This window comes from Schistocerca cancellata, chromosome 5, assembly GCF_023864275.1.
Source record: "Schistocerca cancellata isolate TAMUIC-IGC-003103 chromosome 5, iqSchCanc2.1, whole genome shotgun sequence".
NCBI lineage: Eukaryota > Metazoa > Arthropoda > Insecta > Orthoptera > Acrididae > Schistocerca > Schistocerca cancellata.
In genome coordinates this window covers 651,003,627-651,075,715 of record NC_064630.1, presented here as the reverse complement: position 1 = coordinate 651,075,715, position 72,089 = coordinate 651,003,627, and the positions used below count along the sequence as shown (strand labels likewise).

The window sequence follows — 72,089 nt, the reverse complement described above, 5'->3', positions numbered from 1 at the left end:
GTGGCCAGGGCCTCCCGCTAGGTAGAGCGGTCGCCTGGTGCGAGTCATTTCGGCGACTTGCGTGTCGATGTGGATGATATGATGACGAAGACAACATAACACCTTGAAGTTATTAGCTCTGACTCGATTGTTCGTTCGTTCATGAGCATTAAAATGTTTGCCTGCTTTTTACTCGAAACTGAATGTACTGCCCTCTATTATAAAAAGGTTGAACTGCATCTGCTATTGCGAACAGTTTGTCTTATTGCACATATTCACATAAAGACAAAACTAACTGGCGTTCACTGTGTAGGAAATTAATTCAAAACTGTTACTCAAAAACCACTACCAAAATTAAACTAGGCATTGCCCAAAAAGAAATGAAACACCGAAATTACGTAGCAACACTGTGAAACACACACACTTAACTGGACCATCTGAATTATGAAGAAAATAATTAGAATTTGCGCAATGGAAACGTGAGATGAGAAATGCAAGAATCAACAAAATATGAAAAAAATGCCACATGAAAAATTGCAGCATGACCAGTAGCAACGGCACAGGGTGAAGAAATCGCGCCAGCTAAAACACACTGAAGTAGAACTAAACTACTGGATGAAAGATTGGGATGATTTTCTGATACTAAAAATACTTCTTACTTGAAATGAAAACACTAACCCGTTCATTATAATGACAATGCTGTATTTTAAACTCTTATTTCACAAGAACATAAAACTCACAAAAAACCATAAACTTTACTTTCTTTACAAATATCTTACAAGGCAATGCTTTTACGATTATGAAAAATGAAATGAATTAAAGTGAAATTACGTATACTGAGCTGCGGAGGTGGACTGATCCGTTGCAAGAATCGCTAACACTATCTGTATGCGCCAGCAAAACTTATTACCTTAAAAACATATCCATAATGCAAATCCATTCTCTCTGTTCCATAAATGCTGCGTCTGTAAGTCCTTCCATTAGATTAATAATTCCTGACAAACTTCTTCAGCAAAATCGTCTTTCAATATGCACTACGCAAAAAGTTCTGCCAGCTTACTCCATGTCCTACACTCGACTACTCTCTGCTCTACAACTGAGCCAAAGATACACAAGTCCAGAGATACTACTGTCACTGGTGTAAGTCGACTATTCCACAGATGTCACACGGCAGTGCTTCGCTCTCGTAACATGAAATTTGCACTTATTCTGAAGCAATGTGCAAATAAATGTCCAGTCCATCTATATATAGCCACCTTTCACGCCCAGTAACCGTGTGTAGGAAATCTCCGACCCGAGAATCGAAACCGTGCCCCTCACACGGCACTCTGCTGAGCTGACCACTCAGCTAAGGAGACGGACGACTCCTGATGAATGACGTCACATTGTGCTCAGCAATGAATCGTGATTTTGCACTTTTCCGAATGACTATTGTCAGTGAGTATGGTGGCGACCTGGATCCCATTCTTCCAATGTTTTGGAGAGGCACAACGGTGTTACTCCTGGCGTCATTGTGTGGGAAGCCGTCGGGAATGACTTCAGCTCATGGCTGGTAGTGACTGAGGGAATTGTGACGACCCAGCGGTACGTCACGGATATCCTGATTGCTCATGTGTTACCTCTGATGCAACAGCATTGTTGTGTCATTTTTCAAAAGAACAAGGCTGATTCACACATGGCACGTGTCTCTATGAATAGTCTGCACGTTGCCGAAGCACTTCTGTGGCCAGCAAGATCCCCATATCAGTCATGTGTGGGACCAGTTCAGACTTCATCCCTGTACCATCATGCAGGATACCTAGTACTAGTTATAACAGATGTGTGCAAGCTTACCTCAGAAAAGAATGCAAGGGATTTAAGGCACTCTTTCCAATGGAATCAGTGCATGCATTCTGTCCAAAGGTGATACAACATCAAACTGATGAGTGGGCTCATGCTGCAAGTACTTTGCAATTCCGAGTAACTTTTGTAATCACTGAAATAATATCTCCTACCCACTCAATCGTTGAAGTTTCATTTCATTTCTTCGTCCTCTTTTGGGAGCTTCATTTTTCTTTGTAAGGAAGCGTAACAACGGTTTCACTATTTATTGTATGAGGCACCCACCCCTCCTAAATCGGCGTCTGACGGCTTAAAGATAATTGACAGTTTGTACGGTTCTAAATTTTTCAGATATTCGGTAGAAAAGGCCTGGAAGCGCACTTCTTCAAATTTTTGTACGCTAATGACAAGACTTTAGTTCAGGAGACAAACCTGAAATTCAAGAATTGGGGTCAGTAAAGAAAGCACTACTTATAAAATGATAGTTGGCGTATTGGTAGGACTAAAGTGTAGTTCATGATATACCACTTTGATTCCATAAGACTTTTTCTACTAGATAAAGGCGTCAGATCTTACTGAATACATTTACCAAAAAATTCGCAAATTCATATGCCTGGGCTCGTGGTAAAAGATAACGGGATCATAAAGCAGGTGCCACCAAATATCCAGCCATACTAGCGAAATAAATGGCGTTCCTTCAGTGGGATTCCTTTGGGAAGGAAAACGTTCATTACAAGAGCAGATAAAATATACAAATCGACAGTTACACTGACAGTGTTGTACGACAGTGAAGTGTGGGAAAAGATGACACTTGGTTTGATAAAAACGTATATCTAGTGAATGAATGATCATATGGCATTTTTGGCCGAGAGACCCTGACTGGAGTTGTTCCGCCGCCTGTTGCAAATCTTTCAGTTTGGCGCCATTTCAGCGACTTGCGTATCAATGAAGTTGAGATGAAATGTTTAGAACAATGCAAACACCCAGCTCCCGATTTGGCTGGGAATCGAAACCTGTATCCCGCGGTCGAGAGGTCGTGATGCTAAGTACCAGAAAACGAGATGTAAACATAATGCCTTACGACACAACCATCTGGTGCATGTCTTCCAATAGGACGTCACTACGCCGACTTGCGTGTCCCTTATCCAACGGCAGCCGGTGTTTCCAGACACTCATCCATCCAAATATTATCCGAGCCTACTTATAACTGCCGTCTGGTTTCTGTACAAATTGTAAATAGCCTTTCGCTCCCTGTATTTTACCCCTGCCATCTTTAGAATTTGAAAGAGAGTATGCCAGTCAACATTGTCGAAAGCTTCCTCTAAGTCTACAAATGCTAGAAACGTAGATTTGCCTTTCCTTAATCTATTTTCTAAGATAAGTCGTAGGGTCAGTATTGCCTCACGTGTTCCAACATTTCTGCGGAATCCAAAGAGCCGGTCGTTGTGGCCGTGCGGTTCTAGGCGCTCCAGTCCGGAGCCGCGCTGCTGCTACGGTCGCAGGTTCGAATCCTGCCTCGGGCATGGGTGTGTGTGATGTCCTTAGGTTAGTTAGGTTTAAGTAGTTCTAAGTTCTAGGGGACTGATGACCACAGCAGTTGAGTCCCATAGTGCTCAGAGCCATTTTTGAATCCAAAGTGATCTTCCCTAAGGAACTTCACAAGAAGAAGGGACCGGTTGGTAGGACATGTTCTGAGGCATCAAGGGATCACAAATTTAGCATTGTAGGGCAGCGAGGAGGGTAAAAATCGTAGAGGGAGACCAAGAGATGGATACACTAAGCTGATTCAGAAGGATGTAGGTTGCAGTAAGTACTGGGAGATGAAGAAGCTTGCACAGGATAGAGTAGCATGGAGAGCTGCATCAAACCAGTCTCAGGACTGAAGACAACAGCAACAACAACAACGTTGTTTAGCTTCGGTGATCGGGCAAAACCCGGTTAGCAGGTGCGAATGGCGTATCCTCATTGTCAAGCAGAGTCAACGTTAGGGGTTTTGAGTACTCTTTCAATACTTTTAAAAGTAACATAAGTTGCAGCAAAGTTGACTACATCCAGACTTAGATGTCATGGTCACGTCTTGTGCACGCCAAATGACTAAATCGTGTACAAAAGCAACTCATATGCAAAATGTAAAAGATGACAGAGGAAGACCTCTTTGTACTTTGTTGACAACTATTCAAGGAACATATAAGAGATTTTATTGACTGAACAAGATGGATAACAACAACGTAAGTTACGTTTAGAGATCGGTAAATTCGTCTATTTACACCATGAATGTATAAGAAAGAAGAAAAACAAATCGATATTCTGAAATGTCGTGCTATTACCTTCCTCTGTATTCAATCTTTATATTCAACTTTAACAAATATCCCTTACAGGTTTCTGTAATTGAAGAACTTTAATAGTGTAATGTTGCAATTCTGAGCTTATATGAGAGATTTGAGTATTCGTGGAGGTAAATATAGAGGTGACGTGCCTTCATGTATTTCAGTCACTGGTGTAGGCACGGTATACTATTCAGTTTCAACACGGTAGTTTGTGGACATGGAAAGCATGTAGCTAAATCAAGAAGAAGTCTTCTAGGAAAGCTCCCATTAGCGGATAGTCACCAAGTAACTTGGGACACCTCTCAAAGCCCTTAATCCGTAAATCCTGAACTTTCCCACACAAAACGCCCATTTATAGGAAGACAGTGGCAGGACAGAACAGTTACACCATAGATATGAATCGATTAGAACATGGCCGTATGTTGAACCAACTTTCCCGCGGCCACAAGCACATAGCATCCAAAAATGAAAATTCAGATCGTGTCATGTTTCTGTTGGTAGTGACAACAAGGAGATGCATTGCAAGTCGAGAGTTCATAACGCTACTCTTCACGGGCTAGAGAATGTACAATGGACGAATCAGTAAATGTAAGCTATGGTTAAGAAGGGAAAAACATTTTACAGGAGGTTTCAGTCTGTTTGGAGCCTGAGAGGACATTTGGCACACGCAGTTCTGTTCTGTTGAAGGAGGCAGGATGGTAGACTGGCCCCTTCTGCTTCAAGGTAGTATCTGTTGAGTCCTTGTCGCCAAATGTAGGGGTCTTGCCCACTCGTCTCGTATAGGGTGCCTAGAGGATGCTGCGTTCTCGGATTGCTAGACAACAATTCAAGCAAATAACATTAGTAGTTATTTTTCAATAAAGCAGACTGACAATACTGAACTTGGAGATTACAAGGAGTAGTCGCAAGCGATGGGCGACAGAGAAACAGTAATGTTCTTCACTACAAAGTCCAAACAAACAATTTACATGGATCACTACTAACTGATAACGTAGCACTCTCTGCTAGGCCGTGCTAATACCGTCCAGTAATGTCCGGCGGAGGCTGGCAGCAGCGACCCTTATATTCACTTCGCCTAGATGCCGCTCCTATCGTCGTGACGTTCTGGTCAGCGCGCCATTGGCCGACATCGCCTCACCGCCTTCTCTGATCTTGCTTTCTTCTTCTTCGTTGTGGCGCTTGTGGTTACGCCAGAACAGTAGCCTCGCCAATGTCTGCCACTTGCGTCTCAGTTGACATCGCCGCCAGTCTTCCTCTCTTGAAGATCGAGATATGAGAGCACAGTAACAAAAGGGTTGCCTCCATTGTCACCGTTTAGTTGTTCGTCGCACCCAAGCCGCGAGTCTGCCAAACCCTGCTTCTGCTCCGTGTTCCAATTACCGGCTCAAGAGTCAGTAACCCTTTACTTCCATTTTGCCCTACATATTCCAGCTTCTAATCATGTATGATGTGTATGTCCAATTTCCCAGGCAAAGTGCCCCGGGAGACACTTATTCTTTGAGCAGCTATTGAATGTTTTTTCTTCTCATTCAATCATTCGAATGAAAGGATTTTCATGTTGTCTGTACTTTTTTGTAATTTTTAAATACCTATACTTACAAGCAATAATATTTAACTACCTGACGTCCCATATTTCTGTATCACACTCTCACCATCTCTCTTTTTGGACTCTATCAACACTGTAGTACGTTTTAATTTATTTGTTATAATCAGTTTGGCACCCAGCTCAACGAATCAACTGCACCCATTAAGTATAAATAAACCCTAAACAAGTTACTTATTCTAAAAATTAGGTTTCAATATGCGTTTTCTTAAATTACAATTGCAGACATAACATTTTCCACACAGTGCTGTAAGACTGTTTTTTTCTTCTAAGTCATCTGACAGCTTAATGCGGCCCACAACTTATTACCCTGCCACGCTAACCTCCTCATCTCAGAGTAGCACTTGCACTCTATGTCCTCAGGTATTTGTAGGATGCATGCCAGTTTCTGTCCCTCAACAGTTTTTGTCCTCTATAGCTCCCTCTGGTATCATTGAGGTTTTAACTCAAGCCATACCATTCTGTCACTACTTCTAGTAAGTGTTTCCTATCCGTTCCTTTCATCATCTATTCTACAGAGAACCACCTCAATCCATCCCCTACCACTCCACCTAATTATCAACATTCTACCGTAGCACCACATCGCAAACGTTTCGATTCTCTTCCATTCTGGTTCTCTCACTGTCCATGACTCACTACTATGTGCTCCAAATGCAAGTTCGCAGAAGTTTCTTCATCAGATTAAGGCCTATGTTTGATACTAACAGACTTCTCTTGGCCAGAAATGACCTCTTTGAATTTGCTAGTATGCTTTTATGTCCTCATTGCTACGTCCATCATATCCTATTTTGCTTCCAGCGTAGCAGAATTTCCATGACAATGTCTACTTTGTAACCATCAAGTGTTGATGTTAACCGCCTTGAGTATTAGTACACAGCTTCAGTTGCATTTGGCCCTTTGTTTTTAGATCACTGCCGATTTTATGGCAATAAGAGCCACATCTTCAGGTAATCATGCTGTATAAGTGAAACATTAGAGCTAAAAAGGTCGGATCTTCTTAGCTCTGTTTTAGTTATACAGTATGTTCACCTGAAGATGTGGCTCTTAGTGCTATAAAACTGATAGTGATCTAAAAATCAAGGACTAAATACAACTGAAGCGATTAATTAATACCCAAGATGATTACTTATAGCTGTGATTGTCCTATCTACAAGGTTGTCTGTTGATGTTAATTTTCTCGCTATTCTCATTTCTGGTACTTCTCACTACTTTTGTCTTCTTCTATTTACTTCCAGTCTGTTTGCTACACTCGTTAGATTGTTCATTCTGTTCAAGACATCCAGTAATTTCTCTTCAATTTAACTGAAGACAACAATATCAGTAGCGAATCTTATTACTGACATCTTTATACTCTGAATTTTAATCCTACTCTTGAACTTTTATTTTATTTTCATAATTGTTTCTTCGATGTATGGGTGAACAACAGGAGCAAAAGACTGCATCCCTGTTTTATCACCATTTTAATTGGAGCACTACATTTTTGGTCTTCCAGTCTCATTGATTCATGTTGGTTCTTGTACATATGGAGGCTGTAAAATGTGGAAAAAATATATTTTAATCATTAACATATTCTAAAAAATGAATGTGAATAATAAAATTACAGATGATTGGAAAACAAAGATTAGAAAACTTCCTATGACAATTTTTTTCTTTTATCACATGTGTGTTTAACATTTACTTTAGGTATAGGCCAGCTACTCACTAGCTACTTTTCTCTTTCCTTATTGGTACCAGTTAATGTTAGTCACCCCTAATGTAGACACTGGACAGACAAAGTAGTAAACTAGTCTGACAGTCACCATGTTGGATGATTTAACAAGATCTACTGAGACTGAATGCACACATGAAACTAGATATATATTCATTACACTAACTTTAAAATTATTTCAATAATTTTTAAATAACATTTGAAAGTTGTTTGTAATTTCATATGCATGCAGTGTTACCTTCCTTCTGAAAGGACATAAATGTTATTTGTTTTAGGTACTCTGAAAACCAACCAGATAGAACAAAGTATTTGGAACTTCTAAGAGAATTCACCTTATAGACATTTAACTGTAATTCCGATGAACCTGTGAGTTGTTATTTTTTGTACTTTGAAGGGAAATGGAAATGAAGTCCCATGCATCTTGACAGATTGTAGGGGAATGATGCAGGAGACCTGCACCACTGCACTAGGCAAGGTCCTAATGGAGGTGGTTTGCTGTTGCCTTCCTCCGACCATAATGGGAATGAATGACGATAATGAAGACAACACAACAACACCCAGTCATCTCGGGGTAGGTGAAAATCTATGAACCTGCTGGGAATCGAACCCGGAACCCTGTGCTTGGGAAGTGAGAATGCTACCACAAGACCACAAGTGGCAATGTACTATGAATAATATTTAATATTATAAATAGTAGGAATAATACTGAACTTCATGTTAATATGTAATACACTCTAGAGCTGTATATGGAACTTTTATTAAAATTTGATTGTGATATTAGGAAATCAATGTATCAGCATCTATTAATTTGTTTGGATTTATTATTAATCTGTGTTTTTTGTTAATTTGTTTGTCATAATAATTCAGATTTTTGTTGTTTCATAATGCCACTATTATCTTTACTTTAACTATTGACAGAGTAGATAAAAAGTTTTATCACCTCTTGCATTTAGAAAAGCTTCTTATATTTTTTCTTCAATTTCCTTACCAAATCATCACATATGGATCATAGTTCTTAGAAATCTAATACACTTATTACAAAGACTCTTTTAAAACTTAAAACTCAATGTAAATGGCAAGATATCAAGTTACACATGTGAAGGAGTATTCTAAATTGATTTATAGACATAAAGTGATTTAAAACAATATCATAAAATATATATTTTTTAAAGCTAACATAATTCCAAGAAATCATATATTCAAAGATAAAGATTTGATTCTCATACAGCAGCACATCAACAAAAAAGAAACATAAATTCAATTCCTTGCACTCTAACATCCTCCCATTATTTGACACATATAAGTATTTTTCATTGCTAACAACATAATATGAATCACTGAAGGCTTTATGTGGCATAAAAAAAAGCATCTGATTTGATCCATTTTAAATGGTTTTAAAAAAAGTGCAACTAATTCATTTCATAAAAATATGACAGTTTAATCACAAGTCAGTATATTTCTATATCATTTTAATGTATACATCTTGCTATGAAGTTACTAATATTTAATTTGCAGTTTCATTGCTATGCCTTACACTAAAAGAATGATTCAGTTAGTTGGATATGCAGGCAATTTTACCAATCCCCTCTAATGAGCGTGCCTGTTTATAAAGTGCGCCAAAAAAAAAAAAAGATTTTGCACAGTTCCATTTTTGTTTCACAACTGCAGACCCATATCTCCCATATCTATTCCTTCATTATTGCTTCAGGTAACACAACGATAATTTGTGTTGTCATATGTCTAAGTGAATAGCAGTAACATGAAATAAAAAACGAGCTAGGCAGAAAAAAGTTACGATCTGTTTCCAGAAAAAAAAAACCCTGATTATGAGCTGGCAGCCTAATGCAAGAATGAGGCAGTTGTCTACGAGATAATTAGTGATCGAATAAGTAGCTGGATGGGATCTGATGCCACTGCACTGCTTAATGCTTCCAGTTGGTCATTAGTGTTTGTAACACCTGTCCTTGGCAACAAGGTGATTACTGAAAATTTATTTCATTATTGTTTGATAAAACAGTGGTGTAGCTCATATTATGTAAGTTTATTTTCTTGTTGTTTAAATAAACTATGATTAAACTGTGATTGTGATCATACATGACTCACCTTGGCAACATAAATGAAGCTATTCTATATATTTGTACAAAGTTCGCTGCACGCCCCCTCGTGTTATGAAAAACGGCGAGTCCGCTCGAGGGTTAAAATCAAAAAGACTCAAAATCTGAAATAAACAAGTTTAAAAATCCAGTCATACCATGGGCACCATCTTCAAACAAAGCGATCCTATAAGCATTTTGTTTTTACTGATTCAGGTCTGAACTCCTAAAAACGCCTCTCACAACAAAGTATGCTTTGATGTGTGCCAAATTGCACCATGTAGTTGAAACCAAGCAGAATGATCATCTCAGTGTCTTGGTAACTACAGAAAAGTTTCCACTTACTAGAAATAAATATCCAATATACTGACAATCAAAGAATCACCACAAGAGTTACTACTGATAACTGACCCAGTTATGAAATATTTTTTGAAAACTTCACTGTATCACATTCATTCAATTTGTAACATATTATCACACAAAATGGCATGGTATTGTCAATTACCTAATTCATGATTATGGTACTCTAGAGTTCACAGGTGTTAGTATAAATAAGAAGAAATCCCACTAACTAAAAAAAAAAAAGGATTTTATACTTTTTGGAACACCCTTTACATTTCACAGTGTTTACTGTATACATTTGTTTTTAATGTCAATATTTCTGTGTTGTAATCTGTTATTACAAAATTTGGAACTTATATTTGTTATAAAGAAAGACCTTTATTTATTTAATCATAAGACCAAATATTAAAAGGAGCTTATTTCGCTGTAAATTAGTATAAAACTATAGAAATTCTATGCAATTTATGACACATAATTACTGTCACAGTAAAGAATAATACCACACATAACAAATCCTTGATTGCAAGGTCTGAAACAACGAAGCTGCTTGTTCATTTTCAATTTTATTCTTTTGCCCAAGGTATTTTTGCTTTTCCTATGTCACTAGTTTATCCTTGGAGTACATTGCATGGTACTATTCACCTCTTTGCTTTCTTTCTGTTGCTGCAAGCTGGTTTGGAGTTTTTGCTGAGGTGAAAATTATGGGTTGAGCTTTCCAGTTACTTGCAATGGTGTCTAATAGGTGGCAGACAGGTTATTTCAGTTGTAGATTGTAAATGTTTGCACAGTTGTCATGGAATCACTCCAGGTATAGTCCAGAACGAGATTTTCACTCTGCAGTAGAGTGTGTGCTGATATTTTATGATAAGTTTGCAGAAGAACTTCTGTGAAGTTTGGAAGGTAGGAGGCGAGGTACTGGCAGAACTGAAACTGTGATGGCTGGTCGTGAGTTGTGCTTGGATAGCTCAGATGGTAGAGCACCTACTTGTGAAAGGCAAAGGCCCCGAGATCGAGTCTCAGTCTGGCACACAGTTTTAATGTCAGGAAGTTTCACTCCAGGTATAGTGCTTGCAATAGTACCTGTCTACATGGAGAAACTAATGTTCATATTTTGATTACTTTTCGTGAAATGGAAGCTGTTTATAGGATTGAATAACATCTTTTCAATACACCGTTTTGTAGATTCAAACTTGCCATTCTGTCCAGCATTATAAATCGTTCATTGTCTTGCTAGATGTTATATATTGCGAATATGTGGCTATAATTTTGTTACTCTGTTCAAGAAAAGTTATATTGTGTCAGCTACACTGAGAACCCATGTGGGCTTTGTGAATCATCTGCACTGCTTAGAGACTACACACACACACACACACACACACACACACACACACACACACATATATATATATATATATATATATATATATATATATATACACTCCTGGAAATTGAAATAAGAACACCGTGAATTCATTGTCCCAGGAAGGGGAAACTTTATTGACACATTCCTGGGGTCAGATACATCACATGATCACACTGACAGAACCACAGGCACATAGACACAGGCAACAGAGCATGCACAATGTCGGCACTAGTACAGTGTATATCCACCTTTCGCAGCAATGCAGGCTGCTATTCTCCCATGGAGACGATCGTAGAGATGCTGGATGTAGTCCTGTGGAACGGCTTGCATTGCCATTTCCACCTGGCGCCTCAGTTGGACCAGCGTTCGTGCTGGACGTGCAGACCGCGTGAGACGACGCTTCATCCAGTCCCAAACATGCTCAATGGGGGACAGATCCGGAGATCTTGCTGGCCAGGGTAGTTGACTTACACCTTCTAGAGCACGTTGGGTGGCACGGGATACATGCGGACGTGCATTGTCCTGTTGGAACAGCAAGTTCCCTTGCCGGTCTAGGAATGGTAGAACAATGGGTTCGATGACGGTTTGGATGTACCGTGCACTATTCAGTGTCCCCTCGACGATCACCAGTGGTGTACGGCCAGTGTAGGAGATCGCTCCCCACACCATAATGCCGGGTGTTGGCCCTGTGTGCCTCGGTCGTATGCAGTCCTGATTGTGGCGCTCACCTGCACGGCGCCAAACACGCATACGACCATCATTGGCACCAAGGCAGAAGCGACTCTCATCGCTGAAGACGACACGTCTCCATTCGTCACTCCATTCACGCCTGTCGCGACACCACCGGAGGCGGGCTGCACGATGTTGGGGCGTGAGCGGAAGACGGCCTAACGGTGTGCGGGACCGTAGCCCAGCTTCATGGAGACGGTTGCGAATGGTCCTCGCCGATACCCCAGGAGCAACAGTGTCCCTAATTTGCTGGGAAGTGGCGGTGCGGTCCCCTACGGCACTGCGTAGGATCCTACGGTCTTGGCGTGCATCCGTGCGTCGCTGCGGTCTGGTCCCAGGTCGACGGGCACGTGCACCTTCCGCCGACCACTGGCGACAACATCGATGTACTGTGGAGACCTCACGCCCCACGTGTTGAGCAATTGGGCAGTACGTCCACCCGGCCTCCCGCATGCCCACTATACGCCCTCGCTCAAAGTCCGTCAACTGCACATACGGTTCACGTCCACGCCGTCGCGGCATGCTACCAGTGTTAAAGACTGCGATGGAGCTCCGTATGCCACGGCAAACTGGCTGACACTGACGGCGGCGGTGCACAAATGCTGCGCAGCTAGCGCCATTCGACGGCCAACACCGCGGTTCCTGGTGTGTCCGCTGTGCCGTGCGTGTGATCATTGCTTGTACAGCCCTCTCGCAGTGTCCGGAGCAAGTATGGTGGGTCTGACACACCGGTGTCAATGTGTTCTTTTTTCCATTATATATATATATTCTCTGAATTGTTTTGTTCAATCCAAGTCATTTAATTTGTTATCTTACATGGTCTAGCTAATTGCTGCCATGGCACCATCTTGTTCACACTTGTTGCTGCAGGTCCTAGCACAACTATGCTCAGAAATGACATGAACAGGTAACTGAATTAAACATATGTTACCATTGCCAACCATAGGTAATAAACATTTTGTTTTTTCTGTGGATTAAGGTTATTGATGAAGAAAGACTGATGATTTCTGAGTGCAATACAGAGTGTTCTGATGTCTTAGTGACATGTTCTCTGGAATACATGATAGTGAGTGGCTCCCTGTTTGCAGTATTGTATACAGATTTTGTTCTTAAACTATGTTATAATGTATGTAGCTTAATAAAGTATTTGAGTCAATATTGTTTCCAAGTCCAAATCCATCAATCACAGATACAATGGATTATCCTCATTGTATGTCTTTTGGCTGTAAGCTGAATGCATTCACATTATACAAATTGTGAAAATGTTCTTGGTGATCGGCTACCTACAATTTGATGTTGAGTATCTAACTAAAACTCATTTCTGTTGAGCTTACATCAAGTAAGTGTGTGTGTCTGTGACTATTTCGCTACAGAACTGTAGGCCTATCATACTTCTGATTTGTTTTCTGGGCCATAAATATTCAAATATTACAGAATAGCTTAATAGTTCACCACTTTACTTAACTATGTTAACAACAACAATGAAAATTTTTTTAGTAAGTGCAGTTTATGTATGTTTGTAGTTTGTGATATGCCTAATTCTAATAGGATGAAAATAGCAATGTTGTCAAACTTTTTTTGCAGCTAACACTCAATATTTAACCAAGTATAATTTAGCAGTCTCAAAAGCCAATCACTGTAATTCTACACAGTGAATGTGAATTATTCTTGTTTATAAAATGATAAAAAAAACTACAAAACCTAAGATTTTACAATTAATATTCTCTTTTATTGTAAACTTTGGAGATATTTAGTTCATACAATATTTACTCAATACTATGTCTGTGTAAGGTTTGTCAAAGATGAAAAATGTTTCATGTATCTCTGAGGGAAATTTCTTCATCTGTCAGAAGCGGAATTGGAAGTCGGCATGACTGTAGTTCCTGATGTTGAAAAAAAAGTGTTTCTAATTTAGAAGAACAAATAACTATGAGTAGGAGGTACACTTTCTTTTTATGAAGAAGCTTTTAGGCAACAAACAAGGACCCACTTTATATTTCTATTGCATTAAACATGTTGCAAATAGTCGAGGACTTAGGCTGTTTATTGAGTCTCATGATTTGCCCACTTGCTTGAGATGACAGTAAAATTAAAAAAGATGGAAACACAAACAATATGCACCACAGACATTATTCCAACCACTGTTCACCTTCAACTGAAGACTGTTGATTGAGTGTCCCATGTGAATTTTCCTTGTATTTCAATTTGTTTACTGTCAACTCCAGGAAGTTGACATGTTATGTTGCAACAGATATCGCAATTTATAGTAGTATCAGAAATCAAAGTCAATTATGCGTTACATTTTTAATAATAATGTGGATGGCATACTGTGATATGTTCTTGAGTAGTTCTAGAGGAGAGAAAATGGCTTCCAAAAAGATACAGGATGTTATTTTAAAAAGATGTACTGCTGTTTATATCTTTTAACGAACAAAGTTAGAGACAAGATAACCATGCTGATTAATGCCATCCTGTTAGGTAAACAATATTTGCTTGATACATCTTTTATTTTTCTGCTGTACAAAAGTTGTCTGCTATCATCACAATACATGGGATACCCTGTATCTGCGTCTGATATACTCAGAGGCTATATCAGATAAGACTACAACTCTGCCATAGCTGGTCCCAAGCCCGGTTGAGAAAGGAGGAGGGGAAAGCGTAACACCTCGTTCAAAAATCTTGATTCACCTGGCCAGAGTGATAGTACCTCATCAGGTCTCCTTGCAGGATAAGGCGTAGATATCAACGACAGCGAAGATGGAGGAACTGTTGGGTGAAGCAAACCTGTATTTTGGCGGTTCTCAACGGTCATAGAGTCGGATGAGGCCATGGCACATGGACTGGCTGCAAAGGCGCAATTCAGTGGCATTTCAAGTCTGCGGCAGTCCGTTGCAGCTGCACTAGTAGAACCTGTACATTTCATTTCACCTGAGCTGCAGAGTACAGTCCAGGCGTCATAGTGTATGGATGACTTCCTTGCAAGCTGAGATCTATCTTAAACAAAATCCTGCTTGTGGTACTTTTTCCTGCTGCCACACCTTCAACTCAAGTCCAACAGCGATGTGTTAAGGACAGTGGATGCATGTTTTCGGGTGAAACTGGGAGCTTGTAGTTAGACCTGCACATTGGCAGCAGGTTTGTCATGGTCGTTTTTCTGAGACCCCATGACTATTCAGGAATTCGCTTCTGCACCTGTGTTTGGGCACGCCTCTTTAGGATTGCCGCTGCCCACCGTGATTGGGGAAGGCCCTAGAAAATATGGGCTTAAAATTGGCTGGCTGGGAGGCCGCACGCAGCAAGTCACTCCTCATGCAGTCGAAAAGCGAAGATCACCAACTCTAATGATAGGAACCTGGGATGTTCGAAACTTACTTGATTTGAAAGACAATAAGAGGCTCAAGAGAAGAAAACCTTAGTCGAATGAACATTCATATTGCTGCCTTAAGTGAAACCAGATTTTACAGCGAAGGTAAACTTACAGAGTTCGTTTCATGTTACACGATCTCCTAGGAGGGAAAGGATGAGAGAGAACACTGCGTCCACAATAAGGGTTCGCTGTAAAGACCACATTGATGAATGATTACCAGCTAACTCCAACTGCTGTCAGTGAAAGAACTACATCCCTCCGAATTCTATAACTTGCTGAGTAGATCCATCACGAAAGAACCACCTCGAGATAAGCTCTTATTAGTTGGCGATTTCAGTGCCAGATTTGATAAAGATCTTCGACTATGGAGCAGTGAGATGAGAAAACAAGGACTTGGCAACTTCAACGCTAATGGTCTACTGCTCTTTGATTCCTGTGCTGAACGTGAACTCTTTATTACCAACACCCAGTTCCACCTGCGTTATTGCTACAAGACCACTGCATGCATCCTCGCTCAAAGCACTTGCACACACTTGACTATATCATCAATAGGCAATGTGATAAAAAGAGTGTTCTTGTCACCAGGACCGCAAGCAATGTCGATGACTGCTAGACAGATCATAAGCTCCTTTTCTGTCGATTTAGGACCTCAATCTGTCACAAACCAAAAAGATTTGTCCATAGCCTGCCCAGACAGAAATAGCCATCCAGTCAGTACTAATGGCGCAAATCATAAATGGATCAAAATTCAGAAGGTCGTTAGTGAGTCAGCTAAAATAATAATTGGTTCTGTGAACAAAAAATACAATCCTAGTTAGATGAAAATAATAAGGACGTTATGTGCTTGATCAATGCCAAACGAGAAGCCCATATGTGCTTTCTTCAAGATCTGTCCTCCCATGTGAAGGAGTCACTTTTCATGAAACTTAGGGGGAAATGTCAGGCACAAATTACGGAAATCGAGAATAACTGGCGGCAACAAATAGCCGAAGAACTGAAAGGATTCTTTGATGCCCGTGACCGGCAAAATTTCTATGCAGGCATAAAAGAGATAGATGCCCAATTTGGTCCTCATCAGGAACACTAAGGATACTGACAATTCCATCTCTTTAACTGAGAATGAAAAAATCTTGTAGGCTTGGAAGGAACATTTCTCTGTTCTTCTGAATCGTGTCTCCAATGTTGCAGAGGACTGTCTATATAATGTCCCTCAGCAATCATAACAACCATGGATGGCACTTCAACCTTCATAAAGAGACTTTATCAAAGCACTCATTCAGTTAAGACCAAGAAAGGCTCCTGGTCCTGATAACATTCCTCCAGAATCGATACAAAATGGAGATACACTCTTGAAGTCTAGACTTTTTGCTCTGATCCTCCTAATTTGGGAAACTCGAGATGTACCTGATGATGGAACAATGCTACCATCATCACTATCTTCAAGAAAGGCGATCGTGGTGTGTGTGGACACTACCATGGTATATTGCTGTTGTCAGTTGCAGGTAAAATTCTTGCAAGAATTTTGTTAAATAGGTCCCAGATTATTTCAGAGAAGACTTTCCCAGAATCTCTATGCAGTTTAGGAACCTCCAGAGACACATCAGAAATGATCTTTTGTACTAGAAAAATCCAGGAAAAATGCAGAAAGCAACGGAACCCCCTATATTAGTTTCTATGACCTGGAAAAAGCCTATGAATCGATGCTTAGATCTGCCATGAGGGAGGTACTAAGACCCTTTGTATGTTCTGAGCTCTGTGTGGGTCTGGTTCAAGCTCTAAATGATGGCATCTCTGGACAGGTTCTTCACGGTAACGCCGCATCAAGTTTCTTTCCAGTCACTCAAGGTTTGAAACAAGGTTGTGTGCTGGCTCCAACTCACTTTGCTCTGAAAATGGTTGCCATCCTGTATGAATTATCTGCAAACGTCCAAGGCATGGAGATTAAATTTTGTTTTCGTGGAGCTCTCTTCAATTTGGCAATACTTCTTAATGGTGAACTGTGCTCTGGAATTAGACCTCATGGAACCCCTCTCAAACGCTTCAAAGAAAAATAAAACACATCACGAAGACAACTGGCATAAACATACAAACATGGGAAGAATGTGCTGTGGGCAGCTTACTGTGGAGGAACACTACACCCACTGCTGTCAATTTTTCTGAAGGCGAACGCCGCAGTCACAAAGAGGCCAAGTGACAAGCAACCCCGCAGACCTCCAACCATTCAGTGCGATGTACGTGGACGCATGTTTTTACGCCAGCATTGGTCTCTTCACCTACCGGAAACACATTGATAAGTTTAACTGAATGCTCATAATATGTAGGAACAAGCTGTAAGTACTCGGAATCGTGTTGCAACCGACGACTCAGAGACCGTGGAGCGAAGAATTCGATTTACTAAAGAACTAACAAAACGTCACGGATAGCGAAACAACAACTTATTGGTTGAAGAAACCAAAAGCAAAATCCATGAGCATGAAGGGGAAAGAAGGTTTAGCGGCATTAGAAAAGGAGGGAAAGAAATAAAATGTTCAGTAAAAGTTTTGCACCATCAGCATATCGTCAAAAGTATGTGAGCTTACAGTCAATTAGAGCATGGAATAAAAAAGAGTAAGACACTTGAATTATATAACTACATTGTAAAATAGAAACAAAATAATAACCGCTGACTGCACCATCCAGGCACGACTAACCCCCCCCCCCCTTCCTCCCTCCCGTACCCAACCCCAACCTCTTCAGAGTACTACATCCGCCATTATTTCTCACCCACTCTGGTATCTGTACCGTTCAATCGGTAGGAACATTGCCAACGAATGGCAGGGTCCTGGGTTCGAGTCCCGATCCATTATTAGTTTTAATCTGCCAGGAAGTTTGAAATCAGCAAACACTCTTCTACAAAATAAAATGGTCATCCTGAAAACAATAACCAAATTCTAGGTGAAAGTGGACATCTGAAATCAAAATCCGCTGCTGTGTTCCATTTCATATCATGTTGCTCCACTCCTGCGTTGTAATATGTTTTGATCCTTCTTGGCATGTTCTACACAAGCTGACAGAGACCTTGCTACTAACGCCTGTCTCATTTTTCGATGCCGTTTCTACGACAACGCACTCTAAATTTCACCTATTTTACCTCTAAAGATGACGACTGAACCTTCTCACGAAGTCTACATCAACATGACTGTAGTTCACCAATTACGTTTTTGATAGATGTTTCACAGATCCACATTGAGACCATTTCTCTACCGTTCCTTTTCGAATAGCACGTGGTAAAAACGAACGCCTAACCTTTCAGTGTCAGCTATGACTGCTCTTATTTTATCACGACAGTGGTTTCTCCATGTGTATGGGAGTCAACAAAGTATTATGGCATTCGGAGGAGAATTTTGGTGTTTCTAATTTCGTGAAAATACTTTGCTGCGAAGAAAAGGCCTTTAGTTTAATGATTGCCACCAAACTCTATTATCATATCCACGAACATTCTCCTCTGTTTCGTGATAATAAAAAAAGAGCTGTCTTTCTCTCAACTTTTTGGATGTCCTCTACATACCATATCTGGTGAGGCTATCAAACTGCACAGCACTACCACAAAAGAGGGCAGATAAGCAAATGTACGCAGTATTTTTAGCAGATTTTTTAAGCATTTTAAGTATAATCTCAATAAAATTCACGTTATGATTCGCCTTCGCACCAGCGTCTTCTGTATAATGATGCCATTTTAAGTTGTTCGCTATTGTAATCGCTAGGTAAGTAATCGACAAATTTAAATTTGATTTATCGTGTAACCTAATTGTAATGCTATATTTTTTTGGTATTCATGTGGAGTACCTCATGTTTTATTGTTATAATTACCACTTTTCGCAGCATGCAGACTACATCATTTTGTAACTGGTTTTGATCTTATGATGACTGTACTAGACTGTAAACGACGGCATCATCTGCAAAGAGTCTAAGAGTCCTGCTTAGATTCTTTCTTTATTCGTTTACATATATTATGAACAGCAGAGGGCCTAGAACGCATCCGTGGGGAACTCGAGATATAACTTGGGTTTCACTAGATGGTTTTTTGTGAATTACTACAAAATGTGATCTTGCTGAAAACATGAATCTCGTAACATAGCACATACGATGCTTCGTAGACCAATTATTTGATTATTGGCCACTAATGAGGAATAGTGATGAACGGATCCAAGAGATCGAGAAATAGGAAATCACTTTAGATTCCACGTCGATACAACTAATTTTTCGTGTTGATAGCCATCCAGTTGTGCTTCACAAGACCTATATTTTCTGGATCCGTGCTGGTTATAAGTGAATAGATCCGTTTTTCCGTGCTGACACTCCTTCTTGCCGTAATGGGACAACGAGAGCTGTCTAAACTTGAAATGAGTTTTTGAAGCATGCTGGCAAACTGAATGATATATACAATGCACAGTGTTCTGGTTAAGATTGGAGACACACTGCACTCTAACAGACTCCAAGTAACATACGTTTATTTATACCTCTGTTATACCGCCGCAAGTACGTAGCGATTTTCTGTGGTCAAAACAGTTTTATGGATTGGGTTTCCAATTTCAACTTCAGGTACCACAAACATGCAGTCATTCAATTTCATTTCTGACAAATGATGGAACTTCGGACAGGGATACTAGAAATATTTTCCATTTTGGTAAGCCTTGCTCACACATGTTAAGGAACACAAAGTCAGAAAGTCAAGGGGGTGTTGCAAATCAATTTTGAGAAGTTCAAAAGACGGAGCAATTCAGTATGAGTTGGGCAGACAACTGATATATTTAAGCTCAAACAAGGCGTAAGATTCAACATATCCATTAGGTATGGCGAACTCCATCTCTGATTGTGAAACTAAGTGCAGTTGAATACTATGAAGCCAAGTGCAGCAATATATTGCGGGACATATTTTAAGCTCAAGAATTATGGCATTTTTGGAGAACGAAAATCTCCCTTATAAAAATCAACATGGATTTCGCAAAAAGAGAGCTTTTGCGTGTACGTAGGAAAAGAAATCTACTATTTTACAGCTACGCTACTGATGAAAAAATTGCTGGAAACGGTATTTACCGTAAAATATCTAGGAGTAACTATCTAGAGCGACCTTAATATCTAGGAGTAACTATCTAGAGCGACCTTAAGTGGAATGAGCACATAAAGCTAATAGTAGGTAAAGGACATGCCAGACTCAGATTCATAGGAAGAATCTTAAGGAAATGTAACTCATCCACAAAGGAAGTTGCTTACAAAGCATTTGTTCGGCCGGCTTTTGAGTACTGTTCATCAATCTGGTATCCTTACTATATAGGACTGATAGAAGAGATAGAGAACATCCAACGAGGAGCGACGCATTTCGTCACAGGGTCATTCAGTCGGCGTGAGAGTTTTACAGAGAAGCTCAACCAACTCCAGTGGCAAACGTTACAAGAGAGGCATTGGGCATCACGGAGTAGTTGACTACTGAAATTTCTAGAGAGCACTTTCCGACAAGAGCCGGACAACGTTTTACTTCCATCCACTTACATTCCTCGAAAAAATCACAACGAGGCAATTAGATAAATGAGAACTAATACAGCGGCTTACCTATAATTATTCTTCTCACGCTTAATTCAAGAATGGAACAGGGAGGGGGGAATCAGTGGTAGCAGAAGCACCTTTCCCCCCACAAACCGTTAGGTTGCCTGCGGACTATGATGCCGATGTAGGTATGTATGTGTGTGTGTGTGTGTGTGTGTGTGCGTGCGTAACTTACAAAATGTACATTACGATGATTTATTTGTCGTGGGTACAAAGATGCAGTGCAATCACCATGACCAAAGTGTCTAGTTACATACTCGTATGGTCCAGAAAATAATGTTCCTGTGACACCTCATCTGATGATCAACCAATAATGGCATTAAAGCTGGTACAGAAAATAAATCGTAACAAAATTCAAATAAGTTACTGGTTGCGTATTACACTCACATAAATCGCCGAAGTCATGAGACCTTGGTGATATGCTTTCAAAGTTTCTGAATTTATTATATGATTTAGTAACTGAAAAAGAAAACACAAAAATTTACAAATAGATAATTCCTGGAAAAAGTTACTATCTTATTCTGAAGAAAGACCTAAAATATGAACATTAAAACTTCGGAAGGACCAGTTTGAGGGTACATATTTGCAAATTTAATAATAGCAAGCGAATTACAGTTTGGTTTGAGAAAAACTGAAGTTGCCAATGAAGGAAATGCGACATTGGGCTTTTTGGTAGTGCTGAAGACAGTCGCTAAGCAATCTCAGATACTTACCAAACCACTAGGGTCGGTTCGAGAATATTTCTCTACACAAGCGATTTATCGTTTAACGCTTCCCCCTCTCCCCTTTTGTCTCGTATACTTCTTCCCGTGTCAGTATTTGCTACTACACAAAAGCATTTTTATTTGCCATCTGCTGTGAATATTATATTTACTCTTGACTGGTTTCGGTTATGCAACCATTATCAACTGGAAGACTCAACAAATAGAAAAAAATCCATATGTAACATACACAGACGAAAAAAATCGATTTATAAGGGTTGTACCTCTGAACATCAACATCATACACAGCACCTATAATATTGTAGCATCTCTTGGTTTAAAAATAATGCATATTGCTCACAGAAGACACTTTCGGATACCAAATGTCGCAATGACAAAAATGGAATGCAACATAACCGCATTTTGGCAATGTCTTGAAAAGCTTAAGTATTTTGCACGTGCACTGCTTACAGTTAACACGCGACTGCCATCTTAGGCATATGTAACTGCAGAAGACCAAAGATTCTGATATCAAAGAGTAAAAACATACAAAGATCTAAAATACAATCCTTCGAGAAGTCAGCGGGAACACTAGTTAACAAGACTAAATTCAATGTTGGCACCATATAGTTACTGTCAGCAAACAGTATTCCATGAGTGCAGCAAAGGAAAACACTAACAAAACATGTCAATGCAGCAAAATGTATATATGAAAATAATGTCCTGTAAGAGCCATATAATGGTATAATAATGCTAAACGATACTTGTAAAAAGTAATTAGGATAACTGAGCTTTTCATTCAACTAAGAAATCTCAGGGTTACAAATTTTCATTAAGATATCAAGTGTCATCATTATCACCAATAAAAATGGCAGCTCAACAATCCTAATAGGTAATGACAGTGCATTTTTATCCAACTCACTTATTAGCTGGAAAAACGAGCTTTTATGTAACATAATGGAAGTTAAACATTCGGTGTCTAAGGTGGAAACAAATGTGAATGACCGTTCGTAGCCTAGAAGATATTTGGATGCCTGAGAGTTAGAAAACGTCGGCCTGAGATATTGGCAACCCAGTGAGACATGAACCTTTCTTACGCATGTCTCACGTTAACTTCCATGTCAGATAACCCACCTTGCGATTTGACAAAGTGGTAAGGCATTCATAAAGATGATGGCTCAAATCCCCATCCTACCATCTAGATTTAAGCTTTTCGAGCTACCCCTAAGGCACCTAACACAAACGTAGAGATGGTTGCTTTCAAAATGACATTGCTGATTTTCTTACCCATTCTTCCAAATCCGAATTTGTGCTTCGTACCTAGTAATCTTGTCGTCGTCATTAAACCCTATGTAACTCATAGATCTCATGTCATCCTAAAAAGTCTAGATGAAGTATTAGTTATGTACGTAAAGGCCAACGTAGAATTAATGACCGATATTTGACTTCTTTTTGGTCATGTATTTAATGTTATGTTCTTATGGACGCCGGTGGGTTTAGAGACTGCTTGTTAAATAACATTTTCCGACTCAGAGGTGGCCTGTAGTGAAGTTTGCAGATGGAAATGTTACAGTGTGACCACTCTCACTTAAAATGCTTGGAGATCGTAATGCAAATGCAAAGGTTTACGAAGGTGTTACGAGTACTTCCTCTCTCACACACACACGGGAGAACACTTTTGGAGTTCAAATTACACATAACAGTGGGGAAAGGCACTCCCGCAAACCTGATAGCTACACAGAATTATACCACAACAAAAATAACGTTCGCAAATCAAATCGGCGAAACAGTGATCTACACTTCATGAACATATTTTTTGTGGCGTTAATCGTCTCACTGGTTTAATGTGAGCCGCCAGGATTCCGTATTCTGTGGTGATCTCTTCACCTCAGAGCAGCAAATATATTTGCTGTATATATTCCAGTCTCTTATCTGTCCACCCAATTTTTGCCCTCGGCTCTAGTATCACTGAAGACACCCCCTGGCTTATTAACTCAAGTCCTATAGCCCTATCTCTTCATCTAGTTAGTACACTGTTGGCTATTTAAATTGTAGTAGGAAGAAGGTTGGAAAATAACGGAATTTTACTTACTGTGCGTGTGCATCATAGGAAGTACATCTGATTATACGAGGGCATTCAACAAACAACGCAATTTTTTTTTCTGAAAACACTTGAGTTTTATTCAAGATTCCAATACACCATATTATTCCCCACTCTTTTGAGTACAAACCCCTATTTTTGAACATTATCTCCGTTCAATGCGACCGCCTTACACCAGCTAAGAGGGAGGGTCTATATGCCCGCACGTACCATTCTACTGGTCGACGTCGACACCAAAGTCTTGGTGCATCAATAACCTCCCCATCATCCACGTACTGCTACCCGCATAGTGCAGCCTTCATTCGAATTCAGAAGGTGCGAGATACGGGCTGTAGGGTGGATAAGGAAGAACAGTCCAATGAAGTTTTGGGATTCCTCTCGGGTGCCCAGACTTGTAGTCTTATGTCTCATGGAAAAGCAAAACTTCGTTTGCATTTTTGTGGCAATTAACATGCTGAAGTCCTAAAAGTAGCATAGTACACTTCCGAGTTGATCGTTGCACTATGAAGGACATGAAACAGAATAAACCCTTAATAGTGCCAGAAGACTGCCGCCGTGACTTTAACGGCAATTGGTGCAGCTTGGAACTTTTTCCTCAGATGGCCATAGACACGGGTTCCCAGGTAGATGCCGTGTTTCTTGACTTTAGCAAGGCGTTCGATACAGTTCCCCACAGTCATTTAATGAACAAAGTAAGAGCATATGGACTATCAGACCAATTGTGTGATTGGATTGAAGAGTTCTTAGATAACAGAACGCAGCATATCATTCTCAATGGAGAGAAGTCTTACGAAGTAAGAGTGATTTCAGGTGTGCCGCAGGGGAGTGTCGTAGGACCGTTCCTATTCACAATATACATAAATGACCTTGTGGATGACATCGGAAGTTCACTGAGGCTTTTTGCGGATGATGCTGTGGTTATCGAGAGGTTGTAACAATGGAAAATTGTACTGAAATGCAGGAGGATCTGCAGCGAATTGACGCATGGTGCAGGGAATGACAATTGAATCTCAATGTAGACAAGTGTAATGTGCTGCGAATACATGGAAAGAAAGATCCCTTATCATTTAGCTACAATATAGCAGGTCAGCAACTGAAAGCAGTTAATTCCATAAATTATCTGGCAGTACGCATTAGGAGTGATTTAAAATGGAATGATCATATAAAGTTGATCGTCGGTAAAGCAGATGTCAGACTGAGATTCACTGGAAGAATCCTAAGGAAATGCAATCCGAAAACAAAGGAAGTAGGTTACAGTACGCATGTTCGCCCACTGCTTGAATACTGCTCAGCAGTGTGGGATCCGTACCAGATAGGGATGATAGAAGAGATAGAGAAGATCCAACGGAGAGCAGCGCGCTTCGTTACAGGATCATTTAGTAATCGCGAAAGCGTTACGGAGATGACAGATAAACTCCAGTGGAAGACTCTGCAGGAGAGACGCTCAGTAGCTCGGTACGGGCTTTTGTTGAAGTTTCGAGAACATACCTTCACCGACGAGTCAAGCAGGATATTGCTCCCTCCTACGTATATCTCGCGAAGAGACCATGAGGATAAAATCAGAGAGATTAGAGCCCACACAGAGGCATACCGACAATCCTTCTTTCCACGAAAAATACGAGACTGAAATAGAAGGGAGAACCGATAGAGGTACTCAAGGTACCCTCCGCCACGCATCGTCGGGTGGCTTGCGTAGTATGGATGTAGATGCAGATGTAGAAAAGGTGGTGTGGCGCCACGCCATGGATTGCCGTTTTGTTTCCGGTTCGAAGTGATGAACCCATGTTTCATCACCCGTGATGATGTTCGGCAAAAAGTTGTCACAATGAGTCTCGCAACGCGCTGGAAATTCCGAACAGATGGTCCTACGTTGCTCTCTATGTTCTTCTGTTAGGTGACGAGGAACCCATTGGGCACACACCTTTAAGTACCCCAACTGGTGAACTATTGTTTCAGCACTACCAACGGAGACGTCCAGTTGAGAAGTGAGGTGTTTGATTGTGACCCATCGATCACCTCGAATGAGTGTTCAATGTATTCGCAATTACGAATATGGACATCCATCAGCTGTAGAATGGAACGACGACAGTGAATATTTGTGCCGGATAGGGACTCGAACCTGGATTTCCCTCTTATCGCGAGCGGTTACCTTACCATTTGACTATCCGTACAATACGCGCGACCAGACCCAAACTTACATATGACGTTAACCAAGCGTCTACGTCCTGCACTCGTACGTCCGTTATGTATATTCCAGTACAGGTGACGCAATCACGTGAAAGTCGCTTGCCCGGCGTCGGTGGATAGATACATGCATGCCCAAAGAAACACTACATCGTAATTGGGAACATTACAGGCACTGCAATTTGGTGTCATATTGAATGAGCGTGTCCCCAAGAATCACAGCTGTGTGCGGCCGACCGGTGTGCAGGAGGCTGGACAGGTATGCGCGACCTTGTTGCGATGATGACACGCGCTCCCTCAACGACTCTCCGTGCTTTTGTTGGGTACCAAGTGTCCGTAGACATTCTGTAAGCGCCTTTGAATATCTGCGATGCTGTGGTTTTCCGCCAAAAGAACGACAGCTCTCTACATGGAACATACCTCCGTTGTAGACGCCATTTTAAAGGCTACGTATAGCTCCGTCACCTGTCGGAACTTCACTAAACTATAGGAGTTGTAGCGAAAATATTCCACGATATCCCACAGAAAATTCCGTATTTTTGCAATATAAATTGGTTTGTACAGAAACCAGATGGCAGTTATAAGAGTTGAGGGACATGAAAGGGAAGCAGTGGTTGGGAAGGGAGTAAGACAGGGTTGTAGCCTCTCCCCGATGTTATTCAATCTCTATATTGAGCAAGCAGTAAAGGAAACAAAAGAAAAATTTGGAGTAGGTATTAAAATCCATGGAGAAGAAATAAAAACTTTGAGGTTCGCCGATGACATTGTAATTCTGTCAGAGACAGCAAAGGACTTGGAAGAGCAGTTGAACGGAATGGATGGTGTCTTGAAGGGAGGATATAAAATGAACATCAACAAAAGCAAAACGAGGATAATGGAATGTAGTCGAATTAAGTCGGGTGATGCTGAGGGTATTAGATTAGGAAATGAGACACTTAAAGTAGTAAAGGAGTTTTGCTATTTGGGGAGCAAAATAACTGATGATGGTCGAAGAAGAAAGGATATAAAATGTAGACTGGCAATGGCAAGGAAAGTGTTTCTGAAGAAGAGAAATTTGTTAACATCGAGTATAGATTTAAGTGTCAGGAAGTCATTTCTGAAAGTATTTGTATGGAGTGTAGCCATGTATGGAAGTGAAACATGGACGGTAAATAGTTTGGACAAGAAGAGAATAGAAGCTTTTGAAATGTGGTGCTACAGAAGAATGCTGAAGATTAGATGGGTAGATCACATAACTAATGAGGAAGTATTGAATAGGATTGGGGAGAAGAGAAGTTTGTGGCACAACTTGACCAGAAGAAGGGATCGGTTGGTAGGACATGTTCTGAGGCATCAAGGGATCACCAATTTAGTATTGGAGGGCAGCGTGGAGGGTAAAAATCGTAGGGGGAGACCAAGAGATGAATACACTAAGCAGATTCGGAAGGATGTAGGTTGCAGTAGGTACTGGGAGATGAAGAAGCTTGCACAGGATAGAGTAGCATGGAGAGCTGCATCAAACCAGTCTCAGGACTGAAGACCACAACAACAACAACAAATTGAAAGAGAAAAACATATTTTGCGTTACTTACTGAACTCCCTTTTATTTTTACGTAACTTGAGGGTATGTAGGGTGCTAAACTTAGTGCAAGAGTCGCCCGTTGTGGCCGAGCGATTCTAGGCGCTTCAGTCCGGAACCGCGCTGCTGCTACGGTCGCAGGTTCGAATTCTGCCTCGGGCATGGATGTGTGTGCCGTCCTTATGTTAGTTAGGTTTAAGTAGTTCTAAGTCCAGGGGACTGATGACCTCAGTCCCATAGTGCTCAGAGCCATTTGCATCATTTTAGTGTACAGAGGTACCACGGCTGCCAACAACAATATTTCTAACCAGACTGGGCATCGAGTCTACCTGAGCTTGGATGTCAGATGGAGGTATGTTATTCCTTACTGATGTAACTGTGTGCCGGATTTCATCAGTCGCAGTAGCTGGCTCCTGGGTGCATGCTTGTCTCGCTGCAACACAACAACAGGTGATGCAGTGAGCGAAGGATGTATTGGCCAGGGCAATAGATTGTTTTATGAATTGTAACCACTGATAAACAAGATCAGGTACACCTCATGTACTGGCGGTCACCGACCGTCGAACACTGCGGAGGATAGTTGTAATAAATCCTTTGAAATCAGAGGAAGGAGTGTCTTGTGAATTCCAGCAGTCTAGATAGCACATTAGCCGTGCTTAGTAAATTAAAAAGAAATAGGTACGATGGTCTAGCAGCTCCTCATTAGTCACGTATTTCATAAATGGTGAACTTAAGATCAAATAAGGCAGAAGAGATAGATAACATTCCATCAGAATTTATAAAATCATTGGGGGGTGGGGGGTGGGGGGGAAGGAAGTGGCAGCAAAACGACTATTCACGTTGGTGTGTACAATGTATGAGTCCAGCGACTTAGCATCTGACTTTCGGAAAAATATCATACACACAAATCCACAGACTGCAAAAGCTGACAAGTGCGAGAATTATCGCACAATCAACTGAACGGCTCTTGCATCCAAGTTGCTGCCATAAATAATACACAGAAGAATGGAAAAGGAAATTGAGAGTTTGTGAGATGACGATCAGTTTGGCTCTGGGAAAGGTGAAGGTACCAGAGAGACAATTCTAACGTTGTGGTTGATAACGGAAGCAAGACTAAAGAAAAATCAAGACAAGTTCATGGGAAAAGCGTTCGACAAAGTAATATGATGCAAGATGTTCGCAGTTCTGAGAACAATAGCGGTCAGCTATAAGGGAGAGAGGGTAATAATATACGAGTACAATATCAACGAGAGCCGAGAGGGAACAATAAGAGAGAACGAACAAGAACGAAGTGCTCGGATTAAAATGGCTGTAAGACAGGGGTGTAATGTTTCACCCCTACTGTTCAGTGCGTAAATCGAAGAAGCAATGATGGAAATAAAAAAAAGGTTCAAGAGTGGAATTAAAATTCAAGGTGAGGGGATATCAATGATACGATTCGCTGACGACGTTGCTATCCTGAGTGAAAGTGAAGAAGAATTACATGATCTGCTGAATGGGATGAACAGTCTAAAGAGTACAGAATATGGACTGAGAGCAAATCGAAAAAAGGTGAAAGTAATGAGAAGCAGCAGAAATTAGAACAGCGAAAAATTGACAGCAGCTTTGATGATCTCGAAGTAGATGTACGGAATTCTACAGCCTAGGCAACAGAAGATCAATGTCGTACGCAGCAAGGGGACATCAAAAGCAGACTAGCAATGGCAAAAAGGGCATTCCTGGCCAAGAGAAGTCTACTCAGACATAGGCCTTAATTTGAGGAAGAAATTTCTGAGAATATACGTTTGGAGCACAGCATTGTATAGTAGTGAAACATGGACTATGGGTAAACTGGAACAAAAGAGAATCAAAGCATATGAGATGTGCTGCAGACGAATGCTGAAAATTAGGTGGACTGATAAGCTAAGGAATGAGGAGGTTCTGTGCATAATCGGAGAGGAAAGGATATGTGGAAAACACTGACAAGGGTTAGGGACAGGATGATAGGATATCTGTACGACATCAGGGACTGACTTCCAAGGTACTAGAGGGAACTGTAGAGGGTAAAAACTGTAAAGGAAGACAGACTGGAATGCATCCAGCAAACAATTGAGGACGTAGGTTTCAAGTGCTACTCTGAGACGAATATGTTGGCACAGGAGAGAAATTCATGGCGGACCGCATTAAAACAGTCAGAAGACTGATGGCTCTAAGCACTATGGGACTTAACATCTGAGGTCATCAGTCCCCTAGACTTATAACTACTTAAACCTAACCAACCTAAGGACATCACACACATCCATGCCCGAGGCGGTATTCGAACCTGCGACTGTAGCACCAGCGCGGTTGCGGACTGATGCGCCTAGAACCGCTCGGCCGCAGCGGCCGGCCTAGAAGACTGATGACTCAAAAAAAAAAGAGCTATGTCCCAGGACAATGGATGACTGCAAACAAGTGATTCGGAGTGATGAATCATGCTGTAACATGTGGCAATCTGATGAACAGGTTTGGGTGTGGTGAGCGCCTGGAGAATTGTACCTGCTATCCCCAGCAGTAATTTATGGAGGCGGTGGTGTTATTATATGGGAGCGTTTTCAGTGTTAAGGGTGTGGTCGCCTCATTGCGCGTAAGAAGACGCTAAATGCGCACCGTATTGTGGACTACATACACTAGAAAAATAGTTCTAAGACGAAGATGGTTTGTATCAGCATGACAATGCGTTCTACCATAAGCGATATTCTGTGGGGCTATGGTTTATGGAGAATAACGTTCTTGTCATGGACTGGTCTACCAAGTCACAATATGAACCCATTGGAATACTTTCGGGACGAGTTAGAACGTCTAACTCACCATAGATCCCTGCATCCATCACGACCTTCTCCGGTTTAAGTTCTTGAGGAAGTATGGGCAGACAATCGTCCATAGACATTCAGACACTTTATTGAAAGTAGATTAGATTAGTACTTGTTCCATAGATCATGAATACGACACTTCGTAATGATGTGGAACGTGTCAGGCTAATAAAAGGTGTCTATACTAGATATTACATCACACAAAATATTACATGACACTTGATATTTTTAATTTTTTTTGTGGGGGTTGGGGAAATTACCCACTTATTATATCTAAGAATTCATCTAATGAGTAGAGGAGATCTGTCAGACTTTTGATGCTATTAGGTAAGTGACCAAAGACTTTCGTGGCAGCATAATTTATCCCCTTCTGAGCCAAAGTTAGATTTAACCTTGGGTAGTGAAGATCATCCTTTCTCCTAGTGTTGTAGCCATGTACACTGCTATTACTTTTGAATTCGTTCGGATTGTTAATAACAAATTTCATAAGTGAATATATATGTTGTGAGGCTCCAGTGACGATCTCTAGTTCTTTAAATAAGTGTCTGCAGGATGATCTTGGATGAGCTCCAGCAATTATTCTGATTACACGCGTTTGTGCAATGAACACTCTTTTACTCAATAATGAGTTACCCCAGAATATGATGCCATACGAAAGCAGAGAATGAAAATAGGCGTGGTAAGCTAATTTACTGAGCTGTATATCGCCAAAATATGCAATGACCCTAATAGCATAAGTAGCTGAACTCAAACGTTTCAGCAGCTCCTCAGTGTGTTTTTTCCAGTTCAACGCCTCATCAATGCATACACCTAGAAATTTTGAATATTCTACCTTAGCTGCCGATTTCTGATCGAAGTCTATATTTATCAATGGTGTCATTCCATTTACCGTGTGGAACTGTATATACTGTGTTTTGTCAAAGTTTAATGAGAGCTCATTTGCAGAGAACCACTTAATGATTTTCTGAAAACCATCGTTTACAATTTCACCAGTTAATTCTTGTCAGTCGGGTGTGACAGCTATACTTGTATCATCGGCAAAAAGTACCAGCTTTGCATCTTCGTGAATATAGAATGGCAAGTCATTAATATATATTAAGAAGAGCGGAGGACCCAAGACCGAACCTTGTGGCACCCCATTCTTGATTGTTCCCCAGTTTGAGAAATCACGGTTTTTGCATATTATGTGAACTGCTTATTTCAATTTTCTGCACTCTTCCAGTTAGGTACGATTTAAACCATTTGAGCACTGTCCCATTCATACTACAGTACTTGAGCTTACCTAGAAGTATTCCATGATTTACACAAGTGTCCAGAGCCGAGCTCAAGTCGTCATGAGGACGACCCACATTAATGTCCAATAACCGCTGTTCGGATATTTTTTATCAGGTAATGTATTCGCCAAGTCGTATCTATGGTTTATAGATCTAGAAGAGGCATATGACCGGGTTCCTAGGAGGAAGTTATTGTCTGTTCTACAAGATTATGGAATAGGAGGCAAACTTTTGCAAGCAATTAAAGGTCTTTGCATGGATAGTCAGGCAGCAGTTAGAGTTGACGGTAAATTGAGTTCATGGTTCAGAGTAATTTCAGGGGTAAGACAGGGCTGCAACCTGTCTCCACTGTTGTTCATCTTATTTATGGATCATATGTTGAAAACAATAGACTGGCTGGGTGAGATTAAGATATGTGAACACAAAATAAGCAGTCTTGCATATGCGGATGACTTAGTTGTGATGGCAGATTTGATTGAAAGTTTGCAAAGTAATATTTCAGAGCTAGATCAGAAATGTAAGGACTATGGTATGAAGATTAGCATCTCCAAAACGAAAGTAATGTCAGTGGGAAAGAAATATAAACGGATTGAGTGCCAAATAGGAGGAACAAAGTTAGAACAGGTGGACGGTTTCAAGTACTTAGGATGCATATTCTCACAGGATGGCAACATAGTGAAAGAACTGGAAGCGAGGTGCAGCAAAGCTAATGCAGTGAGCGCTCAGCTACGATCTACTCTCTTCTGCAAGAAGGAAGTCAGTACCAAGACTAAGTTATCTGTGCACCGTTCAATCTTTCGACCAACTTTGTTGTATGGGAGCGAAAGCTGGGTAGATTCAGGTTACCTTATCAACAAGGTTGAGGTTACGGATATGAAAGTAGCTAGGATGATTGCAGGTACTAGTAGATGGGAACAATGGCAGGAGGGTGTCCACAATGAGGAAATCAAAGAAAAACTGGGAATGAACTCTATAGATGCAGCAGTCAGGGCGAACAGGCTTAGATGGTGGCGTCATGTTACACGCATGGGAGAAGCAAGGTTACCCAAGAGACTCATGGATTCAGCAGTAGAGGGTAGGAGGAGTCGGGGCAGACCGAGGAGAAGGTACCTGGATTCGGTTAAGAATGATTTTGAAGTAACAGGTTTAACATCAGAAGAGGCACCAATGTTAGCACTGAATAGGGGATCATGGAGGAACTGTATAAGGGGGGCTATGCTCCAGACTGAACGCTGAAAGGCATAATCAGTCTTAAATGATGATGATGATGATGATGATGATGATGATAATGTATTCGCCCACACATCTATGACTTCGGAATGGTGAGGCTGTCTTTGTGCCTTACACGGCCAGATTTCGGCGTCAACGGCGGTGCCCGGGCCGCCAGGTGGAAGAACAAGGGCTGTCCCTCGCTCTGCTAGCGGCCGTACAGGCGAGCCCAAAGCCACGCGGCGGCGCGCCGCCTGCATGCCCGTGACCTACTCCTGACACAGATGCACCGCGCGCCACACCACGGCGCGGACCGCGTGTTTCCCGCGCTGCGGCGACAATGCCGCCAAGGGCGCGCGGCACCCTCTGGCTGGTGGGAGTCGTATAAATGAAGCGCCGGCCCTCCGCCAGCTGTCAACAACGTCCCAGCACCAGCGCCAGCAACACCAGCAGCACCATGATGACGAGCGTAGCGCCGTTGTGTCTGGCCGCCATCGTCCTCGCGGCAGCTGCACACTCTGCTCAGGTGAGTCCAGTGGGCGGGGGCACTGAACAAGACGCTGGTTCCTAGTGAAAAAACTGTTCTGACTGACGAGCTCTTCTGCAGAAAGCAGTCTTACAGTATTTACCTACTTCAGTAATACCCTGATTAGATCTCACTGGAACTCCATTTCTGCTTCAGTATAACACTTCTACCTTTCCTCCATCAGAGTCAGATGGCTGCACATAATGTCCAGCAAAACTAAAGCTCTCTCCTGAGGGATTGTACACCATAGAGCTTAACTAGGCATGGTCCTATTGGAATAGATGCTCATGTCCTCGTATGACACTTGACCCGACTTACCAGGTGATTATAGAGGGGACATATAAGGTGGGGTCCAAACAACCATCCAGCTTGACATCTTTCACAGCAGAATATCAGTGCCTGAGGTGAAAAAAAGCTATAAGAGAAAGATCCAATTTTAGACAGGTCCAGGTATTGTATCTAGAATCCTCTTATTGGCAATCTGACACTCACTTGGGTACCATAACACATGTTTCTACCATGCAAACGAGTAACATATTCTGTAGATGTTGGATATATAGCACCTACATTTGTTTACTTTGAAGATGGAAAGAAGAATACAGTTTAATATCCCAATAGCAATAGGGTCATTGAAGACAGATCACAAGTTCGGATTGGAGAAGGATGCAGAAGCAAATCAGTCATGACCTTTCAAAAGAATCATTCTGGCATTTTCTTTAAGTGACTTAGGAAAATCAGGAAAAACTTGAATCAAAATTATGACTTTTACTTAGTTGTGGACTGCACTCATAATACACTTTTCAATGAAATCATCGCCACTACTTGTCTGTACGTTTTTATTATTTTTTGATTTCACTGTTGTGATTACATCTGTAGAGCCATTTTGAGGTGCAAAGGTGAAAAATGCCAGCAAATGTCAGACAAGTCCGTACGACATAACGTCATCGAACTATTATGCACTGTAATATTTCAACGATGGTATATCATTGAGAAAAGTCGGATATTTACTGACATTCCCCTTTCCCACACTTGTAAATGGATCTACAGCTGAAATCGCGATCTAGGAACAGAAAGGTGATAAAAACTTAAAATCCAATGGTGGAAATAATTTCATTTGACCAAATGACCAAACATGGATTCGAACCGTCATCCTTTGGAACGCCAGTCCCGTGTTTTCCCACTACGCCAGTTCGCTTGCTCTCTTTATTTCGAGCTCAAGATTCAATAGTTTGTTCAGTACTTACGAAAATATTTCCGATACTCCATAATCCACAGGACTGTTTCATTTCCTACCTAAGGAAATATATGGGATCCTATCGAAACAGCCTACAAACACCATGAGCTTCAAAATTTCATGCACGTTGTGCTTAAGGCAAGTAGGCTACTCACGGACCTTATATAAGAAATTTGTAATATATTGTCCAAGTTAGAGACTTTTCGAAGGCCCAGTAACGTTACCTCGTACACCAGTCGGCACAAGGATGCTAATTGCGGTGTTAGGATCACTGAGCGACACAACTTACCAATGCTTGTTATTGCTAGAGTCATTTCGGTTCAGCGGTAACACGTACGCACACAGTAAAAATATTCGGCATATTTACCTTGCGTACTTCTCTTTTAAGTGTTTGGTAAATAACAAACAGGAGCAGATGAAATTATAGACGCATCCCTAGTTTTGGTACCGATACAATCCGAAAGCTATAGCACATCTCTCATATATCGTATTGTACTTATCACTAAATTCCTTATTCGTTGAATTATCATTCTACATTTGTCACAAAGGCACCAAAGTAGGCATTCTACTCAAAGAGGTCAAGTGACATGAAAATGGCATATTAATAGAATAATATACATAACTATTCATTACAAAGATGTAAATGTGAAGTTTAAGGCTTATGGGTGTAGGATACTAACTTGTATGAGAATAATTAAGTTTTTATTGTGAGGAGCCTTGATTTGTCTTACTAAGTATAACATTGCAGTCGACTTCACCACATACTCCTGAAGCGAACTTGGATTCCCTTACATACTTTTCTACAAACACAAGTCTCAAAAAAATTCTGAAATTACGCCTAGCCTCCGAACTCAGGTTGCACTTTATACATTGCTATCGAAACACATCATATTTGGAAACAATATTGACTCCTATCGGAAGTAGTTTTCCCTTGCCTTCCTCTACTGAGAGAAACGGATGATCCAGCAAGTTATAAAGCGACTCTCAATTTCTCATGAAATTTGAACCAATTCGTGTTTTCCACATATGCAAAGCACTGTCACTTGAGAAAGACATGTTAAAATCTCAAAAATACTCAAATCTAGACTTCGATTTGTTTTCAGAAAGTTACTCGAGAAGGCAAGAAACAACAATAGAAACCCTTACGATAGCACAAAATGTAGATAAAATTAGAATGTGGTGTCAGTTGCCGAGAATTCTTCCGGGTTGTATGGCCGTGCTCCGTGGAACTCTTCTGTCCCTGACGTATCATCCAAAGCTACGTTGGACACCTTCGGACGTGTTCGCGGTTGTGATGAGTCTTGCCGACTGTCAGCAAGACTCAGCACAACCAGGAACACCTCCGAAAATGTCCAACGTAGCTTTGGACGAAACGTCAGGGACAGATGAGTTCCGTGGACCACGGCCATACAACCCGGAAGAATTCTCGGCAGCTGAAACATCCGGTCGTGAAAGCCTTCACTGCATGAGAATGTGGTGTGTAAGGTATCAGATAGATACCAGTGATGACCTGTTACTATTTTTTGCAGATCCCACCGAATCGGCCTGCGTCTTCGGTGCAGTTGCACTACAACCAGACTTCGGGCCAGGACTGCCAGTGCTGTGAGTATTTACGATACGTGGGTGTAGTAGACGATATGAATTCCCTGAGATGAAAGGATATGCTATATTTCACGCATCCCTGAAAAAAAAGGACTTGAAGGACTCTGCCGTCAACATTTAGGCACCTGCGTTAATAACTTTCACTAATGTTTTATAAAATGCTGAATTAGTTGCACAGTCTTCGATATTTTGATACTTAGTTGGAAAAATTAAATGATTTCTGGTAATCACCTGTTATTTACCTGTGGAAAAGTATTTTGCACAGACGGTTCTAATTACCACACAGAAATAAACTTCACGATGTGAAACAGTGAGACAATATCTGTTAATGTACGGGTATTAAATTTACCGAAATGACTTGAATCACATCTCATGGGTATCTCGGTCACGAGACCCCGTCTCGACTGTAAACCGCTCCACAGAGTTGTGCTGCATGCAGATCGCGCGGCTGTAATAACACACCACCCTGCGCGCCTCCAATTACGAGGGCGGTTCCCTCAGCAAGCATTCGTTACGGCACGATACACCTGCTGTTATCGAAACATGCGTGACCACCTTTTCTGTATAGCGGTTTAATCAACATAAAAATCATTACTAATTGCTTCACAAGCTATAAGCATGTTCCCATTTTCTTTTTTCTCTTAAGTGAAAGACGCATGAGCACTGCCTTGAGTGCACAAAAAACTAACTTTCTAAACATTTTATTTTATCCAGAACCGGCTATGCAACTAATAATTCTTATTTACCTAAAATACAGGGTGATTCAAAAAGAATACCACAACTTTAAAAATGTGTATTTAATGAAAGAAACATAATATAACCTTCTGTTATAAATCATTACAAAGAGTATTTAAAAAGGTTTTTTTCACTCCAAAACAAGTTCAGAGTTATTCAATATGGCCCCCTCCAGACACTCGAGCAATATCAACCCGATACTCCAACTAGTTCCACACTCTCTGTAGCATATCAGGCGTAACAGTTTGGATAGCTGCTGTTATTTCTCGTTTCAAATCATCAATGGTGGCTGGGAGAGGTGGCCGAAACACCATATCCTTAACATACCCCCATAAGAAAAAATCGCAGGGGGTAAGATCAGGGCTTCTTGGAGGCCAGTGATGAAGTGCTCTGTCACGGGCTGCCTGGCGGCCGATCCATCGCCTCGGGTAGTTGACTGTTTATACCAACGTTTAATACAACACCTATCAGGAGGTTTAACACCATACGTCGTTCGAAATGCACGCTGAACAACTGTCGTCGATTCACTTCTGCCGTACTCAATAACACAAAAAGCTTTTTGTTGAGCGGTCGCCATCTTAGCATCAACTGACGCTGACGCCTAGTCAACAGCGCCTCAAGCGAACAAATGTACAACTAAATGAAACTTTATAGCTCCCTTAATTCGCCGACAGATAGTGCTTAGCTCTGCCTTTTGTCGTTGCAGAGTTTTAAATTCCTAAAGTTGTGGTATTCTTTTTGAATCACCCTATATTGTCAGCGACCGCATTTTCAATATCTGTGTGTTTCTTACATCGGTGTGTGTTATTTGTTTGTGTATTTTATTGGTATTCCCCTCTTCGGCGAGGTGCAGGTCAGTTCCATTTTCAGAAGCAGTTTCTGATTTAGCTCCGTGAGGCTGAGTGGGCACTGTTCCACAGTTGCCTAGCAAACGAAATTCTGATACATTCTCTAGCGATGGCATTTCTAACGAGGGCACATCAAGCACCTCTTGAGAGACTCCCAGCCAATCATGCAATACGCATTCCCCTGTTAACTGGACAAAATGGCTTGCGCAGATTGTTAAGTCAATATGTCTCGAAGGGTCATTCCCGCATTGTTACTTTGCAGCAAGAAGGGAAGCACTGTATGTTGCACGCCGAATTGGTGTACAACATAGCGCCGCCATTAGAACATTCAACCAGAAACACGAGACAAAAAAAAATAACGACCTGACTTGTAATAGACGTCCGATATTTACAAATTATGGATCACAGGTGATCCTAGACCGCGCGCTACCTGTTTCGAGTCAATTGAGAAGACTGTGTAGAGTCTGACAGAACGAATCGTCTCCACACGATCAATTGGTCCTGTAGTTGTAGGAGTAAGGATCTTTTCCCCCTTCCCCCAGGAACACGGTGCGCAAAGTAATACCTAAATACTGAGTGGAACAGCGATCCGAGGCGATCCAGGCTCTGTCTGGCGCCTGCTGATATACACTCCTGGAAATGGAAAAAAGAACACATTGACACCGGTGTGTCAGACTCACCATACTTGCTCCGGACACTGCGAGACGGCTGTACAAGCAATGATCACACGCACGGCACAGCGGACACACCAGGAACCGCGGTGTTGGCCGTCGAATGGCGCTAGCTGCGCAGCATTTGTGCACCGCCGCCGTCAGTGTCAGCCAGTTTGCCGTGGCGTACGGAGCTCCATCGCAGTCTTTAACACTGGTAGCATGCCGCGACAGCGTGGACGTGAACCGTATGTGCAGTTGACGGACTTTGAGCGAGGGCGTATAGTGGGCATGCGGGAGGCCGGGTGGACGTACCGCCGAATTGCTCAACACGTGGGGCGTGAGGTCTCCACAGTACATCGATGTTGTCGCCAGTGGTCGGCGGAAGGTGCACGTGCCCGTCGACCTGGGACCGGACCGCAGCGACGCACGGATGCACGCCAAGACCGTAGGATCCTACGCAGTGCCGTAGGGGACCGCACCGCCACTTCCCAGCAAATTAGGGACACTGTTGCTCCTGGGGTATCGGCGAGGACCATTCGCAACCGTCTCCATGAAGCTGGGCTACGGTCCCACACACCGTTAGGCCGTCTTCCGCTCACGCCCCAACATCGTGCAGCCCGCCTCCAGTGGTGTCGCGACAGGCGTGAATGGAGGGACGAATGGAGACGTGTCGTCTTCAGCGATGAGAGTCGCTTCTGCCTTGGTGCCAATGATGGTCGTATGCGTGTTTGGCGCCATGCAGGTGAGCGCCACAATCAGGACTGCATACGACCGAGGCACACAGGGCCAACACCCGGCATCATGGTGTGGGGAGCGATCTCCTACACTGGCCGTACACCACTGGTGATCGTCGAGGGGACACTGAATAGTGCACGGTACATCCAAACCGTCATCGAACCCATCGTTCTACCATTCCTAGACCGGCAAGGGAACTTGCTGTTCCAACAGGACAATCCACGTCCGCATGTATCCCGTGCCACCCAACGTGCTCTAGAAGGTGTAAGTCAACTACCCTGGCCAGCAAGATCTCCGGATCTGTCCCCCATTGAGCATGTTTGGGACTGGATGAAGCGTCGTCTCACGCGGTCTGCACGTCCAGCACGAACGCTGGTCCAACTGAGGCGCCAGGTGGAAATGGCATGGCAAGCCGTTCCACAGGACTACATCCAGCATCTCTAGGATCGTCTCCATGGGAGAATAGCAGCCTGCATTGCTGCGAAAGGTGGATATACACTGTACTAGTGCCGACATTGTGCATGCTCTGTTGCCTGTGTCTATGTGCCTGTGGTTCTGTCAGTGTGATCATGTGATGTATCTGACCCCAGGGATGTGTCAATAAAGTTTCCCCTTCCTGGGACAATGAATTCACGGTGTTCTTATTTCAATTTCCAGGAGTGTACGTAGAACTGTTTGGAGGCAGCACGGCACGAGTCCTTTTCCCAGGCATGTAGTCCTATAGAGTTCCCACAGGGAGGTGGGTCAGTCATGTTTTGGGTCTGTACCATATACGGATGTAGGGTACTTTTCATCGCCATCGAAGCAACTTAAGCCTTCGCGCGTTCGGTCACGGTCCACCAACTTATTCTCCATCCCTAGAGGCAGCATTTCAGTGATGGACTTTTCTTCATAGCTGATAACGCACAATCGCACCGCACCCACTCTTTAACGCCTTCAACCAAGTTCCACGTATCAATGAATGGAATCGCCTACGGTACCTAAAAACATGAGACGGAAGTATCGTGCTTAGATCCACTTGAAACTTGCAGGGTAACGTTGCAGGGACCCTCTTCAAATATTCGATGACCTCAAATGGATGCTGTCCACAAGTGGGAGAGTTTTGAGCAGGGCTGTGTCTGCCACCATGTGGTCAGCATTCAGGCATGGAGTGGGATGTCACCTAGCACCAGATTTTGATTCCACAGATTTCAAAAACGTGTACTTTCGAAAAAGTTATCTTTATGTTGGTACCTGACCCTCTTGAACTCAAACACAAACGTATTTGCAGATACACTTGTGGTACAGAACTTATTTTGAGTAGTTTTCACACGGGGAGCCAGAAGACGACTGCACGAAATACAATATATACAGAAAATGGACACATGTCAATGGATAGAGCATCTCTTCAAGTTTTAACTCCCATTACATGCACTAAATGCGGGCTCATTTGTATGCAGCAAACACAAATACTTGCGTTCCCAACGACAGTAGCCCACGTTTGAAATCTGTTCCCTCGGCTGCATATCTGCAGGTCCAAAATAGTTCGATGCGACAGTACCGGAGCCAACGAGATATACGGGCATCACAGCTTGTGACACTGCAGGTCTTACGAGTGCCAGCAGCCGTCTTCGGCGGGGAGCAAGTCACTATTTCAGACGAGTTTAACAAGTCTTAACTGTGCGTTTAAATACAAGGACAAATCAGAAAATTTTTATTAGCCAACGTAGGGTACATATAGGTAATGACAAATATACATCCTATTCTACACACCTTGTACAGTTTTTCCACGTAGTCCCCACACGGGTTCACACATTTGTCCCGTTGGAGCACTAAATTTGAGATGTCCCTGTGGTAGAAGACTGTTGTCTTGGCTTCATTGTTGCTTGTGAATCGCTGTTCTGCCAGGAAGTTCTTCAGCGGTCCAAAAACGTGGAAATCACTAGCGGCGAGGTCTGGACCGTGCAGTGGGTGGTCCAGAATTTTCCAGTGAAAAGTTCGGGGCTTTTCGGCAGTTCTGATTGCACACGTGGTATCGCATAGTTGTTGAGTAGAATCACGTTGTCCACACCGAGAATCCCCAGCACCATCGCTTGACGGCAGCCCTCAGACGTGACACTGTGGAACAATGTTGGCATTGTTTGTTGCACTTTGTGGCATGAAACCGAGCAGCACTGCTCCACTGCTATCCCAGAAGGCCGTTAACATCACTTTCACCACAGATGGTGCTGAAAGAAATATTTTGGTTACAGCCGAACCCGGATGTTTCCTCACCATGCTTTGCTGCTTGGATTCGGGCGTGAAATGTAGTATCTACGTTTCATCGCCAGTAACAATGCTGTCCTGGTAACCTTCACCCTCCTCGGAGTACCGTTCCAGATGATTCAGAGAATAAATAATTCGCTTGCCTTTAATCATGTCATCCAATTGCTTATGCTCCAACCGACATGAAACCTTCCGGTAACCTAAGGACCTGTGAACGATGTCATAAGCACTCCCATATATGTCAACGTCCCGGGAAACGGCCGTGATGTGCATATGCCGATCTCCTTTCACTACTGCATCCACGCGGGAAATGTTGTCGTCAGACACCGCCGAACGACGCCTGCCTGACCACTCAGTGCCATCCAAGACTTCACGGCCTTTATCGAACTCACAAAACCACCACCTCACAGTTCTCAAATGGTTAAAATGGCTCTGAGCACTATGGGACTTAACTTCTGAGGTCATCAGTCCCCTAGAACTTAGAACTACTTAAACCTAACTAATTAAGGACATCACACACATCCATGCCCGACCCAGGATTCGAACCCGCCACCATAGCCGTCGCGCGGTTCCAGACTGTAGCGCCTAGAACCGCTCGGCCACTCCGGCAGGCTCACAGTTCTCAAAGGGAGACAGTGTTTCCCCATATGTGGGCTGCATTTCCCTGTATATCTCGATGGGCGTTCGTCCCTTCCTCCATAGAAAACTTATCACACTTCGTTGCTACAAAACCGTGGACATGTGAAGCACAACAGCCATCTTTAACAACTGACAGTAGCGCTGTGCGGGGGAGCTACCAGCAGATAAGGCCGGCACGAAACAAGAGAGATCCAGTGCTGGGAATGGATATGCTGACATCGCATTGCCGGCCGGAGTGGCCGAGCGGTTAAAGGCGCTACAGTCTGGAACCGCACGACCACTACGGTCGCAGGTTCGAATCCTGACTTGGGCATGGATGTGTGTGATGTCCTTAGGTTAGGTAGGTTTAAGTAGTTCTAAGTTCTAGGGGAATTATGACCACAGCAGTTGATTCCCATAGTGCTCAGAGCAATTTTTTTTTTTTTGACATCGCATTTATAGGCGTATTTTGATTAAACGGGGAAAAGTTTTCTGATTTGCCCTCGTATACAGGGTGCTACAAAAAGGTATGGCCAAACTTTCAGGAAACATTCCGCACACACAAATAAAGAAAAGATGTTATTTGGACATGCGTCCGGAAACGCTTAATTTCCATGTTAGAGCTCATTTTAGTTTCGTCACTATGTACTGTACTTCCTCGATTCACCGCCATGATTTCATACGGGATACTCTACCTGTGCTGCTAGAACATGTGCCTTTACAAGTAAGACACAACATGTGGTTCATGCACGATGGAGCTCCTGCACATTTCAGTCGAAGTGTTCGTACGCTTCTCAACAACAGATTCGGTGACCGATGGATTGGTAGAGGCGGACCAATTCCATGGCCTCCACGCTCTCCTGACCGCAACCCTCTTGACTTTCATTTATGGGGGCTTTTGAAAGCTCTTGTCTACGCAACCCCGGTACCAAGTGTAGAGACTCTTCGTGCTCGTATTGTGGACAGCTGTGATACAATACGCCATTCTCCAGGGCTGCATCAGCGCATCAGAGATTCCATGCGACGGAGGGTGGATTCATGTATCCTCGCTAACGGAGGACATTTTGAACATTTCCTGTAACAAAGTGTTTGAAGTCACGCTGGTACGTTCTGTTGCTGTGTGTTTCCATTCCATGATTAATGTGATTTGAAGAGAAGTAATAAAATGAGCTCTAACATGGAAAGTAAGCGTTTCCGGACACATGTCCACGTAACATATTTTCTTTCTTTGTCTGTGAGGAATGTTTCCTGAAAGTTTGGCCGTACCTTTTTGTAACACCCTGTATGCAAGGTCTCGATAACACGTAACAAAGTTAAGACCTTTAGTGAGTATCTCTTCTTGAGCATATTGATTTCCCGTGTGGTATTATGAATTAAAACTTGAAGTTATGTCCTGTCCAGTGAAACATGTCTGTTTTGTATGTTAGGCGGTTTTCTCGCAGACGTCTTACGAAACGCTGGAGGTACTTATGAATAACCTTGTGCATGGCTTTCCACATCAACACTTTAAATTCAGTAGGAACGTAGGACACACAGAGTCATACTTGCAGCAATGTGCGAGGTGGGAAAACCGGCCTTTCCTCCGCGAGACAACAACGGTGGCGCAAGAGCAGGCGGCGGTGAGCTGAGTTTGTGAGTATGACGCCCGCGGGCACCGAGTTAGCGCCGCTTTGGTTGCAGCGTGCGGCGTACCGAACCGGCGCCAGCGCATCGTGGGCGGCAACGTGACGCGCGTCAACGAGTTCCCGTGGGTGGCGGCGCTGAGCCGGCGCGGCAAGTTCTACTGCGGCGGCACGCTCATCTCCAGGCACCACGTCCTCACCGCCGCGCACTGCGTCGACGGGTGAGTGCCGCTGCGCCCACTTCTGCTCGCTCAAAAGTGTGGTCGTCTTCAGTCGGTAGACTGATTTGATGCAGCTTGGGATCCAGCTACATTTATTATTTTGACGTTATTGACGAGACCCGCCAATAGAGTCTCAAATCCACGCATTGGATATACAGGGTGATCAAAAAGTCAGTAAAAATTTGAAAATTCAATTATAAGAGTCGAGGGGCACGAAAGGGAAACAGTTGTTGCGAAGGGAATGAGACAGGGTTGTACCCTCTCCCCGATGTTATTCAATCTGTGTATTGAGCAAGCAGTGAAGGAAACAAAAGAAAAATTCGGAGTAGCTATTAAAATCCAAGGAGAAGAAATAAAAACTTTGAGGTTTGCCGATGACATCGTTATTCTGTCAGAGACAGCAAACGAGTTGCAAGAGCAGTTGAACGGAATGGATAGTGTCTTGAAAGGAAAATATAAGATGAACATCAACAAAAGCAAAACGAGGATAATGGAATGTAGTCGAATTAAGTCGGGTGATGCTGAGGGAATTAGATTAGGAAATGAGACACTTAAAGTAGTAAAGGAGTTTTGCTATTTGGGGAGCAAAATAACTGATGATTGTCGAAGTAGAAAGGATACAAAATGTAGACTGGCAATGGCAAGGAAAGCGTTTCTGAAGAGGAGAAATTTGTTAACATCGAGTATAGATTTAAGTGTCAGGAAGTCCTTTCTGAAAGTATGGAGCGTAGCAATGTATGGAAGTGAAACATGCACGATAACTAGTTTGGACAGGAAGCGAATAGAAGCTTTCGAAATGTGGTGCTACAGAAGAATGCTGAAGATTAGATGGGTAGATCATATAACTAATGAGGAGATATTCAATAGGATTGCGTAGAAGAGGACTTTGTGGCACAACTCGACTAGAAGAAGGGATCGGTTGGTAGGACATATTCTGACGCATCAAGGGATCACCAATTTAGTATTGGAGGGCAGCATGGAGGGTAAAAATCGTAGAGGGAGACCAAGAGATGAATACACTAAGCAGATTCAGAAGGATGTAGGTTCCAGTAGGTACTGGGACATGAAGAAGCTTGCACAGGATAGAGTAACATGGAGAGCTGTATCAAACCAGTCTCAGGACTGAACACCACAATAACAAATTTGAAAACTTAATAAACCACGGAATAATGTAGATAGAAAGGTAAAAATTGACACACGTGCTTGGAATGACATGGGGTTTTATGAGAACCGAAAAAAAACAAAGTTCACAAATGTCCGACAGATAGCGCTGGACAGCAAAACTGCTACCGTGACGGGTGAGAGGTACGCCGATATGTTACAGAATCGCATCATCCCCAGCCTGGCTGATAAACACCTGCTGGAACGTACGATGTTTATGCAGGATGGCGCTCCATCTCAAATTGCTAGACACGTGAAAGATCTCTTGCGCGCGTCGTTTGGTGATGATCGTATGCCCAGCCGCCACTTTCGTCATGCTTGGCCTCCCACGTCCCCAGACCTCAGTCCGTGCGATTATTGGCTTTGGGGTTACCTGACGTCGCAAGTGTATCGTGATCGACCGACATCTCTAGGGATGCTGAAACACAACATCCGACGCCAATGCCTCACCATAACTCCGGACATGCTTTATAGTGCTGTTCACAACATTATTCCTCGACTACAGCTATTGTTGAGGAATAATGGTGGACATATTGAGCATTTCCTGTAAAGGACATCATCTTTGCTTTGTCTTACTTTGTTATGCTAATTATTGCTACTCTGATCAGATGAAGCGCCATCTGTCGGTCATTTTTTGAATTTTTGTATTTTTTTGTTTCTAATAATACCCCATGTCAATCCAAGCATGTGTGTCAATTTGTACATCTCTATCTACATTATTCCGTGATTGGTTCAGTTTTCAAATTTATACTGACTTCTTGATCACCCGGTACTTAACTTGTGGTTGTAGACTTTTCCGAAGTTGCAGATTCACGATGTCATACAGGGCAGGGAAAATAAAAATGGACCACATAATATCCCTTGTATCTTGAAATAGGCAATCTAGTTTACATCACCTGGTCTGGGAATGGGTGATGTAAGTTGAACTGCCTATTTTGAGGTAGATCAAATATTTTCCGGGAAAGGTTTCATTTTGCCCACATTGCATACTGTTTGAGGCCAAATAACAAAGAAAAAAATTTCAGAACGTGGGGTTCGGAGGCTTAATTGCTCTGTAAAGTAGGACACATGGAGATCTATGGCATCTCTACGGAAAGAGAACAATGCTGATCCACTCACAAATCTTTCGAGCACATTGTTCATGGCCGGCCGTAGTGGCCGAGCGGTTCTAAGCGCTACAGTCTGGAACCGCGCGACCGCTACGGTCGCAGGTTCGAATCCTGCCTCTGGCATGGATGTGTGTGATGTCCTTAGGTTAGTTAGGTTTAAGTAGTTCTAAGTTCTAGGGGACTGATGACCTCAGATGTTAAGTCCCATAGTGCTCAGAGCCATTTGAACCATTTGAACATTGTTCATCGTACATTGTTGAACATGGAGCTCAGCAGCAGACGACCACTACATGTTCACATGTTGACCCAACGACATCGTCAATTACGATTTAGTGGGCAAGGGACCATCGGGATTCGACCGTCGATCAATGGAACCGTGTCGGCTCTTTGGGCGAATCACATTTTTGCTACATTAAGTCGATGGTCGTCTCCACAAAAACGCCGTCATCGACGTGAACGGCGGCTCAAAACGTGCAGCGCGCCACTGTTGCTGGCTGGTGGGAGCACTATTATGTTATGGGAGACATTATCCTGCGGTTGCAAGAGACCTTTGGTAGTAATCTAAGACACGCTGACTGCTGCGAACCACCCGCATCCCTTCATGCTTGACGTCTTCCCCGACTGCAATGTCATCCTTCAGCAGTATAACTGTCCATGTCTAGGAGCCAGAAGGGTGCTACAATGGTTTTAGGAGCATTACAGTGAACTCACGTCGATGTCTCTGCGACCAAATTCGCCTCATGTAAATCCTATGGAGCTATTTACATCTACATTTACATCTACATCCATACTCCGCAAGTCACCTGACGGTGTGTGGCGGAGGGTACCTTGAGTACCTCTATCGGTTCTCCCTTCTATTCCAGTCTCGTATTGTTCGTGGAAAGAAGGATTTTCAGTATGCCTCTGTGTGGGCTCTAATCTCTCTGATTTTATCCTCATGGTCTCTTCGCGAGATATAGCTAGGAGGGAGCAATATACTGCTTGACTCCTCGGTGAAGGTATGATCTCGAAACTTCAATAAAAGCCCGAACCGAGCTACTGAGCGTCTCTCCTGCCGAGTCTTCCACTGGTGTTTGTCTATCATCTCCGTAACGCTCTCCGTTGGAACTTCTCTATCTCTTCTGTCAACCCTATCTGGTACGGATCCCACACTGCTGAGCAGTATTCAAGCAGTGGGCGAACAAGCGTACTGTAACCTACTTCCTTTGTTTCCGGATTGCATTTCCTTAGGATTCTTTCAATGAATCTCAGTCTGGCATCTGCTTTATCGACGATCAATCGATGATCATTCCATTTTAAATCACTCCTAATGCTGACCTGCTATATTGTAGCTAAATGATAAGGGATCTTTCTTTCTATGTATTCGCAGCACATTACACTTGTCTACATTGAGGTTCAATTGCCTTTCTCTGCACCATGCGTCATTTCGCTGCAGATCCTCCTGCAGTTCAGTACAATTTTCCATTGTTACAACCTCTCGATATACCACAGCATCATCCGCAAAAAGCCTCAGTGAACTTCCGATGTCATCCACAAGGTCATTTAGGTATATTGTGAATAGCAACGGTCCTACGGCAGTCCCCTGCGGCACACCTGAAATCACTCTTACTTCGGAAGACTTCTCTCCATTGAGAATGACATGCTGCGTTCTGTTATCTAGGAACTCTTCAATCCAATCACACAATTAGTTTGATAGTCCATATGCTCTTACTTCGTTCATCGAGCGTCATTACGGCGTACGTAGATCAGTGTCCCGTTATTTATGCGAATTACATGACCTGTGCGTAGACTTCTAATGCAACACATCTCCACAAACCTACGAACCAGCTGTCGGATCTGTCATACGCGCAATCACTGATTTATTTCTTTCCAAAGACGAACAAAAAACGTTTTGAGCAGGTGGTCATGATGTCTTGGCTCATCAGTGTGTGTCGCCCTGTGACGTCGATGGCGCCTGCTACTGTGCGAGGCAACTTGGCGACCGCTAGTGTTGGGTCCGCCCGGCAGGTGCCGTTTCGCTACGCACGGCGCGGCACTGACCCCGTGGCGGTCGCGTTGCCAAGGTCACCACACCGCACAGCACGCCAGTTGCCCCGCGTGGCGTGCGCGCGGCCTCTCCGCTTTGTCAGCCACAAAAGAACACTTCGCGAGCTCTCGCCGCACATACCGTAGTCCTCTGTCTAGAGCGCAAAGGCCGTACTTACCTTCCTACCTATCATGCTGAGGGCTACGATCTACAGATGTCATGTGAACGGAAAGACAGGAGTGAATTACATTACCGAGTTGTTAATGACCTAGAATGCTGTCCTTTCTGTACTGTTGTGGTTTGCACTTTCCTTGCTACATTCGCACGTTGAATCAATCACGTGACTTTTGAGTTAAGACCGTTGTGATGAGTGCGTGTGCAATATGTACCTGCATTTCAGTCGTTAATGATGAGAACGCTCCAAGTAGAGAGTGAAATGGGTCCAATATTGACTACATTCTCGATAAATACACATAAATCACAGACAGTCTTGTTATAAAGGGGCTGAACAGCATTTAGACGAACACCTTCTTTCTCAGGACATGTAGTTAATACGCCGATTTGAAAGGAGATAATAATGTTTTTGTATTCCATGTTTACAGGCCTTGTCGTAGTAGCTAAAATCTGCTGTGCCTCACCTAAATGAAGCATTTTAAAGGGATTAACTAGAACGGTAGCAGTTTTAACTGACTTATTGGAGGAATGGCGGCAAGGTTCCATTGTGAAAGCAGTCTACATCTACATCTACGTGATTACTCTGCTACTCACAATAAAGTGCCTGGCAGAGGATTCAATGAACCACCTTCAAGCTGTCTCTCTACCGTTCCACTCTCGAACATAATAAGTAGTTCCCCTTTGACAGCCAGAGAGCTGAGCTGCTCCCGTCAACAATATAGCAAACGAAGGATGGAAGATTAGTGTTTAACGTTCCGTCGACATTCCACTGTGCTGTCACTTACGCTATGCAAAGCTGTGTCCATGCCCGTCCTCAAGTAGGAAATTTTTCCAGACTGTAAAATTTCTCTTGTTTCAAGAAAAAAAGTATCTCTTTCTGTAATTAAAGTTAAACAAAAAATTTTTGACTTGCTTAGAGATACCCCACATCTGGACGTTAGAGACTTTAAAGTGATGTATCGCCGTGGAGGATTGAGAAATGTGGAGGTTGCGGAGGTTGTTTCTAGACAGTGTTTGTGGCAAAAACGTTGCAACTAGACTTTAAACGTCAGATGCTTATTTCTTTTATAGCAACAGTAGCTAGAGACGTAGCAGCAGTGCACTCCCACAGCGCCATCGACGCAGGGTATTATTTGGTTCGATTCCCGGCGGGGTCAGGGATTTTCTCTGCCTCGTGATGACTGGGTGTTGCGTGATGTCCTTAGGTTAGTTAGGTTTAAGTAGTTCTAAGTTCTAGGGGACTGATGACCATAGAAGTTAAGTCCCATAGTACTCTGAGCCATTTGAACCATATTATTTGGTGGCTATCCGCAGCACAAATATTTATTATCTACATTGAGGAATGAAAGGTAAGGGTCAATGGAACTAAAAAGCTTATTAGCTTGAAAAGTTGTAAATGTAATGGAACGTGGTGGTACGGGGCGATGCGTCCTCACACCGGCGTTGTGGCTAGGAAACCTGCGTCCTTACAAGTTTACACGCGAAGTCGACATGAAACTGTTAAGACTATTAAATTTTGTTATTATATTTGTCATCTATCACGAAAGATATTACCTGTTCAGCAGCTATCGCATCGTCCACGACTGTGAATGGACATTTGCTCATTCCAAGTTCTCGTGTTACTTTTCGCAAGAGGAGTATACTCCTTGAGAAAATGGTTTACCATCTGTGGGATATCATACATACGTACATCAGGACGGGCTCGTGGCTGAGTCTGGTGTTGCCGATGAGAAGGCCTGTACCCTCTATTTCTAGTATTTCACCTATCACTGGTTCCTAAATCAGTTCATTAGCCTGTTCTTTTCTTGGTGTACCACGTGAGACGGTGTGTACATAATGCGATAGTGATTCTGCCCTGTAGAGGTGAGTGTAAGATCTTGGATATTGGAGACCAAAATCTCACGGAGAAGCGCTTCTCTGTCGCTTGTAGGCAGTTTATGGAGATGATGTACACTAGGAAAATCATAGCTGGAAGACTTCCGAAGTTTTACAAGATTCTAGATATGGCTACAAACGTAACGTATGTTCTGTAGAGAGCATTGTTCGTGGCTCCTGTGTATGTAAAAACGTAACCAAAACAAAAGTCATTACGGACGTTGTCACTGACAAATGACTGCTTTGATTGCTGCAGTTGTGGCCCAGCTTCGCTCATACTAACGAAGCTGGGGCGAGTGTACTCTTGTATTATTTCGCAAAACTCCACTTTTATGTTATATTTTGAAATTCCTGTGGTCTATAGGTAGCGTCTTTGGCTGCTAATCGAAAATTCAGGGGTCTGTGAAACTCTGCCGGCTCCTTCCCCCTTTTTGAAAAGGTCTTTGGCAGAAGAAAGGTAACTGCTCGGATAGGAAGTCTTCGGCAGTTATGGGATGATTTTTGTTCAGAAGCTTAGCAGAAGCTGGGCTAGAACGCGGGACCCAGGACGTTTCGATTACTAGTCTAAGATTCTACCTCTAGACCCTGAATAGCTTCAGTAGGGGGTTAGAACCCAGTTACTCCTAAACTTTTGAGTAAAAATCGTCAGGAATGGTGGCAATGGCAAAGGAGTAGATAGATTTTTTTAGGGGGGAGGGGGGGGGGAAATAGACATTTCGTAGACGGGATTGACGTGTAATATCAACAAGTCATGAATATTTGTTCATCAAATGCTACCCACAGCATCTGACACTGGCCACTGCAGGCCGAAACCAGTTACTATTGTGTCACAAAATTTGATTTATCAGAATAAAAGAAGCCTTGTAGCGGATAGAGTTTCAGTGGCTTATTTTGCTCTAGGGGTAGGAAACTGTCCTACTGTCCTTAAAAGGTGGAAGAATCAGCATCGACGTAGCAAGGACGTAAGGATGCAGAACGCAATGGAAACCACTATATTGTACACACATAATGTGCATCCGCAGGAGATGTGGCCTGTAGCTGAAAAAGTGTCGTGATGATCTGTCTCTCCATTGGCATAATGGGCTAGACCCCCTTTTGGATCTCCGGGAGGGGAAAGCCAAGAGGGAGGTGACCATGAGAAGAGGACTGAATAAACAATAGGGTAAAATTCTACGAGTCGGAGCGTGGAACGTCAAATGCTCAGCATAGAGACAGTTGGGGTCAATGAAGCGAAAGGGAAAGAAGACAAGGATTTACCGTCAGACGAGTAGAGGGTAATATCAACAACAGCAGAAAATGGTGTAAAGAGAATAGAATGCAATTAAACTGTCTATATAAGGGCAGCGTTCGTGTAGTTGGAGCACCCATTTACGATCTCCGATGGCTGCAGCTTTTCCATTCCATTGTTAAATTAAGTCACTTCAAACGATTTTGGCTTTCTTCAGCAAAGCCATGACTGTTTTCTTCCCTCATTGTCGTGCAACCGAGATATTTCTACATCTGTAATGATCTCGATTTCGACGGGGTGTAAAATTCAAAATGTTCGTTCGCAACCAACGTTTCATTGCAGACACCAAGAACTTCCTCCATTTGCTTACCTGGCTAATACGTCATTCTAACGTTAAAGTGTATGAAACGTGAAATGTCTGGAGAATCCTTGTAACGCTTTCCAGCATGCAACGGTTTTGGGTTGAGATCCTTCTTCGCATTTCTGCTTCCGATGATGTCAACCCACAAATTTTTATTCTACAACTTTGTGGCCCTTGTTAGTGGTCAGGCCTGTGCCAGAATGGAATTGTTTCTCTGATTTTCTTGGTATTCGTGGCCCCATGAGCTAGCCGGGTGCCCTATGGCCTAAGCACCCTGTTGTCAGTGTGTACTTAACTGTATGTGACGTGACGGCGTGCGCAGACTGCGGTCGCAGGACATCCTGGTGACGCTGGGCGAGCACGACCGCGGCGTGCAGAACGAGAGCGCCAGCCTGGAGCGCGGCGTGGCCGACTGGCAGCGGCACGACAACTTCTCCATCTTCACCTTCAACCACGACATCGCGCTCATCCGCCTCGACAAGCCCGTCGACTTCGGCACCAGCGTGCGCCCCGCCTGTCTCCCCGTAGACAGTGAGTATCGCGTTTTACACTGCTCGTAGGTGTAAGAAAACTTACAGGCTGACTCGAAGCCGCCACAACACACTCATAATGAAACAAGAAATGAGCTACACGGAGTGAGTCAGCTACCCCTACCTATTTGATTTATGCAAACGTCAACGTCTTCAAAAAACCATGCACGAGATTTCAATATTCTCTCACCCGTTACACCCAAATTAATAGTTCTACAGAAAAATAACGAACAGAACCTTTTTATTGGAAATCTGATGTAGCTAAATTTTCAACTGGGATATTTTTTCGCTGGATTTCGATTTATTCGAGGGAAAAGCAGTTAAAGGTCTGTTTTGTATGTTTTTCTTGAATAAGTCAAAGGCTGCGACCTCTAGCGAAAACGTCTCCCAGTGGAAAATTTAACTACATTAAATTTTGTACAAGAAGGCCCCGCTGTTTTTTTTTTATGTAGGACTAATAGTTTGCACGTAGCGAGCCTGACAATATGAAAATCTTAAGCGTTGCTTATGAGGGCGTTGTGGGTTGCATAGGTAGGGGCAGTGCCGGCAGGTGTGGTCGAGCGGTTCTAGGCGCTTCAGTCTGGAACTTTTGCGACCACTAAGAGTAATCGCCCTCACTAGCGTTGGTCGCAGGTTCGAATCCTGCCTCGGGCATGGATGTGTGTGATGTCCTTAGGTTAGTTACGTTTAAGTAGTTCTAATTTCTAGGGGACTGATGAACATAGATGTTAAGTCCCATAGTGCTCAGAGCCATTTGAACCAACCCATAGTGCTCAGAGGCATTTGATTTTTTTGCAGGGGCATCTAAATCACCCTGTGTACGAACTGGATGTTTCTACATGATGTGCACAAAAGAGGGCAAGAAAGTATGTCACGCATCTTAAGACAGGCAACCCACTTTGCAACATCTGCCACATGCATGGATGTGTAAGATGGGTTGCATTAAAAATTTCAGAACCTGATTTAATTTGATCACCTTGTAGAAGGCTGTACTGTGGTTTTTGGTACTTGAGGAGTAGATGCACCACAGTATTTTAAAGTAGCCCTCCCCCAAGCAGTTATTGTAGGCTCAGGAAGTGAATGAACCTTCTGCTTGACAACGGGGGGGGGGGGGGGGGGGGGCTTTTCATCAGGGAACTATATTTGTTAATGTGATGATCGCAACAAACTTAATACTGCACATGGTGCATAGGGAGAAAATTTCTTGTGTCAACAAGTGCTGGTGCAATTTCTACAAACGAGATGAGCTCACCGTTAAAAGAAAGGTTAGAGACAGAGGAACGTCAGTCGAAGCCGGCAGTTTGTGATGTTTAGTACTCATTTTAAAAATAATTGTCCTGGGAGCAAATGTTTGATTTAACAGTAGAGTTTTAGAGTTTTAGAATTGAGCAATTATGTTTGATTTAACAGTAGAGTTTTAGAACTGAGCAATTGTATATGGTTTGACGAAAAATGTGTTTCAGGTTTACAGTGTATGCAAATTTTGAGCATGTGAACATATTGAAAAATAACATCTCTAGAACATTCGTCATTACAGTGATGCAGTGACTTAAGATGAAAACTACTGCATCTTTCAAGTCATGCTGCCGTATGGAATATGTGATGACGTTAGAAAAACATCCACTTAACCTCCGCTGTAATAACTTACTTCTCCATAACTGGTTTCGAAGTTTACAGCATCATCAGATTTTGAGACAAGGTACATGCTGACTGTTTCTTCAGTGTATTAAATGGAAGAAGTTTCGCATTCAGTACCGCAACTCAAGCCAATATAGAAGAACAAGACAGTTTTCTGAGGGGATACATTTTTAAAAATCCATAGTATAATGCAATGTATCTTGTGATTGACTCAAGAGGCCCTTTTCAAGAAACCACAACTGTTCACTCTTCGCACGCAATTATCCCGGCACCGATTTGAGAGTTTCTGCGGGTGAAATGAAATGTCGTGTGGGTAGGGCCTCCCGTCGGGTAGACCGTTCGCCAGGTCCAGGTCTTTTGAGTTGACGCCACGATTTGCGTAGCGACGAGCATGAGATGATGATTAGGACAACACAACACCTAGTCCTTGAGCGGAGGAAAATCTCCGACCTAGCCGGGAATCGAACCCGGGCCCCTTGGCATGACATTCCGGCGCGTTGACCACTCAGCTATCGGGGCGGACGTTTCTGTGGGTGATGGAGCTCCAAGTGATGCTGTGTTGCGCAGGTGGAATCACTGGTAGTCGATGACTCGCTGCCGGTATTTATCAGGGGTATTTGATTCCTACAGTAGCTGAATTTGCAATTTATGTGAATCATATATAGTTATCGAACAACAGGTGCTGATATGTGTGATACAGCTGAGAATTACAGCAGCGTGTTTAGAATGGTTTTAAAGGAAAGAATGAAAATATTGTGTTACTGGACGGGAAATGCAGTAGGGCGCGTTTTGCAGACACGGCGGACTACACGGACCGCGTGGCCATAGTGACCGGTTGGGGCCGCGTGGAGGAGCGCAAGCCGACGTCGGCGACGCTGCGCAAAGTGGCGGTGCCCATCATGTCCATGGAGAAGTGCCGGCGCGCCGGCTACCCCAGCGAGCGCATCACCGACAACATGATCTGCGCCGGCTACCCGCAGGGCAAGCGCGACGCCTGCCAGGTACGTAAGCGCCGGCAGGCGCTCTGGTACTGCCCGTGGATCGTCCGCTACGGCTTTACACTTCACGTGACACTTTTAGGTTAGGCTAGGTTAGATTAGGTTAGTTGTGTTCGATTATCGTATGCATTTCAAGTTATAATTTCACTTTTCTTTTTCACTGAGTCAATATCACTGCACTCATGCTAAGACAGTTTGGGATATGTTTATTTTTTATTTCATGTACAACACCAACAGATAAAATAAAATTTTTTGCGACCACTAAGAGTAATCGTCCTCACCAGCCCTGGTATTGCATCTACATTTACATCTACATACATACTCCGCAATCCACCATACGGTGCGTGGCGGAGGGTGCCTCGTACCACAACTAGCATCTTCTCTCCCTGTACCACTCCCAAACAGAACGAGGGAAAAATGTCTGCAGTACAGGGTGTTACAAAAAGGCACGGCCAAACTTTCAGGAAACATTCCTCACACACAAAGAAAGAAAATATGTTATGTGGACATGTGTCCGGAAACGCTTACTTTCCATGTTAGAGCTCATTTTATTACTTCTCTTCAAATCACATTAATCATGGAATGGAAACACACAGCAACAGAACGTACCAGCGTGACTTCAAACACTTTGTTACAGGAAATGTTCAAAATGTCCTCCGTTAGCGAGGATACAAGCATCCACCCTCCGTCGCATGGAATCCCTGATGCGCTGATGCAGCCCTGGAGAATGGCGTATTGTATCACAGCCGTCCACAATACGAGCACGAAGAGTCTCTACATTTGGTACCGGGGTTGCGTAGACAAGAGCTTTCAAATGCCCCCATAAATGAAATTCAAGAGGGTTGAGGTCAGGAGAGCGTGGAGGCCATGGAATTGGTCCGCCTCTACCAACCCATCGGTCACCGAATCTGTTGTTGAGAAGCGTACGAACAATTCGACTGAAATGTGCAGGAGCTCCATCGTGCATGAACCACATGTTGTGTCGTACTTGTAAAGACACATGTTCTAGCAGAACAGGTACAGTATCCCGTATGAAATCACGGCGGTGAATCGAGGAAGTACAGTACATAGTGACGAAACTAAAATGAGCTCTAACATGGAAATTAAGCGTTTCCGGACACATGTCCACATAACATCTTTTCTTCATTTGTGTGTGAGGAATGTTTCCTGAAAGTTTGGCCGTACCTTTTTGTAACACCGTGTATGCCTCTGTACGAGCCCTAATCTCTCTTATCTTATCTTTGTGGTCTTTCCGCGAAATATAAGTTGGCGGCAGTAAAATTGTACTGCAATCAGGCTCAAATGCTGGTTCTCTAAATTTCCTCAGTAGCGATTCACGAAAAGAACGGCTCCTTTCCTCTAGAGGCTCCCACCCGAGTTCCTGAAGCATTTCCGTAACACTCGCGTGATGATCAAACCTACCAGTAACAAATCTAGCAGCCCGCCTCTGAATTGCTTCTATGTTCTCCCTCAATCCGACCTGATAGGGATCCCAAACGCTCGAGTAGTACTCAAGAATAGGTCGTATTAGTGTTTTTTAAGCGGTCTCCTTTACAGATGAACCACATCTACCCAAAATTCTACCAATGAACCGAAGACGACTATCCGTTTCCCCCACAACTGCCATTACGTGCTTGTCCCACTTCATATCGCTCTGCAATGTTACGCCCAAATATTTAATCGACGTGACTGTGTCAAGCGCTACACTATTAATGGAGTATTCAGACATTACAGGATTCTTTTTCCTATTCATCTGAATTAATTTACATTTATCTATATTTAGAGTTAGCTGCCATTCTTTACACCAATCCTGTCCAAGTCATCTTGTATCCTCCTACAGTCACTCAACGACGACTTCAGATCTTCAAAATCACTGTCCTTTCATTCGTATTGTAGGAGCAACGGCTGGTTTCGAGACTTTTCTAGCAGGGATGATGCTCGAATAAACAAGTGTAAATAAAGACTTTAACGATTTTACTGGTTACAGAAAATGTATACAGTAGTCACTGTAGAAATTATAGAGAAACAGTTATCTTTCCCTATTCTTAACATTATGACTAGGTTACTACGAATTTTAGTATCTTCATCGGGCATAGTTTTAAAATTCTCGTTCTAATAACCGTCCATCAAGTCATTGCATCTGAACTTCTGTTGCTTCTTGCGCAAGATACCTCATAAATTAAAACTACCTCTTCTGCCCCACAGCGCACGAATTTCCAGTATTTGAGTACATGATACTCAATCATCATGAAGTAAAATAATTATTTTGACTGTCTGATAAGAAGCGAAACACCACCGCGCTCTGGGGTACAGTTTTGTATTTCATTTCACCCGACCGTACACCTCGCTTCAGCTTCAGAGGTCTCATGTTCGCTTTAAGGTCTCAAAATTAATCTTTCCCGGTAATATTAGACGTAATATTAGTGCTATAAAAGCATAAATAGTATCTACATTCCTAGTTACCTAACCATAGTCCCTTCTGCCACACATCTATCAGTTAAAGCAAGGAACTGCGTCCTTTGTTCTGCAGATATATCTTCAAAATCTATCCAAGTGCAGCAGAATACATTTGTCTCTGGCCTTGAAGCAACGCGATATTCTGCTTTCTTGTGCTATTCTTTTTTGTGTTTGATGGTTGAACATTTTACACTGACAGTCTGTTTTATCCTTTATCCATGGTGGAAGTTATTAGTAACCTTTCAGTCTAGATATACGTATCTCACTCGTTCAGTTGTTTACGTAACATCCTTCCCTTCTGCTTCAAAAAAATCAGCGGTTCGTTACAGGATAGTGCCCTTGAGCATAGTGCTTGCAGTCTATAAATGTAAACACGACAGTTGTCGTCGTCCTCACAAGTAGATAAATTCAACACTGAATAATATGGACTCGTCTTAATTAACAGCAGGTGGGTTTCTAAACGGATGTTAAAAGACGCCGTTGTGGCCGAGCGGTTCTAGGCGCTTCAGTATGGAACCGCACGACCGCTACGGTCGCAGGTTCGAATCCTGCCTCGGGCATGGATGTGTGTGATGTCCTTAGGTTAGTTAGGTTTAAGTTCTAGAGGACTGATGACCACAGCTATTAAGTCCCATAGTGCTCAGAGCCATTTGAACCATTCGAATGTTAAAATCATAATATACTTGTAATCAAAAACTCTCATTATGTACATCTTTAGTAGCATTCTGAGCGACTGCAATGATAATACTACAACAATTTTTTTCAGGGTGACAGTGGCGGCCCGCTCCATGTGGACAACAAAAATGGAAGTATGGAAGTAATCGGTAAGTGTTGTCAGATACAAAATTAGTTTAAACAGATTAACCTGTTACAATCCGTATCTCCATGTACTTTTAATAAAATTGAAAATGATCCATTGAACAGGGATTCAGTCATCATTATTAGTATTTCATTGGGGGTAAAGAATTACTGGGCTGCCTGGAATGTAAGAAATTCGCCCAAGCAAAGTTTAAGCCGTCTCTAGTAGTACTGGGGCAGGTTGATAGGACGTGTGTTAAGACATCAAGGAATAGCTTTCATGGTACTTGAGGGAGGTATAGAGGGAGAAAACAGTAAGGGAAGACTGAGGTTGGAAAATATCCAATGAATACCTGTGAACGATGGATGCAAGTCAAGGGCTACTCTGAGATGAAGAAGTTGCCACAGGACAGAAATCGCAGGCAGGCCGCGTCAAATGAGTAAGGAAACTGATGACACCAGCAAAATGCTGGTACTGACAGACATAGCAAACGAAGTTCGTCATCGGATAAGAGTGGTTTTTCATGATCATGTGTGCTTAATCCATTTTTAACTTCTTTTGTCTGGCCTGTTCCAATTAAACTTCAAATCCAGAATCATACTCGTTTCATTGGAGATGACAACCTTAGATGGAAATAAGCTCTCCAAATTACTTTACACTTTCAGCCTCAGATAAAATGTACGAAATATGGTTATACTATGGGAATAATTGCTTATTTTGATTATGGGTGTGTTGTAGGAAACAAATATCGAATCATGATGGACCACAGAGGTTCTGCAGTCCAACTCTCACGCGTGCAGTTTGACTTTTTCTCGGCCCCTAAGGTACTTTATCATTCCGAACTTACGTCTCTACCGTGAAAAAGCACAAAGCAGCGAGCATAAGTTACGTATCCAAGGTACGAATGCTCAAGAAAAACACAAAAATATTACGTTCCACAACAGTATGTAACTACGAAATGATTTGGCGTTTAGTACACGGCGTCAGCAATCAAAAGGTTACTGCCGCCACGATGCGAAGAGGTTAACCTCATCTCGAGCGCTAGAATATTATTGGTGAGCCGAATTTGACGTACTATGCGGTCAGTTTCTGTTGAACCAGGTCAGTGAGTTGCGGAAATTTCGGAAATTTGTGGTAAGAACCTATGGGACTCAGTAAGCTGTGCTGTATCAAAAGCCGGCCGAAGTGGCCGTGCGGTTAAAGGCGCTGCAGTCTGGAACCGCAAGACCGCTACGGTCGCAGGTTCGAATCCTGCCTCGGGCATGGATGTTTGTGATGTCCTTAGGTTAGTTAGGTTTAACTAGTTCTAAGTTCTAGGGGACTAATGACCTCAGCAGTTGATTCCCATAGTGCTCAGAGCCATTTGAACCATTTTTTTTGCTGTATCAAAAAGTTTCCATTTGAGAACGTTGCTGCAGCTTATGTGCAACGTAGCACGTCTTCGATGCGGGTATCTAAGCACGAAGACATAGGCAGGGGATTGGTGTGGCATTTGTCTAATGTACGTGCCGTAAATACAGAAACGAGAACTACGACGACATTATTACCAAATGCGTCCAAACAGGACCAACGTGCTGCTATCTTTTCTTGGCTCCCAAGGATAAACATCACTAGACATCCAACGGAGAATGAAGAATGCGTATGGGGCAGCATTTCTGTCGAAAACACCGTTGTGAGCAAAGCGTTCGCTGCTTCATCATAACGCAGTCCCCATATGTGGGAGACACTCGATCACCCGTCCTGCAGTCCTGATCTCTCCCCATGCGATTACCGCGCCTTCGGTCCCTTAAAACCAGCCTTGAAGGATCAACGATTCCTGTGGGAAAACGATATGCAGCAGGCAGTTACGGACTTCTTCGCACAGCGATTATCTTACAGGCGTCACACGAAGCTCACGAGTTTTTTCGAATTTCATTGTCTTCTTTAAGTAATTTAATGACATTGGGGGTCTCCTCAGAACTTTCACTCGGCAATACTCTCTCAATGTAGCACTGTAGTTGCTGCCTTCACATAAAAGTTTCACCAACAGCGCACATTCTCTTTTCTCGATAGCTATATCGTTCACTCACATTATGGCTTGTCAAATGCCAGCGTGTGTGTCACACCGTCATTCAATCAGTGTACAGTGTCATATTTGCACCTGGTGGCCAAAATGGAAACGATTATTTTCCAGCATAAATCGGTTCCACATTAACGCATTAGTATATGTACCAAGCTCCGCTGCCATACAATAATTACAGCGCACACTGGACCTTCCTGAGTACCTGCTTATTTAATACACTCCTGGAAATTGAAATAAGAACACCGTGAATTCATTGTCCCAGGAAGGGGAAACTTTATTGACACATTACTGGGGTCAGATACATCACATGATCACACTGACAGAACCACAGGCACATAGACACAGGCAAGAGAGCATGCACAATGTCGGCACTAGTACAGTGTATATCCACCTTTCGCAGCAATGCAGGCTGCTATTCTCCCATGGAGACGATCGTAGAGATGCTGGATGTAGTCCTGTGGAACGGCTTGCCATGCCATTTCCACCTGGCGCCTCAGTTGGATCAGCGTTCGTGCTGGACGTGCAGACCGCGTGAGACGACGCTTCATCCAGTCCCAAACATGCTCAATGGGGGACAGATCCGGAGATCTTGCTGGCCAGGGTAGTTGACTTACACCTTCTAGAGCACGTTGGGTGGCACGGGATACATGCGGACGTGCATTGTCCTGTTGGAACAGCAAGTTCCCTTGCCGGTCTAGGAATGGTAGAACGATGGGTTCGATGACGGTTTGGATGTACCGTGCACTATTCAGTGTCCCCCTCGACGATCACCAGTGGTGTACGGCCAGTGTAGGAGATCGCTCCCCACACCATGATGCCGGGTGTTGGCCCTGTGTGCCTCGGTCGTATGCAGTCCTGATTGTGGCGCTCACCTGCACGGTGCCAAACACGCATACGACCATCATTGGCACCAAGGCAGAAGCGACTCTCATCGCTGAAGACGACACGTCTCCATTCGTCCCTCCATTCACGCCTGTCGCGACACCACTGGAGGCGGGCTGCACGATGTTGGGGCGTGAGCGGAAGACGGCCTAACGGTGTGCGGGACCGTAGCCCAGCTTCATGGAGACGGTTGCGAATGGTCCTCGCCGATACCCCAGGAGCAACAGTGTCCCTAATTTGCTGGGAAGTGGCGGTGCGGTCCCCTACGGCACTGCGTAGGATCCTACGGTCTTGGCGTGCATCCGTGCGTCGCTGCGGTCCGGTCCCAGGTCGACGGGCACGTGCACCTTCCGCCGACCACTGGCGACAACATCGATGTACTGTGGAGACCTCACGCCCCACGTGTTGAGCAATTCGGCGGTACGTCCACCCGGCCTCCCGCATGCCCACTATACGCCCTCGCTCAAAGTCGGTCAACTGCACATACGGTTCACGTCCACGCTGTCGCGGCATGCTACCAGTGTTAAAGACTGCGATGGAGCTCCGTATACCACGCAAACTGGCTGACACTGACGGCGGCGGTGCACAAATGCTGCGCAGCTAGCGCCATTCGACGGCCAACACCGCGGTTCCTGGTGTGTCCGCTGTGCCGTGCGTGTGATCATTGCTTGTACAGCCCTCTCGCAGTGTCCGGAGCAAGTATGGTGGGTCTGACACACCGGTGTCAATGTGTTCTTTTTTCCATTTCCAGGAGTGTATAATCACGAGGTACACTCCAAAAAGAAAATGTAGATGCAAAGAAAATATTGTCAGTTTTCAAATCTGCTCCTGTTTATGCCTGTATGACGCCACACGCCTTAATATTGGTACTTCATTAGTCAACGGTGACGACTGGTCTCAGTTAGCTCACTTGACCTGTGCTTCCTGTACGAACGCCAAGAACAATTGGTTAACTTAGCACGCATACCCCTCACCTGCCCAGAGATCCACTCCGTTTTGGGCCAGCTGCCTGACCATGTGCCGTGTTGTGTGTGCCGCAGGCATCGTGTCGTGGGGTCGCGGGTGCGCGCGTCCCAACTACCCGGGCATCTACACGCGGGTGGCCAACTACCTGCCGTGGCTGCACCAGCGCCTCGCCGGGGACTGCCTCTGCGCGCCGCCTTAGGCACAACAAGGGGCACTGCATCCACCCGGGACAAGGAGTTCTCCTCGCACGTTTGAAGCCACGTCTCGCCTCTTCACCAACTAATTTATTCGAGCACATTAAGCAACTAAATAATTATTTGCATGTCTTAATGCAAGTATGCAAAAATTTTCTCTAAGAGAAATATTACACTCATTGTCTTACAGTTCTGATGTATTTTACTAATGTTTATTGGATCAATAAAACTGCACTGAAAGAACACATTGTTTTATGATTTTTTACGCTTACGAAGTGAGGTGGTGTAGTGGTTACTTTCCTATTTAAGATGAACCAGATTTCAACCCTAGTTTTACTATTCTGATTTAGAATGAGATTTTCACTCTGCAGCGGAGTGTGCGCTGATATGAAACTTCCTGGCAGATTAAAACTGTGTGCCCGACCGAGACTCGAACTCGGGACCTTTGCCTTTCGCGGGCAAGTGCTCTACCAACTGAGCTACCGAAGCACGACTCACGTCCGGTACTCACAGCTTTACTTCTGCCAGTACCTCGTCTCCTACCTTCCAAACTTTACAGAAGCTCTCCTGCGAAACTTGCAGAACTAGCACTCCTGAAAGAAAGGATATTGCGGAGACATGGCTTAGCCACAGCCTGGGGGATGTTTCCAGAATGAGATTTTCACTCTGCAGAGGTAAGGTAGGAGACGAGGTACTGGCAGAAGTAAAGCTGTGAGTACCGGACGTGAGTCGTGCTTCGGTAGCTCAGTTGGTAGAGCACTTGCCGGCGAAAGGCAAAGGTCCGGAGTTCGAGTCTCGGTCGGGCACACAGTTTTAATCTGCCACGAAGTTTCATATCAGCGCACACTCCGCTGCAGAGTGAAAATCTCATTCTGGAAACATCCCCCAGGCTGTGGCTAAGCCATGTCTCCGCAATATCCTTTCTTTCAGGAGTGCTAGTTCTGCAAGTTTCGCAGGAGAGCTTCTGTAAAGTTTGGAAGGTAGGAGACGAGGTACTGGCAGAAGTAAAGCTGTGAGTACCGGACGTGAGTCGTGCTTCGGTAGCTCAGTTGGTAGAGCACTTGCCCGCGAAAGGCAAAGGTCCCGAGTTCGAGTCTCGGTCGGGCATATAGTTTTAATCTGCCAGGAAGTTTTTTATTCTGATTTATTTTCTACTGATTTGGTGATGCTGTTGTGGTCTTCAGTCCAAAGACTGCTTTGACGCTGCTCTCAGTGTTACTCTATCCTGTGCAAGCCGCTTCATATCCGAGTAACTATTGCCACCTACATCCTTCTGAATCCGCTTACTGCTTTCATCTCTTGGTCTCCCTCTACGATTTTTAACTCGCACCCCCACCTCGCTTCCCACCAGAACTAAAATGGGTGATCCTTTGGTGTCTCAGAATGTCTTCCTACCAACCGGTCCCTTTTTCTACTTAGGTTGTCCCACGAAGTTCTTTTCTCCCCAATTCTATTTAGCACCTCCTCATTAGTTACGTGATACTTTTGTAGCGCCACATATTAAAAGCTTCTATTCTCTTCTTGTCTAAACTGCTTCTCGCCCATGTTTCACTTACATACATGGCTACGCTCCGTACAAATACTTTCAGAAAAGAGTACCTGACAAATATATACTCGATGTAAAATTTCTCTTCTTCAGAAACGCTTTTTTGCCATTGCTTTCTACGTTTTATATCCTCCCTACGTCGACCATCATTAGTTACTTTGCTGCCCAAATAGCAAAACTCATCGACTACTTCAAGTGTCTCATTCTCTAACCTACTTCCCTTAGCATCGTCTGATTAGATTCGACTACATTCCATTATCCTTGTTTTGTTTTTGTCGATGTTCGTCTTATATCCTTCTTTCAAGACACTGTCCATTCCGTTCAATTGTTCTTCCACGTCCTATGCTGTCTCTGACAGAATTACAATGTCATCGGCAAACCTCAAAGTTTTTATTTCTTTTCCCTGTACTTTAATTCCTACTCCTTATTTTTCTTTTGTTTCTTTCACCGCTTGCTCAATATGCAAATCGAGTAACATCGGGGATAGATTACAACCCTGTCTCACTTCCTTCTCAACCACCGTTTCCCTTTCGTTCCCCTTCGACTCTTATAACTGCCATCTGATTTCTGTACAAATTGTAACTAGCCTTTCCTTCTCTGTATTTTAACCCTGCCACCTTCAGAATTTCAAAGAGAGTATTCCAATCAACATTATCAAAAGCTTTTTCTAAGTCTACAAATGGTAGAAACGTAGGTTTGCCTTTCCTTAAACTATCTTCTGAGGTAAGTCGTAGGGCCAGTATTGCCTCGCGTTTTCCACCATTTCTTGGAATCTTCTCCGAGGTCGGCTTCTAGCAGTTTTTCCATTCGTCTGTAAATAATTCGTGTCAGTATTTTGCTGCCGTGACTTATTAATTTGATAGTTCAGAAATTTTCACACCTGTCAACACCTGCTTTCTTTGGGATTCGAATTATTATATTCTTCTTGAAATCTGAGGGTATTTCTCCTGTGTCATACATCTTTCTCGTCAGATGGAAGAGTTTTGTCATGGCTGGCTCTCCGAAGGCTAGCGGTAGTTACAACGGAGCGTTGTGTACTCCCAGGGCCTTATTTCGACTTAGATCTTTCAATGTTCTGTCAAATTTTTCACACATCATCATATCTCCCATCCGATCGTCTACGTCTTCTTCCATTTCTATAATATTGTTCTAAAGTACAACTCCCTTGTATAGCCCCACATCGTTTCACCTTTCTGCCTTCCCTTCTTTGCTTAGGACTGGTTTTCCAACTCCGCTCTTGATATTCATACAGGTGGTTCTCTTTTCTCCAAACGTCTCTTTAACTTTCCTGTAGGTGATATCTATCTTTCCCCTAATGATATATGCTTCTAAACCCTTACATTTTTCCTCTAGCCATTCCTGCTCAGACATTTTGCACTCCCTGTCGATCTCATTTTTCAGAGTTTGTATTCTCTTTCGCTTGCTCCGTTTACTGATTTTTATACTTTCGCCTTTCTTCAATTAAGTTCAGTATCTCTTGTGTTACGTAAGGATTTCTACTAGCCCTCGTCTTTTTGAGATGTCAGTTATACTACTGTATATGGAAGACGAAGCGATTGGTACCAAGTGAATTCCGAATCAAACAATTGGGAGGATGTGGAACTGAAGTTAGTAGATCCTGTTGTGAGAGTGTCCATAGAAACTCGCAGGAAAGTTGGGCAAGAGGGCTTGTGGGTATTCTACCCGACAGAATTTTACCGCATTTACATAAAGAACTCAGTATTTCACATTTATCTCTCAATATTCTTGTCCTGTACAAGGATATTTACATTGGGCTTTCAAAATGATGAGCAAATGTTCAGCTTAGATTATGCCGATTTTGCTTTAAAATTTTCTACTAGCGCGTTCATCACTATTTCTGATTTGGGAAATAGGCATTCCCTGTAGGAAACATTTGCACATAGCAGTGAAAAGACATGCGTATGTGCGAAAATACATGTAAAGCAATCCGAAAATAGCTCAAACTAAGGAGCATTACATCTTAGCAAAGAGACAACTTCATAGTAAAATAATCGTCCATTCCTCATTACTTACGAGTACCTATCTACTTAAAGCTAATGAATCAGTGCATAATCTAGGCTCAAGGATCTCATTTTTCAAATATGGATTGGCGGAACATGCTGCACCTACACCTTAAGATACTGAACCCATTGAAAATATTTATATTTCATGGTGAGTGTCCTTCTTGAGTTCATACTAGTTTCAACTACTTCAAGGTCTTCGTTAAGCGACAATTTCTTTGCGTAAATGAAGGTAAAAAATAATTTAACTGCCCACTACAGAATAAATAGCAATTGAGGGAAAAGTGAAGATTACTTATTAGACTTTGTCTGAAGAAAACATGACTCCTTTCTCAAACACACTTTCCACTTTGACACCTCAGTACTTTCCATCTCAGTTTCCGTTAATTACACATTTAAGCACGTTGTACCTACAGTAAGACAAATCACGAAGTAATTTCTTTACATACGCAGTGTTTTATGTAATGCTTCACAAGACCTTTTGTGCTATAGTAATTTAGACAGTAAATAAAAGCAGTATTCTCACAGTCAACAAAATCTGTACATTTTACAGCAGAATTACTTTACGTAGTGAGCTGTTCCTTTTTACTTTTCATACATACATTTTATTAATTTAAGATTCACAGTGTAAAAGGGTAGGCTTCGTTCTTTGCCTACTTCAAGTTTCACAAATGTCATTTGTAAAGAACGTTAATACATCTAACGCCTTCTCAGATCAGGGAACATGATCATTACCGTTACACATCTACATATCTTTTCAGATACTGAGGGCAGTAAAGCCATTTAATCTTACCAGCTCTAGGGAAGGCCAAAAGATAACTGCCTAGGTGTGGTATGTTGTCGTTTCGATAGCATTCTGTATAGAATAATTAAAATTTGCTATTTCTTTTATGTAAAGCAGAAGATTTCTGACGAGATTTACTGTTTCTCCAACTAAATATTTATGAACATGACCTAACCCTTTTTCGTTTGGTTCTTTTTCCTAATTCTGGAATCATCAATGAGTGCAACAAGTGTGTTCCCTACACTCTTCTTTCAGAGCGGGTTCTTTTTTAGGCAAACGTGGTAATGGGCTTATCGTTTCGTTGGTCTCCTTATGGCTATTAAGCAATTCCGCAGGTGTGTACGGTGTTGTGTAAATAGGTACATTATTTACACTATTTCCTGGTGGGTCAATAAATTCCACCCATTGTGTGTTTTGTACTAGCATAAGTTCTTATATAGCGATTAAATTCCCTGATAATGCCTTCAGCCGGGACATTGAGGGTGGTATAGCGATAAACGAATCTGCTTAATACTTTGTCCTTTTAAAAGTCTTTCCGTCTCTTGCAAGTAAAATTCGACACATTATGTAATGTTTGAGGATCCTACTAATAACAGTATACGAAGCCGTCGATTTTGTAGCATACAGCTTGCCATATCTTGAAAAAAGGTCATACAGGTCTCCTAAATACTGAAAACCACCTCGTCCGGCGCTGGCCCACTGACAGCAAGAGAGACAATTTCTTGTGGCCGTGTAGATAAGAAAATGTAATTCCATGTAGCGTCACTTAAAGTCTTTGCTTTTTGACACAGTAAGCAATTTTTTAACAGCTGTCCAACATTCCTTCACATATTTTGAAAGTAGCAATATAAATTCACTTTCCTTAAACATTTTGTGGCAGCATAATGACCCTAAACATGAAGCTTACGCCAGACTAAGGTTTCTCTGTAAGTATTTGGAACGCACACACACACACACACACACACACACACACACACACACACATACATATCAGTTGTCATCTGTAACATTACGTCTGTAGAATAAAACGTTGTTTTGAGTTTTGTAATGCTGTAAAATTTTCGCAGGTGGCTTGAGTTTTTATTTTATTCCATCTCGGATCTGCATCTTGCAATGTAGCCACGTTGTTACATCTACGTGGTATTGTCTATAATGTCTCTTTCATCAACTAAATTCTGTAATCAGTTATTTCCTCTGTCCAATTCGAAATATCGGTAGACGCCTCAAAACGTCAGCCACAACAGCTTATCAACACAGGGTTACTTTGTCTAGGAGATCTGGTCCGAGAACTGTATGCAGTAGCAAAATATATACACCAGAACTTACGTTAAGTTAAAATGGTAGAACATGAAATTAATAACTTCTGCTAGTGTGGACAAAAACTATATATTTCCTAGATTCATTGTTCGAAAAGACCTGCCAATAGGAACAGCGGGGATCTTGGATAGTCAAATAGCGTACTGCATGGAAATTTTTTTATTGCTCTTCTAGATTTTCTGTTTGCATACGGATTGGTATTATTTTATTAATAGCACACGCATTCGGAAAAAAGGCGAATTTGGCCATTACGTAATTTCCACCGAAGCACCCGTCTTGTGTCTCGATCAACAGTTTCGTTTCGTCCACTGAATGGAGTAAGATTTACGACAGATTGGGTCGTGTGGCATCGCGTCCATGTGGTACACCAAGGAATTTATTAGCACCAGGTTTCTCCTCAAAACCACATAAAAACTTGAAAAGAGTGTTTCTGAAATAGCATTCCTATTGTGTATACAAATGAGAAAATTGCATTACGCTATCTTTTGTATCTGCTTTGTTATTATCATTTTCATCGTAGTGGGTTGAGAAGAAATCTGAAGATGTTCTCTTCGCCTTTAATAATTTTACATTAATTCCCTGGTTATACTAACAGTATTTCCACTGGTGGTTTGTATTAAATCTACTTCAATACCTTCGCCCTCGACGTGTATGTATCACTTGCCCAAAGAAAAGTCCGTTTCTTAGAAAAACTCCATACACAGCAAGCAGTAGACGATAGGATTTTTTAGAATCAGGAACGGGCATAAGGTCACTCCATTTCCAATGACAATATTTACTTGTGTCTGCTACTTGAAAGGTTTTGCACCGAGGAGATCAGCAATTCGTCTACTTGTTTAATCTTTAGAACATTGATAGTGGCACTTGTGACTAAAACTATTTTCGTAGGAATTTTTCCTACTATGACATGTATTGAGGCTTGTAGTGAAACCTGTGTATGTTTAGTGTGCAGAGGCTGGTCCATAGTCAGATCAACTCAGATAAGAAGCGTCGTTATACCTTAAGATACTGACGTGATTCCTTTGATTGCCCAGTCCTCGATAGGACCGTCATTGGAGGGCTTAATAAGGTTTACAGTAATCTGCCACAACTTAAGTTTGGGTGTCTGACTGTGGTTTATGTAGCACAATGCGGATATTTACGAAAAAGGCACAATTCTGCCAGCTAGTGTCAAGCGGACCAAGGGGCATCTGCTTATTTTTTTATGTGAGTAATCTTTATTCTCATTCTGACTGGAATTCCAGCGTCCATTGTGTTTATTTCTATGGAACACGCTATCCCTGGTAGCCAGGGTGGTACCAGTTAGTATACTTTCTGTTTCCTAGGTGTACTAGTCAGCATTACACTCGGATCACTTGCGACGTGACGTCACACGAGAAGCGCGACAGCTATGAGGCTGGCTAGAATGGTAATTCGGGGCTGTAACTTGGCAGCGCCATTGCAGCATACAGACCTGGGATTGCTTGTGCTGAATTAAACTTTCTTCATGTAAAACTGGAGAAAGCGATTGTGCAGTGGTTACTTCATATGATCACGACCTAGCGATAGGTTATTATACTACTGGCCATTAAAATTGCTATACCAAGAAGAAATGCAGGTGATAAACGGGTATTCATTGGACAAATACATTATACTAGAACTTACATGTGATTACATTTTCACGCAATTTGGGTGCATAGATCCTGAGAAATCAGTACCCAGAGCAACCACCTCTGGCCGCTATAACGGCCTTGATACGCCTGGGCATTGAGTCAAATAGAGCTTGGATGGCGTGTACAGGTACAGCTGCCCATGCAGCTTCAACACGATACCACAGTTCATCAAGAGTAGTGACTGGCGTATTTCGACGAGCCACCATTGTCCAGACGTTTTCAATTGGTGAGAGATCTGGAGAATGTGCTGTCCAGGGCAGCAGTCGAACATTTTCTGTATCCAGAAAGGCCCGTACAGCACCTGCAACATGCGGTCGTGCATTATCCTGCTGAAATGTAGGGTTTCGCAGGGATCGAATGAAGGGTAGAGCCACGGGTCGTAACACATCTGAAATATAACGTCCACTGTTCAGAGTGCCATCAATGCGAACAAGAGGTGACCGAGACGTGTAACCAATGGCACCCCATACCATCACGCCGGCTGATACGCCAGTATGGCGATGACGAATACACGCTTCCAATGTGCGTTCACCGCGATGTCGCCAAACACGAATGCGACCATCGTGATGCTGTAAACAGAACCTGGATTCATCGGAAGAAATGACGTTGTGCCATTCGTGCACCCAGGTTCGTCGTTGAGTACACTATCGCAAGCGTTCCTGTCTGTGACGCAGCGTCAAGGGCAACCGCAGCCATGGTCTCCAAGCTGATAGTCCATGCTGCTGCAAACGTCGTCGAACTGTACGTGCAGATGGTTGTTTTCTTGCAAACATCCCCATCTGTTGACTCAGGGATCGAGACGTGGCTGCACGATCCGTTACAGCCATGCGGATAATATGCCTGTCATATCGACTACTAGTGATACGAGGCCGTTGGGATCCAGCACGGCGTTCCGTATTACTCTCCTGAACCCACCGATACCATATTCTGCTAACAGTCATTGGATCTCGACCAACGCGAGCAGCAATGTTGCGATACGATAAACCGCAATCGCGATAGGCTGCAATCCGACCTTTATCAAAGTCGGAAACTTTATGGTACGCATTTCTCCTCCTTACACGACGCATCACAACAACGTTTCACCAGGCAATGCCGGTCAACTGCTGTTTGTGTATGAGAAATCGGTTGGAAATTTCCTCATGTCAGCACGTTGTAGGTATCGCCACCGGCGCCAACCTTGTGTGAATGCTCTGAAAAGCTAATCATTTGCATATCACAGCATCTTCTTCCTGTCTGTAGCACGTCATCTTCGTGGTGTAACAATTTTAATGGCCAGCAGTGTACAATTTGTGTCGTTACCGTATGTTTTATGATATGCAACTTGAGCTTTTATTTGGTCACGCCAGTCTGACAAATATTTGCTCACAGTGACTCTTAGTCGAGCTAGTTCAGAATTCAACAATTCGCCGGAATCGTCTCGTTCAGACATAGAGAAAGTGACAGTTTCATCTATGACGCGCTCTGGATCTGAATTTAGTTTGTCATTTACTTCTACATCTTTGCGCCGAAACCACTGCAACACATTAACAGTCAATTTTTCTATGTTACTAGATTGTTTTAAGTCTTTAGACTGTTGTCTTAAAATTTTGCAACAGTTGACCAATGATATCAGTTGGTTGACTGCCCACTTGTATGTTCATTTCACGTGAAATATCGCTCATCGGACCATTTACTTCACGTGAAGCATTGTGGTCAGATTGATAAACAGCACTACGCGGAAGATCACCTAATTGAACATCATATTCAGACAGCAAATGATCTATCATAATATCTGCTTAAGAGCACTATTCCAGATCGGGTTCTGAAACTCGTACATTTTCAACCTCCACGTTAGCAAACTCTTTCTGTTCAGTGTTCCTGTGTAGTGATTTGGAAATCTTGCTATCTTGCTTGTTTACTCCATGACATTAGCGTAAAAATAAAATTATTTTTTGCAAACATTTTGAATAAATACGATCTGGAAAAACATCTACAAGGTAACAAATGCAACTGAGGAATGCTGGTACAACGGTACAACAGTGTAAAGACGCACACACACGCACACACACAAACACACACACACACACACACACACACACACACACAGACACAGACATAGGCAGACAGAGAAAGAGAAAGCATTACTTATAAAACACTATGGAATTTGGTATTAGCCATTTAGTGACTGACATTCACAAAGCAAAAATTTAACAATGAAAATGGTTATTGAATGAGTTGGACGAAAATTTCAGTATTACACGTTGTATGCAGCAGGAAAGCTACAATTACGCATTGCAGATTGCCCTTCCCTCAGATATGCGTTGACATGCTAAAAATGTTTGCTGGATTTGATGACTGGAATGATCTAGGTTTAACCAATGTAATTGTTTTTCCTTTTTGCTGTTTACTTCTTTTTCCCTTTTTAAATGTAAATTTTTAGTTGAGACATGGTACAAGCACAACAGAAAAGCAAAAATCGTTAGATGGTTATTACTCTTTTCGCGGTCACGTCATTTATA

General features: G+C 42.9%; 1 protein-coding gene and 1 non-coding gene across 2 annotated transcripts; both read left to right on the top strand.

Moving 5' to 3' along the window:
• Positions 1 to 32,944: 32,944 nt before the first annotated feature.
• LOC126188047 (trypsin-7-like) lies at positions 32,945 to 62,428 on the top strand. The gene is made up of 7 exons (XM_049929479.1): positions 32,945 to 33,299; positions 36,063 to 36,135; positions 43,649 to 43,811; positions 52,068 to 52,276; positions 54,709 to 54,914; positions 58,135 to 58,192; positions 62,152 to 62,428. Exons 1-7 carry the CDS (start codon positions 33,162 to 33,164, stop codon positions 62,274 to 62,276), a joined length of 972 nt encoding a protein of 323 aa, XP_049785436.1. The 5' UTR covers positions 32,945 to 33,161; the 3' UTR covers positions 62,277 to 62,428.
• Positions 62,429 to 63,304: 876 nt separating this feature from the next.
• Trnas-cga (transfer RNA serine (anticodon CGA)) lies at positions 63,305 to 63,379 on the top strand. Its single transcript has one exon. It is a non-coding gene; the product is annotated as a tRNA-Ser (tRNA).
• The last annotated feature ends 8,710 nt before the right edge of the window (positions 63,380 to 72,089 follow it).

Excerpts from the sequence above, each read along its gene's own strand:
- LOC126188047 (XM_049929479.1), top strand. The coding sequence starts at position 33,162 with ATGAAGCGCCGGCCCTCCGCCAGCTGTCAACAACGTCCCAGCACCAGC. Across the intron at positions 36,136-43,648 it reads GGGCCAGGACTGCCAGTGCT|CGTGCGGCGTACCGAACCGG; the intron begins GTGAGTATTTAC and ends CTTTGGTTGCAG. Across the intron at positions 52,277-54,708 it reads CGCCTGTCTCCCCGTAGACA|ACACGGCGGACTACACGGAC; the intron begins GTGAGTATCGCG and ends CGCGTTTTGCAG.